Source organism: Syzygium oleosum, unplaced genomic scaffold (genome assembly GCF_021117445.2).
Source record: "Syzygium oleosum isolate NSW1041296 unplaced genomic scaffold, Sole_v2.1 Sole_v2.21, whole genome shotgun sequence".
NCBI lineage: Eukaryota > Viridiplantae > Streptophyta > Magnoliopsida > Myrtales > Myrtaceae > Syzygium > Syzygium oleosum.
The window spans coordinates 462,182-528,646 of record NW_026607505.1 but is presented as its reverse complement, the minus strand read 5'-3'; the positions used below and the strand labels follow the sequence as shown (position 1 = coordinate 528,646).

The window sequence follows — 66,465 nt, the reverse complement described above, 5'->3', positions numbered from 1 at the left end:
GATGTACAAGTTAAGACCCGTGGCTGTCCAATTTTGAATAGGAATGAAAAGAAAATGGATGCGGTTTCGTCACCTCACTGCTGATTATTGGTTGTTTCTTTTCCAATTGTCAGGTTCTTTATCTAGTTCAGTTCAAACAGATTTTGTGCAGCGCCATTTGGTGCTCTCAAATGCGACCCTCCTGGTTAACAGTGATGCATCTTTTTGTTTTCTCCATGAAGGGTGACTGACAGGGATTACCTTGTCAGTTTTGCTTCTATTGATGGTTTGAGCACCACAACAATGCAGAAGTATTATGAAATGGTTTCAGTTGGTGTTGTTCGAGAACGCTTGCATACAAAATTAATGATCTGCTAAAGACGGATTTGAGCATCATAAACTCAAGCAGAACTACCGCAGGAAACTGTAGCTTGAGCAGATTTTTCTTATGAAAATGATTCACGATACTTGAATCTCATCATAGAGTTCAACGTTGCCAGCTGAATGGAGAAGAAAGAAGGCTATCAGAGCTCAATCTTTAACATGGGAAGATCACCTCGTGTAGATATAAGAAGATAAAATACAGTAATACACTTTCTAGGAAATCATCTGATGCACATGTCCACTACCAATCCAAATCTTGATGGCTCAAGTATATGAACAGCATATAGGATGGGCGACAGCTCTTTTAGGTTCCCTCACCTAGGATCCTTGGGAAGAGGATCTGGTTGGCCCTTGAGCATTTTGATGCACTATTTTCCTTCAACTCATTGAGAGTAACGTAGCAAGGAAACGAAAGAAAATGCACGGACCGACTCTATCATCTTTCACTCCGTATGAATTACAAGATCATTCTAAGGATGCGTTTGGCAACCATTCTGATCCCGGAAATAATTTTTATTCAGAAATGATTCTTTTTTATTCAGTGTCCATGAACAATTTCTAAGCATTTGAAGGTATTTGGTAACTGTCCAAAATTTATATTCTTGGAATAGAAAAAGAATAAAAATGCGTTTGGTAACTGCACAAAATTTCTTTTTATTAATAATATTTTAAATTTTTTAATATTTATTTCTTCTTCTTCCCCTTTCTTGGCCATGGCCAGGTCGCCGGCACCAGCGACTAGCCACAGGCCAAGGCTGGCGAGGCCGGCTAGCGGCCTGGGTGAGGGCCGCCCTCGGTGGCCTGGGCAAGGGTTGCCCTCGCCAGATTTAGCGATGGCTGCTCTTGCCCAGGTTGCGAGCCGCCCTCGCCCAGGTCGCGAGGGTCCAGCCCTTGCCCTCATCAGCCTTGGCTTGTGGCCGGTCGCCAGGGGGCCGGCGACCGACCGCAGGCCAGGAAGAAGAAAAAGAAGAAAACCAAGAAGAAGAAAAAATTTTCTTTTCCATTTCTGATTCTTGTTCCCAGAATCAAGAAGTAATTTTTTTTTTGTTTCTTGATTCCGGGAATAAATTTTTGCAAATTTGTGTCCGGGTACAAAAAAATTACCAAATGGATTTTTGTTCCAAAACTGATTCTGGGAACAAAAAATAGAAATAATTACTATTTGGCCAGTTGCCAAACGCGCCCTTACTGTTTAACCGGTTGCCAAACACGCCCTAAATACACCTTCGTCATTCGAGGATTGTGGACTGATCATCCTACTCAATGAGTGGAACGCATTGGCGGTACATTTGTTAGGTTGAGCACTAAAAATCGGAAAAAAAAAAGAAGGCAATCAATCATTCTCAAAACTGGCATTTTTAAAATAAAAATTCGACAAAAAAAGAACAAAGATTTATTTGGTGTTAATCCACATAGAGCGAAAATAGAGACTACTGAATTTGCACGAAGTCCTGATAATACAAGGACGATCAAATACGTATAAGGACAAAGCATTACGATCATTGTACTAGCACTAGGCCCGATCGTAATCTTAATCGAAATGCCTTAAAAAATGCGCGAATATAAAATGCGGCAGATTTTGGAGAAAAAAACCAGAGGTCATTATCGAAGAACCAAGAAACGGCTACAGAGAGAGAGAGAGAGAGAGGTGCGCAAACGTGGGGTGGCGCTTGGAGAATGGCAGCGTAGCCGCCGGCGGAGGCCGACGGAGAAACATTGTCGGTCGGAAGTAGAAGCCCTTGCCAATCTCGGGTGAAGCTTTTGATTCTTCATCGAGCTTCGTCACGCCCAAAATCAATCCGAGCTATCGGAAAGTCTCGAGCTTTAACGAGTTCCTGCCCTGCGTATGCACGCGCAGATCAGATGCGCGTAATCCGTCGCTGTTGAGCACTTGGAAATCAAGATCTTCTCGGCTCGTCGGGTAATTCATGCATTGCTCATGTTGTCTATTTGACTTCTCCTTGCGAGCTCGCCTTAAAAGGTGCTGTCTTTGGAATTGAGTTTCTTATCTGTTGAATTGCTACGACATTGATCGTGGTAAGCTAGCTGGTTTCTCTTCCTCGTTTCGGTCTTATATGCTTTCTTTTTTACACGAGTGTCGTGACCGATCAAGTATGCTTGTTTGATCCTGACATCAAGTTAGCACCTTTCCTGTTGGTTCTTACCAATGGCCAAAATTCGAGGACTACTTTTTTGTCCTTTCGGTTTTAGAACTGCCTCTTGTCCTTCCCCTCTGTTTACGCGAAAATGCCTGCTGATCACGGTATCAAAATTGGTTTTTTTTATATGTCTCTGACTTCAACCGGACTTCCAACTTTTGTTGCTGGGTAAAGAAAATTAATGGTACTTAGTTTAATTCTTGTTGCATCAGTTTCTCATGGTTGAGGGATTTCTCTGGTTATGCTGTGAGATAATGTCGAATTGTTGGGTCGTTATCGTCAGTGTCTGTGCTTAGGATGGTGTCCAATGAGTGAATATCTTGGCACCAATCCACAGATTTATCGTGTCGCATGATCTATATATTCTTCTTAGTTGTTGCTCTAAACTTCCTGCTCGGTTAGGACAGTTAGATCACCCTGCTTTTGAGTTACTTCTTTGTTTCTCATGAACCTGTATTTCTTAACAATTTCATTAACATTTCTTGTTTAACTGGTACTGCAATTAACAGGGGAAGTCGTACTGATTATGATGATGGCACTTATTCTTGCTTGAATTTCTGTATAAATACTCAGGGGTCATCATGCATTCCGGAAAGAAACTTGCTCAAAAAGAAGATGGCGACTCTTGCTTTTTGAAGGCAGAATCTGGATCTGAGGTTCTTGCCTCACTGATATTCAGAAATAGGAGAAGGAAAAAGCACAAACAGAAACTACAATCTCCTGTAAAAGCGAGAGGCTCAACCCTTGCGAAGAAGATGCCCAATAACTCTATCAGAAAGAGACTGGTATGTAGGAACAGCTCCGATAAAGAAAAACTCATAAATTTAAAAGTTTTTCGTCATAGGAAAATTGAAATAGTTCCCAAGAAGCTTTCATCCCCTCCATCTCTGGAAAGAGAGCCTGTACCTATTGCTTCTGACGAAAATGTGCAAAGCGCGAATGAGGATGTCAAAATTAAAAGGCTGAGAAGGAAGAGGAAGAAGAAAATAAGAAAGCATTTTTCGGATTTAGATGAAGCTTCACGATTGCAGAGGAGAACAAGATACCTTCTTATTAAAATGAAGCTGGAACAGAACCTTATTGATGCTTACTCTGGGGAAGGCTGGAAAGGTCAGAGGTATGTAACGTTATCATTGATCTTCAAATTCAGATTTTTCCATGAGACATGTGGATGTATACAAACATTAAAGATATTGAGATTGCATGATTCCGTGGCTATACTTCTGTTTTAGCATTACTGGCGCACTTCATGAATAAGTACTGCTTGTCTGTACACAAAATGAATAGTGAAGGGAGTTTGTGATATACTTTTGGACTTGTTTATCTTGATCACACAAGTTGGTGACTCTAAAGTAGCACTCAACGTCCTCCAGGTGCCTGCCCGCCCACCTTTTCTCTTTCCAACATTTTGAGAGTGCCTTGAGAATATATGTAGACTAGGTGACTGGACAAGAACACTTAATGCAGCAAATTTCTATATTCGAAGGATGTTGACTGGTGAATATGCAATTTGATCAGAGTTTTGGTTAGTTGTAGTTAAATGGTTAATTGCCTGACTCTTTACTGATATATCAGACCCTCGGGTACTTGCCTGTCTCCTCCTTGTTGCTTATTTACTAATGAGGAAGGGATAGCATGTTGCATGATGCAGCCAACACACAATGTGATGTTTCTGGGAGCACCATCTTATGGGAAAAAAAAGTAGCATGTCTCATTTCTTAATTTCTGTTACAGTCGGGAAAAGATCAAGCCAATAAAGGAATTACAAAGGGCCAGGAAGCAGATACTGAATTGCAAACTTGGAATACGTGATGCTATTCGACAGCTAGACTCCATGAGTTCAGTGGGCAGCATTGAAGACTCTGTGATTGCTCCTGATGGTTCTGTTCACCATGAACATGTAAGCTTGCTGCTGGTTCTGTTCATCACTAGTTGAAGCATTAATGCAAGCTTTTGGCTGTTTAGAGGATCTGGCTGCTGGAATATTTGCATTGGATATTTCTCGGTTGAACACGCTCTGATTTCATCAGTATTAACTACATTATCAATTCCTATATGCTCATGTGTTGTCACAATATCATCCAGATATTCTGTGCGAAATGCAAGACAAATGAAACTTTTCCAGATAATGACATCATACTCTGCGATGGGACATGCAATTGCGCTTTTCATCAAAAATGTCTTGATCCTCCACTGGAAACTGAAAGCAGTATGTTCTATTAGCCTTTTTCTTGCTATGGAATGCAATTGCTATTGAATGTCATGGACACCTTGTGAAAGTAACTGGTGCGATTTTCGTTTTACAGTTCCCCCAGGAGATCAGGGCTGGTTTTGCAGATTTTGCGAGTGTAAGATGGAAATTATAGAGTCAACAAATGCACATTTGGGGACCCACTTCTCTCTTGACAGCAATTGGCAGGTCACATACTGTTGATAGTAAGAGGTCAATTTTAGTCTTTTGGCTGCATAGTGGCTGAGGCAATGAAGAGGGTATTTGACTTAACAGGATATATTCGAGGAAGAAGCTGCATTGCCTGATGGGGGGATTCAGGTACTTGATCTAGACGAAAAGTGGCCTTCAGATGACTCTGAAGATGCTGACTATGACCCAGAAAAGATGACAAACACCGGCGTCAGCTGTGCTGGCAGTGATGATTCTCAATCATACGACTCAAGTAGCTCTACCAGCTTGAGTTGGTCATTAGATGGTGAAATTTTGTCAGGACCAACAATATCAGGCAAGGGAGGGTTTAGCTATCCTGAGGGCATTGCGGGGTCTGATGTATTAATGGACACGGACACTGTATGTGGCCCCCGACAGCGAAATGCTGTTGATTATAAGCAGCTCTATAATGTGAGCATTTGTTTTTCCAAACTCTACGATGGCTTAAAATTCAATATTATCATTTTTGGCAGCCTTGTTAATGAAAGCTTTTGTGTGGGTCTGGAAGATAATTTTGCTGTGACTATATTGGCTCACTACTCAACTGATCTTTAGTTACCTGCAAGTGGAGAATGCAACAGAGACCAGACCTAGTAAGAGAACAGTTTGTGATATAAATGAGTGCAAAAAATGGGGGGATGAGGGAACTTTCTAATTGGAGGAAAGAAAAACAAAGTGAACGCAACTTGCTTTAGCAAAAGTTCCAGCACTATATTTATTATGCCAAGTGAATGTAATTGTTATTTCTCCACAGGAAATGTTCGGTAAGGATACTCCTGCCTGTGAACAAGCCAGTGAAGATGAAGACTGGGGTCCTAATAAAAGAAGGAGAAGAGAAAGGGAAACAGATGCAGCCAGCACCCTCATAACTCTCTATGAAAGTGAGAAAAGCAATCCATTTGTTGACCAAGCCTCAGAAGGTGATAAGAAACTCTCTGCAGAAGCAAGAATGAGAAGGCGGATTTTCAGAATTCCTCCGATTGCAGTTGAGGTAGTAATGGTTTCAATTTAAGACTAAACAAGTGTCTCAACAAAGATGCTCTTCACGTTTCTTCATTATTCTTCCCAACTGTCCCTATATACTATACATACTTACTGTCTGCTTTCTAACTACTGCATCAGAAGCTTCGCCAAGTATTTGCAGAGAATGAACTTCCCTCAAGATCTGTCAAGGAAAATCTTGCTAAAGAGTTTGGTCTTGAACCTGAGAAGGTAATAGATAGACTGTAGTCAATAGTAAGATTGATGAAGCTAAATGTAGATTTGAGTCACCCTTGCAAATGCATTTGCATAAGACTATAGCTATTCCATAAAGGCGAGTTTGAAAATCCTTTAAACAAATGAGCAATAGCAGCGGCTTCACAAAATTAGGGTTTTTATACTTTTCTTGAAAACCTTATTGCTTGAGATTTGTATTACTGATTAATTTGGATGGGTGATGTATTGGACCTGAAGTTAGCCCATTCAATTTGTTTTGAAGATTGGCACTGAGAATCTATGTTTTGACAGAGAATTAGTAATTTGATTCTTTACATCCTTTCCTTATGCAACCGACAGTGACAACCCTTTAGTAACCACACTATAACAACTGTAGTAGTCTATCATAGCATTTGACCTGTAGGCTGAATCAAATTAGAATGTTAGGCATGAATATTCTATTTTCTGCATCTAGTCTCCTATTATAGTCGGCCATCTTTGGTTAGCAAGAGCTTGAAGAAAGAAAAAATCAATTTTCAACTGTCAAAAGTCTAGATAAAGAAGATTGGTCCCATTTTGTATGGTACACCGAATTATTCATGGTGGAGTTCACTGTATTGGAAACAAGAGTTGAAGATGGAGGGAGGGCACATAGTTTCTGCATCTAAGATATGATCTGTGTGCATCTTCAAATTGTCACATTTTATGGCTTTTTTTTATCAGGTTAGCAAATGGTTCAAGAATGCACGGTATATGGCGCTCAAAACAAGGAAGGTGAGCTGATTTGCAGTCATACTGCGTTGTCGATTTTTCCACGTTCTCTTAAGTTCTTAGTTTGGTTGCTTGGATCTATTTTATCACTCCGTAATATAGGCAAGAGATCAGTTCAGAATCTCTGTCGCCTTGTTCTTCAGTTGTCCAGCTGTAGAGCTTGATTAGTTGTCATAGGTGCATCTTAATGGTTTTCAGGATCTCTAATTATAAGTTAATTACTTCGCTTTATGTTTGATTTGTTCATTCCTTGTAAAATAGGCTGGGGGTGCTGATCAATCTCCAAAATCCCCGCAAATGCATGGAGAATCTGAACTAGCAAAAATGAAGAAAGGGACTGTTCCTCTTCTATCTAATGATGCCTCAACAGACATTGAGTTCCATTCCTCTCGAAATTCTGAGAAAGTCGTCCAGCAAGAGAGTACAAAGTCGCTACACAAGAAGGGTTCGCCTATGGTACCTGAACATAGCTATAAGGTACTCTCTCTCTCTTTGCCAGTGTGAAAAATCATTTTGGGATGTCCATAATTTGTAGCAGCTGCAATCTATTTTTGACCTAATATAGCTCGCAATTTGGTTATATGAACTTAAAATTATCAACCAACTTTTGGTTTCCTCCTTTTCTTTTTAGTCTTGTTCAGTTTATGTGCCTCGCTCGTCAGTTTTTTTCTTGATAACTGAAGGTACCATCTTCCAATGAGTTAAGGGTACCATGATTCCCAGACTAAAACTATGAAGCTGAATGCCAGGAACTATAAGTGCATTTACTTGTTCAGTAATGCTTCGGACAATAATTTCTTCATATGTAGTCCCTTGACTGTTACAGAACTCAGGCATGACTTTGCTGTATCAGGAGAATTTTGAGTTCGACGACAATATGTCCTTGAAACAAATAAAGCTATTGAAAGGAAAACCAAAGGACAGGAAGAGGGTTGACTTCGCAGCCAATGAGGGATTACGAGAAAGAGAAGCTCAGTTGCTGGAGCTATGTCAAATTAGAAGTAGGCTCGATAGTTTGAGGAAGAGAATGCTTACATTTCGGTCGAGTGAATCTAAGGCTTCAGAGGAATTGAACTTTTGTAGACCATGTGTAGTCTATGTTCCAGTAGCAGAACTAAAGGATAGAGCTTGATTTTTTTTGCACCCTTTAGTTCCTTGCTCTTTGTAAAAGCATTTTCAGTATATGCATGAGAGGGTTACATTGATCCAACTGTTATCATGTATTACTTGTTTACTGCAACCAATCCAAGTGTTAGTGCATAATAACCATATTGGTTCTATCGGAAACTTCCCTCAAATTTCAATTCTTTCTGGATTGATGGAATTCCACCATTCTCATTCAAATGTAGATGCACCATTAAACATCTGTCATTGAAATGCCAACATGATTCCCTATGATTAACGACATTTACGCATAAAGAGCTATTTCCATCTGTTTCTATCCGGTTAGCAATCAGTAAATTTGGAAATTGGCACCCCTCACTTATACAGTACACAGCACGTTATATTTGTCAAAGAATCAACAATAGCCGGGTTTGAAGTGTAGGCAGAGGCACCACCCGCTCTCAATCACATAAGCATCATGATGTGAGGTGTGTTGTGATTGCTGAATTAGCGCACAGATTTGCAAATGTCCAGACTCTGAGATTGCTATTTCTGATGCATGATCCCTGGCTGGCCATTTCCAGGATAATCCATTCTTGATTGGTGAAGTTAGGACCTTGTATGCTTGGGACTTAGCTATTTTATTACCGCAAGATGATTGTTATAACTGCCATTGTAGGTAACGAACACAATTAGCTATATGTTGTGAATCAAACCATAATTATAGTGGTACGTTATGTTGTATGCCTTTAGAATTTGGCAATGCATTTTATAGCATGAAAAGCACACCTATCTAACTGCATGCAATAGCCACCCCTCTGCTAATGCGAAATATTTTATTGACAAGGGTGTTGTTAGAAGTGCTTCAAATGCAATTCTAGCTACCACATTGATCCATCTATTTCTGTTTTTTAAATAGGCAATTATACATAAACTAGCATCACTATCAAGAAAATATAAGGAAAATATTAGGCTCACGTGAAGTTTTGTGTACCCATTTTCCATATATGAATGGATAGTCCAATAAGTAGATGGTTATCTATGTGAATTACTATGGAAAATCCCACAAAAAGTCCTAAACATTTTCCCGTCGGACACCAATACCTAAAAAATTGTTTTGCTTTTTTGTCTCATTGGGTGATCCAAAAAGTACATTTTGTCACTGTTCCTTCCATAATGGCCATTAGAGATCCAATGTAAAAGTATAAGTGGACAACATCATAAATGGGTAACCATAAAATCTCCCTCCCGAATCTTTAGTGATCCAAGATGTGTAGAGATTGAGCCACCACTGATGCTTACACTATATGGGACAAACTAGGGGTGTGCATGGTCCGGATGGGCGGTTCTACCACCTCGAACCGTGGATCGCCCAATATGACCGGTGCTCTCAAAATTCGGAACCGAGAACCGCTCGTTTGCCCCATGGACCTGCCCGGAGAATCCGACCGCTCCTGGCCCGCGGTCCGGTCCGGTTCTTGGCGGGTTTATGGAACCGGTCTTAACAAGTTTTCCTAGACAAATAAAAAAAAAAAAAATCATGACCAACATCGGATCAACGAGTAACAAAAGAAAAAGAACATAATTTTTCATACAATTCCTACACTATGATCGATTATATTAATCACATCATCCATAAATCAAGTAGGTACCCATTAATTATTGGGAAAAATGACCAAGGTATCCCAACTACACAAGAGCTTCAGACATGATAACAAATTTTCTTTCTTTTTTAAATTTTTTTTGGTCGATTTTTTAATTAAAAATTAAATAAAAAATATATATTATTATTATATTACGGTCCGGTCGGGTGGGCGGTTCCACACCCTGAACCGGCCCAAAGCAGTACCGGTTCCAAAATTGGAACCGGGAATCGGACTGTTCCCTTTGGGAACCACCGGCTCCGTCCGGCTTCCGGCGTTCCTGGTCCGGTTCGGGCGGGTCCCGGCCCTTTTGCACACCCCTATGGGACAAACTTCATTATTGATTGAGCTCTCACATAATGCTACTCCTCATTGAATCAAATTAAAAACCAAATCTCCAAGTGGAAGCTAATTCGATTCTGCTTGCCCAATATTGCCCCATTTTGATTCTTCAAAAGGGCACAACAAAAAGGAAATGACATGCAAATTGGATGTCATTGTTTTATCCTCAAAGAATGAGAGACAAACATCATCTTTCCTTGGACCTCATTCTTTGCGATCTCGTTTTGAGCAGATTTGAGAGATGTGCATAGTCATGTCAAATTCGTCGACTCGACGTTATCCACACATGCCACCACATCGAATTTTTAACAACCATTATAACTGGTATTGTGGCGAAATCATTTTTGGGTTACTAAGTACAAATTTAGGGTATTGGTGAGGTGAAAAAATTTTGGGCTGTTGGTATTCCTATAGGAAAAAAATTAGGATTCTTTTTTTTAGATTTTCCATATTAATAACTTTTATTAATGAAAGAATCAATTAATGTAACGCTAAATTTAACTTAATTGATTTATATTGTCAATATTTTTAATGTCGTCCATACAAAAAAAAATTTAAAAGTCATGATTATGAATTCGATCCAGAAACATTAATTCTTTTATTTCGAAATGTTTTGGGATACAAGATGACGGAAAATTACCACTATAACTCAAACATTATATAGTTGTTAAGTTCTAGATACTAAGAATTAAATCAAAACGAAGTAAGCAACTAGATTTTAGTGTTATTGAACCTTACATAAAAAAAAAAAAAATTGACCCAAAATAAAATCTTACATAAAAATAAACTGTTTAAAAAGATTAATAAAAAATAAATAAAGTATTCTTCTTTTTTTTTTTTTTGGTCGGGAAAAAAATAAAGTATTCGAGTACCACCAACCCAAGTACTCTCTCGTCGCCAGTCGTCACTTCCTCTCCGACAGAATCAACTTTTTCAGCCGGGCGAGTGTCAATGGCGTTGGCGGTTGGAGCTTCCTACCTCTCTCCCGTTATCCTCAAACCCCGACCCGCTTCCGCCACCGCCGTCGCCTGCAGCGGCGGCAACCACGCGCTCGAGGCCGCGCTCGTGCGGCGCGCCGCCGAGCTCGCCGACAAGTCCGCCGGATTCACCTCTCCGCACCCGAATGTCGGTTGCTTGGTGGCGAGCGGCGGCGGCGGGGGCGAGGGCGGGGACGTGGTGGGCGAGGGGTACTTGTACGCTCAGGGGACGAAGCCCGCCGAGGTCCAGGCCGTCGAGGCCGCCGGCGAACGCTGCAGAGGCGGCACCGCGTTTCTTAACCTGGAGCCCGGTGATTGCCATGGTGATCATACCGCTGTTTCCGCTCTTGTCCAGGTTTGCCAATTGCCCGCCTTTTTATCTTTACCTTGTGATGTTGTTGATTTTGCTACATTGGTAGAGTGTTCACATTTCCACTGAGGCCTTGATCATAATCTGAGTATATATAGTGGATATTTTGAAATTTAAGTTGAGATATTATATGACTTACTTCATTCAAGAAATTCTCAAGGGGGGTGGAGTTATCTTGGCTCTTGATATTTGAGGAAGCAAAAGGACACTGTTTCTGTAGCATTAAGCGTTTGCTTTTATTTTCTTGTGAGTTATGAATGCGATGTAGGAGACAGGATTGATCGACACGGTTTTGAAAATTAGGCAGGTATTACAAGAGTAGTTATTGGGATGAGGCATCCCCTACAGCATCTACGGGGCAATGCTATACGCGAATTAAGAGGTCAGGGACTGCAGGTCGATGTTTTTGGGGAGGATCTACAGAGTAAAATCATCGAGGTTCTCTCCCCCCCTCTCTCTTGTACATAGTGTTCCAATTTCTGTGCCCTTCAAGGCTTCAATAGCATTGCTAAAAAAAATCTTCAGCTGCTCCAGCCTCTGTTCAGACCTGATATGATTTGATGTTGCTGTCCTTATAATTCACATTCAACTATCTTCTCTGATGATAATTATCCTTATATCAAATGTTTCCTTCTATAGTAAGGGAAAATCATGTTTTTAGACTGTTTTTGGGTCCCCTAACTGGTGACTTCACTGGCATAATGTTGCAAAGACAAGGTCGTTGAATGCGTAAAACCGTGCTTCTTGGTGCTTTTATGCTGCTAGTGAAACCATGTTCTCTCCACTACAGTTCTGTCTTTTCAAAGCTAATATTTAGCATATTGAGGAGAGAAGTATATCGATAGAATTAATCTGAAGATATGTTAGAACAATGGTGTTGAATACGTAAGTTGTGGTGGTGAAATGCTAGATTGAAGCTAGGTAGTTACCTTACCTGCAGCCAGTACGCTATCGGTAGTTGTCAAGAAAGGTAACTGGGTACGCTAGTAGTGGAAAATCTCATACATCAGTGTTATGCTTAGTCAGTTGGCTAGTTGGTGTCATTCCATCATTATGCAGGTAGAAGCATTTGTATGCATCATTCTGCTGTGACATGGACATTAAATTGTTTTCTAAGTTGCTTTTATTTCGAAGTTACAAATAAAAGACAAGTGTGATTAAAATATGATCTAAGTTAATGTTGGAATAACTTGTCCAAGCTATTTTCTACGATTGTAAGAGCTTTAAGTTAAACTATTTCAACTTTAGATTCGGCTGGGGAAATCTCTAAAATAATATTTATATTTTTGCTCTCCAAATTTAGCTATGAGCGAGTATTGCTCCCATTTTGAATTTGGGATGTATAGTGCAAATTGGGACAGCATAGCCTTATTGAGGATTATGACAGGGTCAGTGCTGCCAGTAACTATTGACCTGTCTGGTTGCAGAAAATTTTTGCACTTCACCCTTGTTTGAAAGTGGTTTCTCGCAAAATTCATATGCTGTCTTGCATATCTTACAATTCAGGATCATTTGGTGCAGGAAGCTCAAAAAGCATGCCGCATTGTCAATGCTCCTTTGGTTTACAGAGCTGCTTCTCGAGTTCCATTTTCTGTTCTTAAGTATGCCATGACCCTTGACGGTAAGGTTTTTAGTTTTGGCAGCAACCATTATCTTTATTCTTGTCTAGCAGTTGTTAAAACTACCTGAGGTTGTCAACTTGGAAATGCTGATTGTTTTCCTTAGATGTATGCAGGAAAGATAGCTGCCAGTAGCGGACATGCTGCATGGATAAGTAGCAAAAAGTCTAGGAGTAGAGTTTTTGAGCTGAGAGGTAGGAGTGATGCAATTGTTGTGGGAGGAAATACTGCACGTAGGGACAGTGAGTATCATCAGCTTTCGGACTGTGAATTTTTCAGTCTTTCGATAGTTATTTACTTCTTTTAACGCTCTTTCTCTTTGAAACAGATCCACGCCTAACTGCTAGGCATGGCGGTGGTCACCTGCCCATGCGCATTGTGATGACGCAGACTCTTGATCTTCCTGAAGAAGCAAACCTTTGGGACATCTCCGAAGTATCCACTATAGTTGTAACCCAAAGAGGTGCCAGGAAGAGTTTCCAAAGATATCTAGCATCCAAAGGGGTTGAAGTTGTTGAGTTTGATATTTTGAATCCAAGAGATGTGATGGAGTATTTCTATGATCGCGGTTACCTTTCAATTTTGTGGGAGTGTGGTGGGACGTTGGCTGCATCTGCCATTTCATCTGGCGTGATACACAAGGTATCTGACCTTTTCTTTGACAATGGGTACAAGCAACTTTGTGTTCTTGATTTAGTAAATAGTTATAAATTACACGGGACTATTAATTCACATTACTTCTTGTTGAAAGATTGAATTGTGACGGTGAACCAATAATTTATAAGATTTCCGAGGTTTGACTCATTAAAACTACCTTGACTAATGCAAAACAATTCCTGAATGTTAAAATAAACATCCCTTACCATCTATAAAAGTTTGGAATGAAAGTTTGATACTCTCGCTCACAATGATAGCACTAGTTTTAACATGGAGCAAGGTTACACAATTATTGTGAGGTAGACTCCACTAATATTTTTTGGTATGCTTGGTGCTATCTAAGCCTCTAGAGTCCCTCAGGATGTGTTTCAATTTATTTTCTTCTACTTCAGCGGGTTTTCTACTGTTTTAGAGGAAGCTCTATTTGGTAACAGATCAGTTGAATGTTGGCTGGTAGCTGATTTTGACAGATGCTGCAAAAACCGCTTAAAAAACATTTATAATGTGATACCATTGAGTTATGTTGGCTTTCTTAATAGATTATGTCCCATTCAGATTGCTCATGTGTTTTGTCCCATGCAGGTTTATGCATTTGTCGCTCCTAAAATTATTGGTGGAAAAAATGCACCATCACCTGTGGGTGAACTTGGGATGGTAGAAATGACTCAAGCCTTAGATCTGATTGATGTTTGCTATGAGCAGGTAAATTAGGAGTCATATGCCAACAATATCTTAGTTTTACTTTTCCATATACTATCGAAAAATAATTGTAGCATGACAAGGCGCTTGTTATAGTAATTGTACTCATGTCACTCATCTGTCTCCTGGAGTGTAACTTACATTATTTGTTAATCTTAGCCCTTCTGCATATTACCGGCCATCTGACTTTATGGTGGTTTTACTGCGGGCCCTTGGCTACCACAGATAAAGCCAGATATAATGAATCTTTCTGCGAAATTGCACATGCTAATAGAAGTATATGAAAAACTAATGATAAGGCTCTTTGCACGTTGACAGTACATTTGAAATGACCAGGTTAGAGAGGTGTCCAGATGCTTACTAGAACATGTTGATTTCTTATCGACCAAGGAAATTCATTCAGAATTTGTTTGATCCATCTTGGCTGGCTTCTCTCTCTCTCCGAACTAATGGCTCCTGGTAGTTACTTTAATAGGTTGGACCTGATATGCTGGTGAGTGGATTTCTTCAGCCCATACCTGACCTAACACCTGTTATACCATCAGTGGACGAGACTTCTGCCATTGATCCCACAGTTACACTCTACGATTCGAGCATCATATTCTTCTATAAGACATGGGATCCTTATGGAGCTTTCTCAAATTTTTCTCCTCATCCGATTCAAATGCTGGATGAAAATGGTAATTATGCAACTTGGTCAACTGTGGAGCACTACTACCAGGTAACTAGTTATCCTACTTTTTGCCTTAAAATTACCTTCTAAATCAAATGGCATGCATAATCTGCCAGGACTTTCCAATCGCAGGCACACAAGTTTGTTGGAGTTGACAATTCTCTTGCACGAGCATGTGTTGAAGACATAAAATCTGCGAAAAGTCCAGAGGAGGCAGCGAGAATGGGAAGGTCTTTGCAGAGGCAGCACCCCGATCTGGTAAATCCTCAATTTCTCTATTTCAGATGGCTTTCATTCTTCATGCTCAAGCCTATTAATCATCAGCCACCCATTTTTTTTAAATTGAAGAAAACATATGATTTCACTTTTTTTTACAAACTCAGAATATTTATGTCAAAATAGTTGCATGGTTTTATGGACCCTCTACTTTGGCTTTTGTTATGTACTTGTGATTAGCAGCTGATCTTCTAAGGAGTGAACTATTTACATTCTGCTTGAAGATGAGAAAACATAAAAGCCGGTTGATCCATTTGTCTTTCAATTTTCGTCCTCATTGGAAAATAACTGTTATGTATTGTAAAGGCCCATAAGCTACCAAAGCATGAAAATGGTTATTGAAGTGACTAAATTGTAAAAGCATCAATGCAGGTGAGATCTGACTGGGAGAGTGTGAAGATTGATGTAATGTATAGAGCCTTGAAGAGCAAGTTCTCAATTTACCCCCACTTGAATAACATGCTTCTCTCAACTGCTGGTTCCGTTCTTGTTGAAGCCTCACCGCATGACCACTTCTGGGGTGGAGGAAGGGAAGGGGAAGGATTAAATTATTTGGGCAGGCTATTAATGCAGTTGAGATCTGAGTTTCTTGGTGAGTCCTCTACTACCAGCGTAAGCTCCATTTTAGCTGCATAACATCTATGCTTGTTGAGAATTGACAAAATGGTGGAGCATTTCTTGTTCCCGCTTGAGTTGTCCAAATATGTTGGAAAATCAATTGGACACATAGCTGCAAAGTTCTGTGGTCAAGAGGGCTGTTAATCTTTATCATGCAAGTATGAAGATTCATATGATCTTGCATTTGATTTCAATTATGTTCCTCTCCTTGTTCATCATGATGTGATCGGAAATGCTCAATTCTTGTATCTGGAAGGGAAGCAAAGCACTTGATTTATCAATCTAAAATGTAGAAAAGAAATCTTTTCAACTCTTTAAGGTGCAACATTGGAAATTGGACCAAAAGGTCGGTAACTGACTCTTTTCGCATATTGCGCTTCTGTACATGTTTCAGTTGAAAGTCTAACTTCAAACCAAATACTGGTCAGATCATTATATTTGCGTTATTTGCATTAATGGATGTCAGATTGCTGAATGTGGAGCTGGTGACTGTGTCGTCTTATTAAATTAAATAATTCCATAACCTTAAGTGCAACTGAAACAGCAGCACGGATGGTTACTCTGCTAATTTCAGAGATCTGACATGATGGGAACCCTCGAAACGAATAGTGACAAATAGCACAGCGTTTAGCATTTACACCTAAAATTCAAAAGGAGCAAATGTCTGACTTCGGAATTGAAGTACACGATCAAGATTCTGGATATATTATATTTGGCGAGATCACCTTGTTCTGTTATATGCTCAATCAAGATCACCGTGCTCATTCGATGATGCGACTGGTTTATTATCCACTCCTATATCTTTTTCCTCTCTTTTTCTCTAATATTTTCAAATCTCACAGTGTTGGTCATATTAATGGTGATTAATTGACTATGACCAAGATACATGACACCGATCAATTGTTTTATCTTACTCAACATGCTTAATCTTTTGGGATAATGACACAAACAGTGTGCAATGTGGTCGCTGAACTTTTGATTTGTTCAATGTAGTCTCTGAACTTTAGCCTAATGTTCAATATAGTCCCTTAACTTTTTAACATGTTCAATGTAGTCCCCGGATTTTTTATACATGTTCAATGTGGTCCCTAAATTATATGAAAATGTTCAATATAGTCCATGAACTTGAATTTTCATTTAGTTCAGGGACTAAATAAGTTTAGGGACTAAATTGAACATGTACCAAAAGTTCAAGGATCACATTAAACAAATTAAAATTTCAGGGACCACAATGCACATTGGGTTAAAGTTTAGGGATCATATTGAACAAATTAAAGAGAGTAGAGAATCATGGGCAGGTAGTACTTTGTAAATTGAAACTGTTCTCTTGCATGAGTCGTTTATTTAAATATCTTCTTACATAGAAATTAGGATGCCTTCGTTTTACTTTTTTGCCTAATTGGATGCCTTTCTATAAGTAACAAACATTTACGTTATCTTTCTATAGTAAAGAATGTGAATAGTTAAATTAAGCAAATCCTATGAAAGAAATTTTTCTTAGAATGGTATAACCTGACTTCTGAGGACTTCAGAATTCAAAATACGATAATGAGTCGGAGGACTTGCTGAAACCTCTCAATGGATGAGTGACACTCAACATTACACTCAATCATTGGAGGGTCACCATGAACTTAGTAACAAACAAAAGTCGTGTAAGAACTTAACAGGATAAGTGAATTAGTGCGACGCTTGAAGCAGATAAACAGCTAGTTCTTAAAAGAAGACATTTGAAGCTTAATGTGCTTAATCGAACACCTTAAGCCAAGCCATAAGTATGATGCATAAAACGTTGATTGGATTAAATAACTGGAGGATGCTCTTGCTTAGATATGACGTTGGTCATTGAAATATGTAGAAGAAAAGTAATTACAGCACACATGCAACGATAGAGAACTTTTGTTCTCCAAGTTAACTATCGAAAGGTCAAAGATTGACCTGCACTGTCTGATTGCATGTTATACTTCTTAAGTTTAAGGAAGAAATAGATTGCTCAAGACTGAAGCCACGAAGCTAGTGCTAAGAGTATCCTCTAAACAATTTAAAATCTCCTTATCTACTTGCTTATTTTCAAGATCTTACTGGTCAGCTTGGTTACTCAGAACTTTCAATTATTTAGAACTCCAGACTTTAGAGTTTAATTTAATGAATGACATACTCTTTTAGTCAATCTCTTGTTAATGTTTTGTCCTATTACCGAGTTGTTGCTATCAGAGGAATAATTTTCGAGCTAAAGACCTTAGAAAGTGCTAGGGATGTCATTTGTGTACTGACTTGGGATTTCCAAGCTTTTGAAGCATGGAGCTGTGGCTGAAAAAGTATGTCTTCCAGCACTCTCCATACTGACGATATATAGTTGGTTCAGATGGTCTCCAAGACACTTCTTGTATTTATGCATTTTGTCCCATCAGATATTGTAGAGTGCCCTAAATTATGTTTATACTTGGGGAAAGGTTACATGAGGTGTGTTTTATTTGGTTTGGAGGATCTGTAGAGATCATTTCATGATCTTCCTGGAAGAATGACCTTTTGATTTTGGGAATCTTGCATGGCTAACATTATCTGTTACATCAATGCTAACATAGGTACCTAGACAATAGTATGCTATTGGTCATGATTTACGACACGCAGTTTTTGAAACAGGTTAATAATCATTAAGAAAGTGGTACATGGAGGGTAGGATTTTACTAATTTCATAGTGTCTCTTTATTAAGAATTCATGTAAATTATGTCAAATATCAAACGAACTTTGGCATCGGCCATGCAAGTGATTTCCTTTGATTCCAAATGGTGAAGTTATGTTAGCGTTGCATTGTTTTTAGTTTTAGAAGAATCGCGATTTACTAGTTAGATTATAGGACAATCATATCATTAGTTACAATTCACTTTCAAACATAATAGTTTGGTTGTGCCAATCTTGACATTATGAGGCATAAATATTTACAAGTCGAGACTACGTGCTTAGATTATGCTTTGTGAGCGATACTAAGCTGCCTGTAACTAGACTGTGAAGTCGTCTCTTGAAATGCAATGAGAACTCCCCCTGGGAGATGTAGTTGATTGGAATGTTAACTGGTGCATACATATTTCAACTCTGAGGGTAGATACTTTGACATTTGAACCAGCATTATCAATTGACCACGGTCACTAATCAAATGTCATTTTGTTTACCCTCATCATTGTACTTGGGTTTTCTGTACATCCTGTCTAGAGGATGATTAAACTTGCCATTTGTCCTTGAATAATTGGTTCTCGAGATTTTCAGCCGGCCTAACTGAGAGTTGTCAAGCCTTGGTTGATTTTTGCTTTATCATGTGATGCTGGAGATAAACATGATAACAATAACAACATCAACTTGTGCATAAAAGGATCAAATCACATGAAGTCCTTCTGGTGTGTACTTATCCAAAATCTAAGGCTGTGAGATTTCCATCTCATTGACTTGCAGATAAGGTGTTGTCCTCATGTTGTGAATTCACCATTGACTCTTTTGTGGCCAGAAACATATGGTTAAGAATTCGCTACGCCTCTCCTAAGTATTAAGCCGTATTTTTACACTCGAATATAAATTCACAAGTCGATGTGTTAGCCTCGAACAGTTTAGTTACTAATCAGAACAAATTGCGGTTGCACCATTACCAATCTCGCGCGAGAAGTGCAGTGGAATCAAGTATCGTCGAAATTTAGGACGAACCTTATTCAATGAGTTCATCTGCCAGTATTGAAATTCTTGGGGATATTCTGAGATCTGCATATGTTATTTCTCACCAGTTTTAAGTGCGAATGCTATGCCTACAGAGCGTGCAACTATGAGATGCGTGTGCGACTAGAAATGCCCCCGAGACAATTGTGGTCTGAATTGATTGGCGGAGAAAACATAAAAGAAAACGAAAGCAGAAGGCGGTTGTCAAGTGTTGGGTCGCATCTCTCGAATGCTTTTCAAGAGAACAACAGGATGGCATTTTCACTGGAGATATTTCTGGATATTTTGAAAGCAAATATCTTTGAAAAAAAAGAGTACCTAAAATTCTGGAAAGTGCATAAAGAGCCTGCCGCGTGGCATTCATAAACAAGACAACGGGAACGCGTTTATCAGGGTAAGCTTAACAGCTTTTGAAGAAAAATTTCGCCTGTTGTAGTTTATCGCAGATCCTGCCATTCGATTAGTTGTTCATCAGCTCAGAAATAATTTTCGCAAACATAAGTAGCATCATCTTCTTCTTAAATAAGTAACCATTATATATTTTTTTCTGTAAAAATTAGGAGGTAACCAAAGCCTTCTGAAGGCCCTTTTAGCTAAAATTGAAATTGAAAGGTAAAATGACATAAATGGTCTATGAATTTTGGTTCATTGTGTAATATCATCCTTAAATTTTTAATTTGTTCAACGTGGTTCTTGAACTTTGATATAATATTCAATACAATCTCTAACATTTTAAATAGTTTCATTTATTCTAGGAACTACATTGAATATTTAGCGGTGTTTAATGTGGTCTTTGCTAATTTCTCTTTTTTGCTTTTGTTAGAGGGTTTGGATGAGATTAGCACCAACCAAGACCAATTGCCAATGTGGCAAACCCATCACCACAACCCTATCATGTGCAAATGGAGAAACCCAAAATCGACAATAAAGATTTCATGTATTTAAGTTTTAAGGTGCTTACAAGTTGTAGTATAAACAACATAGAAAAAAGAAATAAGGAACAAAAATACCAAAACTTTCTTTTTAGGTTTCGAAACACGTTAAGCAAAAGAAATCATCTGCATATAAAGGGACCATGATACATAATCTCACCAGTCATTTTATTAGCTAGCAAGATGAGCCTCATATATACATATAAGATAGCAACAGGCAGTTTTGACTTTAGAAGCACATCAATTTACAAATATCATTTCGGGGATAAATACACACAAGACACTTCCTCCATAGAAACAAAAAAGGGGCAAAAAAGAAAAGCACGGAGAATGGAGAGGAGATAAGGACCGGGGGTGATCGAATGGTTTATAATATGAATTTCTAATCAGGAGCTACTGAACCCCAAAAGCCCAACGTATGATTGTCAGATGCCACACAAAACATGGCAAAAGACACCAAAAAGCTTTCAAATCATCACCCCTTCTCTCTCCTCCTATGACCATCCAAAAAACGCCTCATCCTCCTCCTAGAAACACGTGAAATCCTGCAAATTTTAAAAGAATCCGAAAACAAAGAAGGAAAGAGCAGTCCACGTCAGCCCTAGGAGAAATCAGAGCTGGCCAGTGAGGTTTCGCCATGTCATCAGATAAGAGGACTTTTGCCGGTAAGTTTTTTTTAGGAGAGAGAGAGAGAGAAAGAAAGAGCGGGGGTCCGGTCCCTGCAGGTGGTATGGGGGGCATTCCCTAGAAAAGATCCAATGATCCACGCCCATGATTAGGATGACGTTCCCTCCCAAGTACTCTGCTTTGCTGCCTTATCTCATGATATTGTAATCGAATCTAAGTCCCAAATCCTCATTTTTCTGTTCTTTTTCTTTTGTTCGTTGTAGAATATTTTTTGGGTTCGAGTGACTTCTTAGAGATGTTCTGATGATTTTGAAATAGTTGTCAACGCCCGTCGCTGTGGGCTTTACATTCCTCCTCACGGCATCAGAAGATCGTCGCAGTTCTGGACTCCTAAACCCCCAGATTGGCAAGATTTCAGAATTCTCTCTATCCCTCTTTTGGACAGACGTTTTTTGGCACAAACATGAAGTAAAAAAACTGAGTTATTAGCAGAATTCAGGGAAAAGAAAAGTGGGGTGTCGAGAACTAAAAAATCACGTCTCGAGATAAATTCAGATGCTTCAAGGGGGTAATAGAAGAGAAGCATAATCTTTGTCCTTACAATTTCAAATGATACTTGATCGCCCAGTGGCGAAAAGAAAGTTGGAAAAGAGGTCAATCTAGGAAACGAGGAAGATTGAGAAATAATTGAGGTGCTAAGCACTGTGAAATGGGGGATAGAGAGAGCTTTTACAGGGTGGTCCTCACAGAGCAGAGCTGATAATGAGTCTTGTCCCTTCCCCTGTTTCTCCCTCTCTCTTAACTCAAACAACCATACGCTTGCCTATGCTCCTCCCATTCCCTTCTCTAACACACTCTCTGGAGAGAGAGAGAGAGTAGGTCACGGGGAGGACCAAAAGGGACACGTTGAAAGATCTGGAGATATAACAGATGCACAATGGCATGCACACTCTGTCTCTTGTCTGTCTCTGCCCCTCTCTCTCTGCGCTAAATTTTAACCGTGGCACGCTCAGAGTCTTTGATTCCCTCATTGGATAACTTTCCTTTCTGAGATATTTCTAAATTCTAATTCCTCTTGGTGTTTTTGTCTAAACCCGTCTGCCTTGAGTCCACAAAGCTCAGATATATAACTGGGTTTTCCTAGGGTTTTGTGACTCTCCCTCTTTTGAGTGTGTCCCCAAAGTACAAGAAGAGCTAGCTCTCTCTGGTCATTACGTACTCATTCAGATGCCGAGTCTTCCAAACATTAGATTCTCCCGATGGCCTTTTGAGTTCATTTTAGAGCTGAATCACCCTCTGAGTGTGGGCTTTCACTACACAGTTCTCTAATAGAGTAGGAGTTCTTTCGGCAAGAGCTTCGGTAACAAGGTTTTTGGTTCTTGCACTCTATGAATTCTTTCGAATCTTTTCCTCTCGAATTCTGAGTAAAGGCGAACCCTTTCTTAGTAACCATTTCCGCAAATTGGTTCTGCGAATCTCCTTCCGAATTCGCTCATCTACACAAAATTTTTCTGAAAGCTTTTGCTGTCCCAGACAATCAAGTATTCCCGCAATTGGTTGATTTTCTGGTAAGAACTTGATTTATAGTCCGACTGAATTTAGTCTTCTTGACCCATTGCACTGATTCCTGCTCAAGTCGGTAGTCTTTTCCTTAGTTAAAATTCCTTCTAGAATAATGTCTTCGTGTCTAAGCGGAGGCAGCAGAACTTATGCACTCGATCTTGACATCATCACATCCCCAGCAACATCGACCCGAACTTCGCAAACATCGTCATCACCATGTTCAACAATCTCCGAATCGAGCAACTCACCGCTTGCCATCTGCACCCGGAAGCCCCGGACACAGAGAAAGCGTCCCAACCAAACGTACAATGAAGCTGCTGCTTTACTTTCCACAGTCTATCCAAACATATTCTCCACCAAACATCCGACAAACCAAGCGCGTGAATCCGCGAAATCCCATCAAATCCTCGCCGATGAATCCTCGGAACTGTTGCTTCCTTTCAGAGTCGTGGACGATGATTCTGGTTGTGGGTACTTGCTCCCGCATCACCAGCCAAAGCAAGACAAGTGCTTTTCCCAAATCGAGCTAAAATTTGTGCCTTCCTGCGAAAAGCCCTGCCAAAGCCCAGGGGAGAACGAAATCCAATCCAAGGGCTCGGATTTGGATGTCCGCTGGGAAGGGTTCCAAGAAGATTTCGATGCTGAATCCATCTTGGACGAAGAGATCGAGGAAGGGATCATCGACAGCATCATGGGAAATCTCAGCGTCGACACCAATGTGTCCCATCGAACGTTGTACAGCGACCCGATTTGTCGGAATCAAGCGCCTTCAGGATTCGGAATCAGAGGAGGAGTGAGCGCGTGGAGAGCCGTTAGCGAAGCGAACTGGTGGAACTTCCCCACCGTCGACGTCCTCGAGATATCTCCGAAGCTCAACCGGAGCTCCAATGCGGCGGGGGAGAAGAAGAAGAAGAGGAGCAAGGTCGAGAAGAACGCGGTCGAATCCAAGGATACGGGGGAGTCGCCGAAAGAGGACCCGGCTCCGAAGCCGACGACGGCCGGGTTGCTGTTGAAGCTGAACTACGACGAGGTGGTCGACGCCTGGTCCGGCAAGGGTTCGCCGTTCCCCGACGAGTCCGACGGCGCCGGCAATGACGTATCTGTACGTTCTCTCTAAACCCTCTCGCCTGCAAAATGCTTTCTGTTTTCTGCTTAAGACGAGGCTCATTAGTTGACGAATCCAATAATGTTCGCGCTAGAGCTAACTCGCAGGTTGCAGTTTAGTTCGTTAACCGGTGGCGCGTAGCGATAACCGTGCTTTGGGCTTCATGAAAATTATATATATATATATATTTTAAAACCCTGATTCTAATACATAATTGTTAATTGCTAACAAAAGAAAGTGTCGTACATGATTCCAAGTACAACTAGAAAGTTTCAGGTTTTTGCTTAAGGGTGGGACCAGCTATGCAAGAATATTGTCTGTGGGATCCGGCTTCACTGTTATTAGACTCTCGTTTTTGTTTTATATGGGCCCGCTAAAGAGATTGGGGTGAAACCGGAAAGTACCACGTCCGAAGTTCGATCCCGTGAGCACCATACACATATATACATAGAAGAGAGGAGAGGAGTGAGACTTTCGTTTTTGTTTAGTAGCTCCGAGCTAATCAAAGCTTCATTGTCAAATTACCAAAAAAAAAATCATTTTTGAGAAAAGTTTACTCTGTTACATGGCTGATTTGGGTTAATCAAATGTACGATGAATATGCTATTTGATTCTGAGCTATGAATTTCTTTCCTTGGTATCCTTTTCTACAGTATCCACCATTAGATTTCTCCTGTTACAAGTTTTTTGTATTGACCCTTCTGTCTGTTTTGGCTCGATATCTTCCATGTAACTAACAGGCGAGGTTGGCCCAGATTGATTTATTCTCGGAGAGTGGAGGAGTGAGAGAAGCGAGCGTTCAGCGCTACAAGGAGAAGCGGCGTACTCGCCTCTTCTCCAAGAAGATTAGGTACCAAGTTAGAAAAGTTAATGCGGATCAAAGGCCCAGAATGAAGGTATATCTTCTTCTCAGCTCCAAGACATATATGACCTAATTATCTCTTGATTGTCTGCATTTGATTCGAGAGTAATTAGGTAAATTTGGTCCGGGTCCTCCTCATCAAGCACATTCTTCCTTTCGAGAGAGAATATTTGCTTAGATTATCAAATCCATAACCTAACACAATAACGAAACTTATGGCTGAACAAGAAAACTCTTCTTCTACCCTAAGATTTCGATCCAGGTGTAGAACTAGAAGCTGCATCGAATCGGTCGGAAAGTGCAAAAGCTTTTTACCCTTTTCATTTTTGGCTAAGTTTCTCACTGTTCAAAGACAGACGCAGAAACAGAGGTAGATCTGCTTCTGCAAAAGACTTGAGTCCTTAAGTAAACAGATAAGACATTGTCGTTTGCCAGCAGAGGTACTGTCCTAAAAGAGGATGCTTCTCTGACCACGTTATGTTCATCATTTTTTGCAGGGTCGATTTGTGAGAAGACCAAGTTCGAGCACATCCGCGTCGAAGATGAAAGGATGACGACCCTATAGGCTATACCAGTGCTTACAGATAAATAGAAGATTACAAAGATGGTTCTCATCGGTTTCGTTTTTCTATATCATTTTGTTTTTGTAGTCTCGAGATGACCTTTTTTATCGGGCTTTGTCATGATTTTTACGGGAAAAATAAAACCTTTCCATAGGAAACAAGCTTTTACAGAGATCGTTGAACAGCAGCTAATGCTATAGAGAAGAGCATAGGGATCCCTCTCTGCTTACCGAGGCTCGTCTTCCATCATCTGTTCTTTCACTTCATTTTTCTTGTTTTATATTTTTGCTTTGTCCATAGCCGATCATGGGTTGTGTGAGTCATGACCACGTTCGATGTCATTTGAAATTCGAAATAAATTAGTGGATTTGAAGACCGTATGCTTTTCAAACAACAATTGCTGATCTAAGGAGTCACGCCCCGAAAAAGACGAACTAAATTGTTAAAACACACAATTACCGAATTCAAAAAGAATAAATACCCGAACTGATCAAGATAATTCACGACAATTGAGAGTAATAAGATAAATGCAATGTTTCGGTTAAAAAGAAAGGGGTGAGAAAAGAAACAATATTCTCATTTGTTAAATCTAATAAATCACAGAGCATTCCAAAGATAAAATGATAATTGGGAAATCTAAATTTACAAACTAATAATTCGATTATCATGATCAAAGCTAAGTTGACATATCATAGTAATTCAAACCGAAGGCCATTATTGAAGTTTCTAGTAGATTTAGAGTAATTGAACAACGTAAAAATCGAGTACAAACCTTTGCATTTAGTAGTTTCATGGTCATAAGACCCGATGAGAATGGTCATGTAAACTGAAAAATGAAAAAGAAGAAGATAATATCATTTTACTTTGGGCCAAAAGCCACTAAAAACCGTAAATTATTCCCACTGTGGATCTTCGTCTCAAACTTTTTTTTAGTGATTTCAAAATTTCCAAACTTATATCTCCGTGACACATTTACCCTTCGTCAAAGCCTTGTTAATGTGAACTATTAAAAATCCGCCTACATGGAAATCATTTAACGAAATCTTGACAGAGAATAAATGTATCACGTAGTCACGAGTTCAGGATTTTTTATGTCACAAGAAAAAGTTTAGGCAAATATGTCAAGGTAAATTTATTGCAGTGGGCATAGTTTGAGATTTTTTTGCGGTTTTGCGTGAATTAAACAATGCCAAAGTAAACATATACTCAAACATGAAAAGCGCAGACGATATTTCCCTGCCCGTCGTTGATGGGAGAGTCAAAAGAGGCCGAAAACTCCAGGCGGCTTGCGACACGGCAGACAAACGTCCACGAGGTCTTATCTTCTCAGGAACCGTCCGTTCAGTCGGGTATACGCCCGAAACTAGAAGCACGCTCTTCACTGTTTTGAAAGCAAGAAGGAGACAGAGAGATGCCAACCTTGAACCTGTACACCAACGTGCCGGTCGACACGGTCGTCGCCTCTGACATTCTCAAGGACGCAACCAAAGCTGTCGCTAAGATCATCGGCAAGCCTGAGTCTGTTAAGTGTTGTTTTATTTATTTTTTACATTCTCATTAACACCTCAATGCTTGTGGATGATGTCCTATTTGCACTGCTCTCACGCTGTTCGACGATATTTCTATGTGGGCAACCGGCGCGAAAGACTTCATTTTGATACTCGCAATGGGGCTTTGTACTGATTTGGAGACATGGGTCGGGTTCTGTTTGTTGTGCAGTACGTCATGATACTGTTGAATGGGTCCGTGCCCATTGCATTTGCTGGTACTGAGGCACCGGCTGCTTATGGTGAACTGATATCCATTGGAGGCCTTGGACCCAGCGTCAACGGCAAGTTGAGTTCCACCATTGCAGAGATACTCGAGACTAAGCTTTCCATTGACTGCTCCCGGTTTTACATCAAGTTTTATGATGTTCAGGTTAGTTCATATCGTTCTGCTCACTGAAAATGATGTCTACATTGTTCTATTTGGTTTTGCTTCTCTGTTTGCACCTCAAGTTTCCATCTGAACCATTACTGAATATCATGCAATGTTGTCTTGGCGACAAGTAGAACATTCATGCATGCAATCAATACTCCACATGCATACATACATCAGAGATATCAAAATTTTCCATTACAGTTTGCTTGGAGTCAATCTTGTCATACAACAGTGAGTTGGCTTGCTAGTTAGTATAGGGTGAACTGAAGGGACTGTCCCTTAATATACTCATGACCGTGGGACTGGAATTTTGGCGGGCAGAACTCATGAATCTCAGCCCCTGGCGATGGAGGTTATTTTTGAAACCCGTTTCAGGAAGAAAGATTGAACGAATGTGCTCTTATCTTGCTGTTGCTACAATATCGTTCTGTTGGTCTGATAAAACAAATTATTTCCTGCCAGAAGTCCAAGCTTATTGGTGACTAGAGATTCTGCACCTCTATTCCTTCTTGAATCACTCCCACAGCGTCGTTAATCTCTTGCCAAACTAACAGGTCTAGGCACAACCATTGAATTTGCTGTGTCCGCGGATGGAACTTGGACATATTTATCTCTTGCCAAATCCTGCTTGGATTATTCTTTTACCAATTGCTCTGGCAAAGAAGTTCTGGTAAAGAGAGTTATGATTTCTAGAGCTAGCGATGTGGCGTACACATTTGCTTGCATGTGCCAAAAGAAGGTATTGACTAGAGATTATGTAACTTGAGGAAGAGGGTGCAAAAAAGGGGAGAGGAAAGTCAGTAAGTTAGGTGGTTTCGGAAGTGAGGTGGTTTTATGAAAGCAAATTTTGAAGGTTCGAACATCACTAGCAAATTTCTGGGGAGTAAATTTATACAAACAACTTTTGCTTCAGGTTAATGAGTCATAAAAAGAAAGATTCCTAATTTCATGGTTTTGAGTTAAAACGCGCACGTACACAGACAATGATTTTTGTTATGCTTTGCGGAGACAGATTCCTCTCCATCTTCTTTACCCGTAGCTAACATATTATATTTGCTTATGTCCAGAGATCATTTTTTGGATTCAACGGTTCAACTTTTTGACCAGCAACATCTGTAAGAGACCCCTGGAATGGTCGATGCTTTGTGCATAAGCTCACTATTAGAAATACTTCTGTTGTATCACCCCATTTGGAGATACCATCACAAACTGCTCACTTGTACCTGCATTGAAGCAACTATAAAGTACATTCATGTCGTAAATTTTGAATATCCTTCTTCCTATTTTCTTCTTGTTTCAGGGGTCTTTCCCTTTGAATTGTTATAAGGCATTATTGTTCAGGCTCCCATGCAAATATGAATTTTAAGTTTAAAGAGCAGCCGATAGCCAATTGTGCTCTAAGTTGAGTTCCCGGGTTACTTGGGACCCTGGTTATGAACGTGGTCATGCGATCTCTTAACCTATATTGTAGCTGAGAGGTATACTAAAACGTATTGCGCTTGTATATTTTCCCCCTCCGGTTAACAGCCATTTAAGGATCTCTTTGATCAGAGGAGCATGCCTTAGATATGACACATCCGGTGGATTAATCTATGATTAGACGTCCCGTAATCCTAAAGCGGTGCAAGGCAAATCCATTTCTTGCAGCACGTATAACTACTTGCTTAATACAAGCCATAACAATGATAAAGTGACTTGTGTGAAAATAGAATGGCAAAGCTATAAAAGTCCAAGAAAGGTTACACTTTCTTTCTTGAGGCCTGGACGAGAACGTTTTGAGAAAAATTGGGCGGATAACGTTTCTAGTAGCACTATCTACTCGTTCATGGAGTCAAGTCAATTTTCCAAACTTGATGGTTGTGTGATCCAATTGAAATGAAATTGCACTCGCAAGCAAGCCACAAGGATGATAGATGATAAAAAACATAAAATATCATACAAACTAAAGAATTCATAAACCAATCGCACTCAGCAATGTTATTATCCGAAAACAGAAGTTTCCTCTCAAATCTTCATCATTAAGCATGTGAAGAAGCCGTCTTCTTGTTTTTATTGCTCAGTTGAAGAAGCTGTTTGGCCTCCATCTCCATCTCCACCGGCTTCTAAGATGAACATGATACCATTTACTAATCACCAAAAAACTGGGCTAGCGTTGGAATGAGATCGAATATGAGCCAGTGTTTGGATCTTTAACAGCTTTGAAGTTGTCAGTGCTCATCCCAAATCTGCCCAACACGGAGTTCCCCATGTCTTTCAGCTTCGCTGCAGAGAACATAGGATCCAGCACATTTAGTTTTTCAGCAACAGAAGAGAACACTAACTCATGGCAATATCAGTTAACAGACCTGATACTTCACCAGACATATTACCTAGAGCATGGAAAAATTCTCTGTATAGACATCACGAGTTTAAAAGAAAGATGTTTCTGGTTCTTTTAAGTGGATATCACCATATAAAACAAGATGATTACTCAGTAATTGATTGAAGGCAAATAAAGTTGATGTCTGCGAGGTTATTCATCCAACTCACCAATCATTTCTTCCTTCATCTTTTCTCTTTTTTCTGCAGCAAGTGGCTCCAAGCGGACAATGGCCTTCTTAGCCTGGTTGTTTGAAGGGTCCATTTCCAAAATCTTTTTGTTATCTGCAAACCATTATGAAAACAAGTGCAGAAAGATGTAAAGACAAAGTTGGACAACACACAAGCACTATCTACAGTTCAACCAAGGGTAGACGCTGGTTATCAGAAGTTGAAGACGCCACCGCTTCACACGAGGAGCTAGGGACTAGAACAGGTGGTGGTCACAAATGTTCATTCCTTGACAGAATAGATAAATTACCACAGCAAATAATGCATAGAAAACTCTAGCATCTTATATTCTTGCAGGTTCCTTGCATAACAAACCCTCAAACAATCAATATGCTTGACCAAATCCACTCCGTTACCAACATTCTATGCCAACAAGAGAATCAGAGGAAGCATGAACAACAAATGTTTATTACTGCATGATGAAGATAGCCAATTAACATTTGAATTGAAGATAGCTGTGGAACATTGACACTCTATTATGCAGAAGAGTGACGCAGAATTGATCATCTCGAATTTATGCCTACCAGCTAGAGCTTCTTCGTAATTTTCTAGCTTCTCGTGAGCTTCACTTCTTCTGACCAATGCTTTCATATATGTAGGGTTCAATTCTAATGCTTTGTTGCATTCCTTGATTGTATCTTCATACTTACCCTGAAACACATAGAAGAAAATTAAAGGCTATAAAAGCGAAAAAATGGAACACATTAGGCTTAGATTGCTCCATCAAAAATATTCAGAAGAATCTCGATCAAGGACAGTAACAATCTCATTAAAAGTTGTAGCATCTTATTGCTAATTAAGTTCGGATTCTGTTGCTTTAGGAGTGCATCCACATGCTTGCAAATTCTCTTTTCACCAGTTTGACAGCAGGCAGGCTGCTTCTCAAATGAAATTCTTTTCCTTCTCATTCAAAGATTGAAACGAATGACAAAGTGTCATATTAATCACTAAAGGTGCATACCATTTTCAATAAACATATCGCACGGTTTCCATGACATATAGATCTTATTTCCACGGATGCAGGAATGTCTGGAGCAACCTTTAAGGCGAGCTCATACTTTAACAATGCCTCCTCATATTGACTATTGGCAAACAGTTTGTTACCTTCCAACTTTGCTTCATTTGCTTGTGCTAAGGCAATCTGCTTTGAAAAGGAAAAACGTCATTTATTAAGAGAAGAAAAAGTTTGTGTCACAGAGAGAGAGAGAGAGAGAGAGAGAGTTCATAATTTGCAAGAAGATAATGTTAATACATTCATTTCATTCTTTATTTCTCCTTTGCTTTGGGAGGGAGGTGGAATTATGGTACTGAACCACATTATCTGATAGAAGATCATTATGGTCCCCTAAATCCATTACTGACATATATAAACAATGCTATTTATTTATCTCTACAGGAAACATTATAACATTATGAAGACCAAATGCAGCGTAGAAGTCTTGAGATAATTAGAGAAACTCAGATGCTTGCAAGTTGCTATACTACTAGTAAAATTTCTCTGCACGTGAAGAGAGTACCCTTCATATCTGCCTTCAGATAACCTAAAACTGTGATTACAGAAACCAACCTAAACAGCATGATTTTTGAAAATGCACTAGGCTATTACCTCAGTCTACTCTCGTAAGATGTTCTGAACAAATTTTGACAAAGTTGGAAAATGTACACCAACAGCCCAATAAGATGATAAAGAATCTGTGCAAGCAAAGTTCAGGGAAGGTAAAATGATGAGGAGAATGTGCCGACGTAAAAAGGAACCGAAGCCCTTCACATTACAATTGCTTTTTCTGAGTTCATCCGCTCTCTATCAATCTTTGAAGAAGTACAGCCTAGTTAATAGAACTAGCGGACTTCTTGCAAGTATAATGCTCATGTCTGACACTAGTATAAGCACCCATCACTGGCTTGCCTTATCACAAGAGGTGGGAAAATATTCCATCATCCAAAAGGACCCAAATCCAATGAGGAAGCTGCAAAATTCTCAAAATCATGGCTTAGTTACCAAACTCAAACTCAACGCAGCGCCGACACAGTTCACGTCTAGTCGTTCAATCAAAAGACAAACTCGCCCAGGTTGATGAAGGATCAACCAGACGACATCCTATAGAGGGAAAACTCCCAACTCGAATAAATGAATCGATTACACAAACGACGAAACCGAGAAGAATACAAGCATGAGCAAACTAATGGCAGATTCGCAAGCTGCACGTACACGCGGAACGACGGACTGACCTGATTCGACTCATCGTCCGCGGCAACAATTTGAGAATCGTCCTTTGGAGACGTCGACTGTTCCACCGCAGCATCGTTCCCTTCTCGTGGTTCCTGGTGTTGATTCAGGTCAACGCCGCCGCCGCCGCTGCCGTCACCAGCGGCATCGTCGGCGTCGGCGTCGGCGTCGACGTCGCCTTCGCTGGCGGTCTCGAAGCCGTCGGAGTCCCCATTAACCGTCGAATGGCTAGCGGATGCTTTTGCAGCATCCGAAGTTTTCTCGGCGACCTCCTTCTCGGGTTCGGGTTCGATCACCACCATTTTCTTCTCCGGCTCGATTTGATCGCAGTTTGGGAGGAGCTTTGATCAGTTGCTTTCTTCTCCTGCGACGTTTCCAGAATCCCTGGTTTAACGTGGTTTTTGGCCCTTTCCAGTGTCGGGCCAACTCGAAGAACTCGTGATTTTACTTTAAGCAGAGTCCTCAACGAAAAATTAATCTTATTTGTTATAAAGTACAAAAACAAAAAATAACTTTTGTAAATTTTGATGTATTTAAAGGTATTCCTAAATAAGAATTGCATATGAATTAAAAATCAAAAAGGAAAGGTTTCCAATTTGCAACAGGAAAATAAAGTTATAATAAAAGAAATAGGTGACTAGTTCTTCTACACGTGTTTTGAAAAATTGTAAGCAATATTCGAAAGATATTGAGGGATAATAAAAGTCGATTTCAAAGTATTTTTGGAGGAAATGAGGAGGGAGGGGAAATGCTCACCTAGCCCATCAAATAAAAAAGTAGATAAATAAGCAGCAAAAAGTACATTTAATATGTTAACTCGGCTCACCAATTATTTACTCATGCTATGGCAACTAAGGTAAAGAAAAATATCAAAATTACGTAACTTTTTCATGTGTCATTTATGTGATTAAATCTCCACGCTAATTGTACGTAACATCTGCTAAGGAACTGTCTAAAAAGACTCACACAATAAGTAGCAGTGTTGCATTTCAATGAAATTTCACAAAAGAGCAAATTTCAAGATGCAATTCTCCTTTCATTCGATAAAAGATGTCGAAGTTAGTTTATTATTACCAATAACGCGTCCATTTCTGATGACATAAATAATTTCGCATCCTCTGTCTATAAATAAATCACTTTAGAATTAGCCAATTATAATTTCCAAGACAGATGGATCAATCCATTTCCTCTCATGTTGCCCCGACCCGGACCGTCGCCGATCCGGCTGGCATCGGCCCGGTCCATTCTCAGCTCGCGTGCTCCGGAAGTTTTTTCCCCTTTGGCGGTTAATAAAACTCGAATCAATCCCAAATCCCACACACAACACAGTAACACACCACACCGCTCGATCGATACGCCGACGAAACCTTGCGTAAGCAGCGCTCTCCGGCGAGGCTCTCCTCGTCGCCGTCGAGGATGTCCGGCGACACCAAATTCAGCGTCCTCGCCAGCCTCTTCAGCTGGATGCAGAGGAGCAAGTCCTCCGCTCAGAAGCGCTCCAAGTTCCGGAAGCTCCTCGACACCTACTGCAGGCCCAGCGACTACTTCACCGCCATCCGGTTGATCCTGCCCTCGCTCGATCGCGAGCGCGGCACCTACGGCCTCAAGGAGTCCGTCCTCGCCACCTGCCTCGTCGACGCCCTCGGCATGTCCCGGGACTCCGAGGACGCTCTCCGCCTCTTCAACTGGCGCCGCGGGGGCCCCAAGTCCGGCGCCAATGCTGGCAATTTCGCTCTCGTCGCCGCCGAGGTATGGCGTCTTGGACTTATCAGAGACCGTAATGATCGCTCGTTGTTATATAGGTTAGGTCGTCATACGAGAGTTAACACGTGATTTTGGTCTTTGATTTTGAGAGGGAATAATTGCTGCCATTCGAGCTCTCATTGTGGGCATGTGTTGAGATTTGAAATGATTTTGGTATATTGGCCATTTCTTAGGGAGTTGGAGAGTATTCTGTTGGTGTTTTTACTTGCTTCATGAGAAACGTTGAAGTATAAACTACCATTGCTGTAGGAAGTTGGAGAGTATTCTGTTGGTGTTTTTACTTGCTTCATTAGTCCTTTGATTGACGTGACGAGTCCGATGAAGGTGAACATGCTTTTGAATATAGGTTTTATCACTTAAGCGGCAGAATTATTGCTTATGCCGATTGTTGTTCTGGATTTAATTTCCTTGGGGATTCTGGCAATGTCATTGGCATCAAAATGGATCTCTGAGGTCGACATTAATTATTTTATTTTATTTTTTTCAATTTTTTCTTTGGACTAGGTGCTGCAGCGTCGGCAAGGAATGGCATCTGGGGGCCTAACCATTAAGGAATTAAATGATTTGCTTGACCATTTGGCATCAAGTGAAAACAGGCAGGCTACTTTCTCATTGCTGTTCCCTGTGAAAATTGTACTCTCAAGTTTTTTTTATTGTATTCTACTCTTTAGATGCTTTTGCAGCTTCTATTTTCGATTAAAATGTCTGTCTCAAGGCATAAAGTTCCTCATCCTCATTTAGTTGATATACAGTAATATGTTCATTTGATTTTACGCCTTTGGTGCGCTATACTGGTATTTACACTTGTGTGCCTCGTCCTTCTAAAATATTCTAAACAGGGCAGAAAAGACTTCAGTTCTTTCTACTTTAATAAAGAAGACAAATGCCCAGGAGATGAAGTGGATTATCATGATAATTCTTAAAGGTGTTGCCTCGTTACTCAGTTTTTTATTAGAGTCTTTGCATTCCACTCATTAGTCATTTCTGTTTATTTATCTCTCTGCAGATCTGAAGTTGGGCATCAGTGAAAAGAGCATATTCCACGAATTTCATCCAGATGCTGAGGATATGTTCAATGTCACGTGTGATTTGAAATTGGTCTGTGAGAAGCTTAGAGATCGTGGCCAACGGCATAAGCGCCAGGTTTGCTGCTTGGAAAACTTCCCCCAGCTTATATTGGAGAACTCATAGTGCTCGACAATTGATCTTTTTATTTTTGTAAAGGACATCTTTGGAATCTGTTGTGGAATTTGGAAATTTCTCTGCTGGTAACATGTGCCCATAAATACTGGACATGTTTCTGTTCCTGTTCTGCGTATGTGCAGCTCTGTTCGACAATTAAAAGCGAGTAGATTCTATGTGCTTTAGTTTTGCTATAGCCTTTTTCTAGATTCCGATATAATATGTTGGTATGCATGACACGTGCTATATGACGAGAGATTTAAAATATCCTCTTCAACTAGAATTGGGAACCATAACTAGCCGAGTAAACCCACGAGAGGACTAGTCTTGTTCTTGTGAGTGCTTTTTGATCTAATAGATGTCTTGAAAGAATTTATCTTAACATGTGATGTGATAGTTGTGTTCTTAGGTCTGCTCATTGGTTTTGTGAGCCTTGACATATGGTACTTCATGTATGCATTTTATGGCGTAGAGTGGGGATAAGATTGCTCTAAATTTATGGAGTTTTGAAGTTGTAAGTAGCATGCATGTTGTTTTCTACCTGTAGATGAAGGCTAAAGGGTGGTTCCCAAGGAAAAAAAGAATGTTTTGCTGTATATCTTGCAAGGATTTCGAGCAATTCTTATTTTGTTGAAGGAAAGGGGGTAACCCCGGTGAAATGGCTTGTCGTATGTGATATCCAATTTATGAGTGTATAGGATGGGGACATTGGCATGGATTTGGTATTGCAGCATTTAGGCTGCTTATATTTGATATGGCAATGTTGGGGGCCTTAAAAATCTTCCGTTTAAATTGTTTCAGTTGGGCTATGTACTGAAAGGAGTAGTAGAAATGGCTTGATTGAACCCAAATGAATATTTATCTTTTGATTATGTGTTAAATTGTTTAGTTAGGGTCCTCTCTGGGTTGCCCAAAATGTATTTTTTGGTACTTTATGTTTTTCATTTGCTTAGAATTGGAAGCTTTTACGTTTACCAATGCCTCCCCTATCATGTTTGGCTTATAATCTCAGTTATCTACAACTCTCACTGGGACTCAATTTTCAGGACATAGAAGTTGGCAAAGCTGTTCGTCCTCAACTTGCAATGAGAATTGGCAGTGCAGCTGCTGCATGGAAAAAGGCCTGACATCTTACTCTTGCTGCTGAAATTTATGATGGATTGAGCCTTTTGTGTGTGTTTCATTTTCTAAACTTCTGCTGTCAGCTTTCTTTGGTTGATAGTGTTTCATTTGGAGCTTTTCTGGCCTAGTCAATGATATTATTCTCTGTCAGTTAATTGATAAGGGCTTGACCTAGTGGTGGTCAACCCTTGCCAAGACTTGATGAGGTCTTGGGTTCGCTTCCTATCTTCCAGTTTTGCATTTGCTTATTAAAAGTCAAAACAAAGAAAGGAAATCAGATGTTAATTTCTGTTGCGGTTATTTGTTTTTTTAATTTAAAGCTGCTCTACTGAATTAACAGATTTATTTCTTGCTTATTAGAATTTGCTTTTTTCGATTTAAAATTTTCTTTGTTCTTTTATCAGTTGGCTTCAAGATTGGATGTTTTGTAGATATGGATGTCTGTTACATGCCTTTCTTATTGACTTAGAATTTCCATTATACACAGCTTCATGGAAAGGAGGTGGTTGTTGAATGCAAATTTGACGGTGACCGCATCCAAGTTCACAAGAATGGATCTGAGATACATTTTTTCTCCAGGTAAGCTTACACATAACACTTGTTATCACAGAGACACGAGGACAATAACATACATGCATTCAGTTAGCCTAGAGTACTAGACCCAAAGAGAAATAGAATAAGGAATTTGACTTTGTCTATAATGGCACGTCTTTAAGGCAGCGTGTCTTTACCTTGATGTTCATTTTGGTAATGCATTCTCTACTTCCTCACGATGCATGCAAATGGTGCATTATGTGCAGGAATTTTCTGGATCACACGGAATATGGACCAGGAATGTCGGACATCATAATCAATAATATTGTGGTCAACAGGTAAGCAGTGTTTAGGATTTACTAAAGTGTGTACTTTCCACATTGAGGTAGCTCTTTTTCCTTTCACCTGTTTTCTTTTTTGGCTACAAAATGGAAAGAACTAGGTTCTTGTATATTGATCTGATTGATGCGCTAGTAGTGATGCTAGTCTTTTGTGGGTTGTCATTTTCTCTCCTCAATTAGCATGCAGATTTTATTCTGACTGGACAGAGTTAAACCTAATTGATGCAGAAGTAGTGCTGGTAGAATATGTGCAGTGATCACTTCTAGCTGGATGGTAATTTTAAGTCTGTTGCATGATAAGTGCCAAAAGCTTCTGCTGCTCCCAGGTCTTACTAATGATACCATTGTCCCCTTATTAATGTTAGGATGCGTGCCCCACATTTAATTATCGACATTCGTCTTTACATATTTCTGGAAGGATGTATAGACATCTAGTTTGATGGATTTAATGAGCCTGAGCTGGAATGGTCTTTACATATTTATCCTGTGCTCAGATGCATCCTTGATGGTGAGATGCTGGTTTGGGACAAGTCTACGAATCGTTTTGCCGAGTTTGGTTCAAATCAGGAAATAGGTTTCCCTCTATGATCTTAATATCATCTCAAAATGTTTGTCGAATTGTGGTGTTTACATCGTGGGGAGAGCATCTTTGTTTCTTTATTAAGTGAAGTTCATTCTTGTCTTTCTACAGCAAAGGCAGCAAGGGATGGGCTTGCCAGTGATAGACAGGTTTAACTTGTCGAATGTGCTCACTTCTTGTGTTGCTTAACTGTCCTTATTTTTAATAAATTTTCCCTTGTGAATGCAGTTGTGCTGTATCCTTTGGGTGACTTGGCCGATATCTCGGATCTTTTTATTTGGTTTTCATGGGTAGAATGTGCCAAGTATACTGACAGTATTAAACACGTCTAATGAATCATGTGTAAGTACACTGTCGTAGTCAGATTTTACTATTATACCATTATAACTATAACAATGAAGCTCTTTTAACTCACTTAAGCTGCCTCTTTTTTCCCTTTCTCACTGTGATTTCCATTTTATTTTAAGCATCTTTTTGTTGATTTGGTGAAATTTATGTTTGTTTTTGTGTGTAATGTAGTGGTAAGACTTAATACTGAGAATTTGCAAGAACAAACCATGGTGTAGTGATTTCCCGTAACATTTGACATTTGTAGTCACTACTTACTTGCCCCATGGGCACCTGTCATCATGGCTAAAATCACTGGACAGCATTATAATACACGGAAGTGCTAAAGAAAATGCCTCTTCCGTCGTTTTCACCCATCTGGAAGTTATGTCCTTAAGATGACATTGCTTACCAACGTCATGTGACCTAGAGCAGTCAGGGAGAGGGAGGGAGGGAGGCAGGGTCATCCTCTTACAGACTTCAGTATGTTGTGGTGATAATCACAAGTCGTCCTGTTAATCTTGAACAAGCACTATGTAACTTACAAACCACTCGACTGAACTTAAAAGCAATGATAACACTTGTTGTCCATATCTTTCTCTATCATGATACTACTATTAGCGAGGGTAAGCGGACCAATGAATTGGAATATTAGTTTTCTATATGACAGCTTCTAATAAAGAGATAGAAGGATTTTTTGTCAAGGGGTGATAAATATTTCCTTATGCTAATCTGCATTTCTTGGACAATTGTAGTCATGTAAAGGACATTTTCATATGCCATGACGTCATCAAACTATTATTATCCGCTTACCGACGGATTGTTCTCACCTTTTAATCACCCTCTAATTACGATTGTTCTATTTCTAGTAAGATTGACTTTTTACACACTATTATTGTTGAAAGTTCAAGACCAAGAGTGTTGGTCCCTCATACCGAATTATCAGTCCAAATCCAAAAGAAGACCATATGTTTTGTTCTTCTTAACATCACCATGACCAGATGTTGCGTTTGACATCCTGTATGCTGGGGATACCAGTGTTATCCACCAAACCTTGAAGGAAAGACATGAGCTTCTCCGGAAAGTTGTGAAGCCTTTTAAGGGTCATTTGGAGATCTTGGTACCTGATGATGGCCTCAACAGTCACCGTCCTCCTGGTAAGAAATAGATCTGACATTCTTGTTCACATTCCGACGAGTGTAAATTCTTGTCAACTGCAGTTCTCATGTTTGGCTTTCAGGGGAGCCTTGTTGGTCTCTTATTGCTCATACTATGGATGATGTCGAGAGGTTTTTCAAAGAAACAATCGAGAACAGGTGAACGTTTAGTTGTCTTCTCCATTAACTTTGGGCCACAAACAAGGCTTTCCTTTAAATACGCTTTGATATTTGAAAAGTATGTTTTTTTTGTCTCTCATAAGCTCATGGCGTGTAAATTGTCTAACTCTAACCACTATTGAATAATTACAAATTTACATTCGCGGAAATTGCATGTGATTTGTTGTCCTGGGTTTCTTCTTCATGAAGCCTAAAAGGTGGCATTGGTTGTAATATGTTTGCGGGGATCAAGTTCTTTCATTTTAATAGAGCCTGAAAAGGGGGCACTTGTTGTAAGGCTTTAGTAATGGGGATCAAGAAAACTTAAGTAACGCATTAGCAGTGTGGGATAGGAAACTTTGGTGATTAGCAGACTGTAGAGGTTTAGAAGACGAGAGACCTGGCTCTTGCAAAATCCCTTCCTTTTAACAACTTTATTAATTGTGAAGGGATGTAACTGGTTTTTTCTATAGGTTTTGAAGATGAGTATGTCAATCTAGTCGACCTTCAATATCACATAAGGAATAATGTGGAATTTTCTGATTAGTAACTGAATTTATTATTATAGAGAATCTGTTCTAGCACATCAGAAATATTCAAGAATAGAGAATAAAGTGAAGACAAACTGCACTAAACAATGGTACAGAGACTAGAGCGCGTATCCTGTATATGCTTATAAATAGCAAAAAACAGGAGAATAGAATTTGATGCTCAAACAATCTTCTCTTCCTTTCTTTCCAAAAGCACCGCATAAGGCCTAAGGATATCTTATGATGGGTGTCTCACTATTGTTTGATTTGGCATAAGAATTCCAATAAAAACATCACATGACGAGTGTGGCACCATCTTTTGACTTACTTTAAAAGACTGTAATATATGGTCTAGATTTGTTTATCTAATTAAAGTACTTCTGGATTTTAGAGATGAAGGAATTATCTTGAAAGATCTTAGTTCCAAATGGGAGCCAGGTGATCGGAGTGGAAAGTGGTTAAAGCTGAAGCCAGATTATATTCGTGCTAGTACAGACTTGGATGTTCTTATCATAGGTAAAATTTGTTCGGCTAAAACTTTTCTGTTTGGTTCATCACATCCTATTGTTTTTATTGTATATTCACGTCTCATGCCCTGATAGGAGGATACTATGGATCTGGGCGTCGTGGAGGGGAGGTCAGTTGTTAATTTAGTGCAAAGTTCATTAATTTTTGTCACTTTCTATGATGTATCTCAGTTAAGAATAACATATGGATTCTACTGATATGCAGGTGGCTCAATTTTTGGTTGGTCTTGCTGAGTGTGCACCTGCAAACACATATCCTAGACGGTACTTTTTAGTCGCTAACTTGCATTAGCCGTATCCTTCCCTATGTAATAAATTTCATGTAGCCTCGGCAACCAATTAAATTTTCACCGGTGTTGCTGGATGTAGTTTTCATTTCTGAATGAAAAGCCCGATTAAGTTTGCTTGAAGGATAATGGACAATTTGATTCTTGTAATGGGGTGGCATGTTCTTCTTGGCACCTAAAAATTGAGATTTTACTGCATTCAGAGGAAAAAGGTGCAGAGATGATGAATGAGTGTAGCCATGATGAATGAGCCACATACATATCTTGTCCGATAAACATGCCTGTAATTGAGTTATTTGAAGGCATTTAGTATATGAGCTACCTGTGTGAATAGCATACTTTGTGATGTGTCAATTTTTGTTCTGTCATCTTTTCTATCATGCCATTCTCTTCCTAAATAGTTATAAAATTGGAGCATTGATAGAAGAATTCGGCAATATTCGTTTGTGCTATTTGATAGTGTAACGGTATAGATGTTATACATTATAAAACAGATTGAGTGTATGAATAATTTCATACGTTGAACTTGTTGCAGATTCATTTCCTTTTGTAGAGTGGGTACCGGACTGTCTGATGAGGAACTCGAAGCTGTTGTCACCAAATTAGAGCCATACTTTAGGTACAGACTCCATTTTATCTGATCAGGTAGATGTTACAGGAGGACATTGCTCTGGCATTTTTCTTTACTAACCTGCATGATGAAATAATAGTGACAAAGCAACATAGATGTCCATTTTCAGATCTCTTTCTTTAATTACTAGCTTTTTTTGGTCGCATTAGCTTTTATGATAATATTGTCCAGGTTAATTTTTTTTAATCATCAATTTTATTTGTCTTAATGCATTAAAGAGATACTAATGACAGAACTGTTGGTGCCAAGGAGCAAATTGTCTTACAAAATGAAGCTGATAAGCCAATTTTGTACTGTGCATACCAACAGATTTTTCTCTCTTTTGTTTTCTATAGAGAATAAAAGTGGATTGATCTCAATTTTCTCTTCAGGAAATATGAATTTCCTAAGAAGTCACCACCAAGTTTTTTTGAAGTGACAAACCATTCAAAGGAAAGGCCAGATGTCTGGGTTGAGAGTCCTGAGAAGTTAGTCATTCTACTACTCTAAATAGCGTGCATGTTATGTGTTCTCATGTATCAGCACACGTGTGCATGGGCATGGCATAACTATTACTTTTGAGTTTGTTCGATAGTAAAAGTGTTCTTATCTTTTTTAGTTGATATTTGTGTATATTTTTCTTTGTTACAGATCCATTATACTTTCTATAACCAGTGACATCCGGACTATAAATTCCGAGGTTTGTACTTATACGTTTATTACATTTCTGTAATTAGGCCAAATATCTCTGGACTGAAAGTTACCTTCTGTGCTTTTTGCCATATCAGCTGCTTGCTTGCTCTTATTTGATTTGATCTTTGTTCAGTTTCATGGATGTAGGTGTTTGCTGCTCCATACAGTCTAAGATTTCCACGAATTGACAGAGTTAGATGGGATAAGGCTTGGCATGAGTGTCTTGATGTCCAATGTAAGAAATCTCATATATGCCAACGTGTGTTTTTTCCTATCCATTTTCATATCCGATCTAAATCTTCTACTCAAGAGAAAAGAATTAGCTGAATTTGGTGTTCTTCTCTCCCCTTGTGGCTGCAGCTTTTGTGGAACTGGTACATTCAAGCAATGGTACCACACATGGGGGAATGGATTACAAAGGCCAGCTGGCAAGTGGGCCAAAGCGTAAGAGGTCTTCTGATAAAGTAAAGGGAGAGAAAAGGAACTTGACCGTTGTCCCTTCTCATTTCGTGCGAACTGACATTTCTGGCCTTAAAGGGGAAACTCAGATATTTTCAAGTTTGATGTTCTGTATCCTTTCTAAGCTGGTTTTCTGTTTCTTCTCTCAGTTGGTGGTATGATGTAAGTGCTCCCTTATCCTGGTGGAAGAGGGTAGTGGTTTTGGAGTTCTAAGCACACTCCCTTATGCACTTCTACCTCAACAGTAGTTGTTTTGGTATTAAAAAAAAGAAAAATTTGATTCATGAATTGATATGTTAATTTTGTCAACGACAAAGGGAAAGGAATCCATTAGTCGGATCCAGTTGCATACATTGAGTCAAGTAAGCTTAACTTTTTTGTCAGTATCATTATTTACTTATGCATAGCTAATGTAAAATGTTCTAAGTAACACTGAGTTTGGTTTAGAATATCTTCGATCATGGCAAACATGCTTATGTCTTGAATAGTAAACGAGTTTCTTTGTTGAGATACTGCTTATTTGTTCCTTTTTAGCATATAATGCACCTGTGGATAGGATATTGTCAAATGACCCAATTTGATTCTCGAGTTTGACGCAGGATAGGGGTATTCCTCAATTATTTTGTAGACTGTTGGACAATGATATAAATGGTAATGTAATACATGAATATTGTATGTGGTAGATAATTTTCTAACAGTATTTTTGGAGAAAAAGATAAAGACGTGGGATGGAATATCACTTTTGGAAAAGATTTCATGTGTTCATATTACCATACTTTCTGATTTTCTCAGTAGTCTGAAGATACTCTCATAATACAATCGCTGTGAGTTAATTTAATTGTTTGGTTCATTTTGTTTTGTTGAATCTTGATATAACCAGGAGGCATGGACTGATTCAGTTTGTTCGCCTTTATTGCACTAGATTCTGACAACTATGCCTGCAACTTGGAAGTCCAACTGTATAGGGGAGATAATCGAGTTGTTAACATGTTGCGTATACCAGCTCCAATCCACTGTTTTTGTTGTCCCTCATGTGAAATGCACCTTGTTTCTCTTTGCTTAACAATGTCAGCAACAAAAGATTTTAGGGGTCTTTTTTTTTGGCTGTTGGTCTCTTCTTTTTTACCCATCTTTAAGATGATTTGTGATCTCCTTGAATTTATTCAGACTTTGTAAATGTTCCTCCGAACCTTTCTCTTGATGCGTTGCATAAAATGGTTGTTGAGAATGGTGGCAACTTCTCCATGAATCTGAATGATTCGGTTACCCATTGTATTGCAGCTGAAAGCAAGGGTCTCTCTCTCTCGCTCACTAGCCTTCTTAAATTGTTACTCTCTTTTTAGCATCATGAGTTATATATTTTATCTGCAATTGATTCTTGGAGATCTCCTATCTGATTTCCATTGTATTTACTGAAGAAATGTTTGTTGCAGGGATCAAATTTCAGGCAGCAAAACAGAGAAAAGATATTATTCATTACTCATGGGTCCTGGATTCTTGTTCACAAAAGAAGCTTCTTCCTCTGCAGCCAAAGTTAGCTGCACGTTTATTTTGTGTCATGCATTTGAAATGGGTGTTTCAAAATGCCTTTAGGTATTTTCTCTATTCAAATTAAGGCTGATATTAAACATTGACTCTTATCTTGAAGGTACTTTCTCTTCCTATCTGATATATCAAAGAGGAAGTTGCAAGAAGAAATTGATGAGTTTTCTGACTCTTACTATTGGGATCTTGAACTTGCAGATATCAAACAAGTAAGCAAACAAATGACACGTGATTCTTTTGCGTGTGTGCACGTGTGTGCACATACAAGTTATTTACAAGTTTAATGTGATGTATGAAACCTCACACAATGATTGAGATTTGCCAATGGGCATTCTCATGAAATTACGAAGTCTTGTTACGGCCATTGCCGAGCTTCCAGTGTTGATAAATTCAGGGTACTTTTCGGAAAGTAAACTTGATATTTGCTATTTTTATCTCTCAGCTTTTAAATAATGTGGAAAGATCAGAAGACCCTCGTCGCGTCAATTATTACAAGAAAAAATTCTGCCCGTCAGAGAAGTGGTCGTGCTTTCACGGATGCTGCATTCACTTCTGTTCTTCAACGAAGGCATTGTAATACATTTAAATTTTAGACTACTGAATAGATTGTTGCACTGACTTGTTCTACTTTTTTCTAAATGTGTTGTCCTAAAATTGCTTCCATTTTTTTTTGTTTGTCAATTATGTTGAAGAAAACCGGAATGGGATCTCTTGTTGAGGCTAATGCAAAGGAGATTGGAACTGGAAGTATTGTGGGGTGGTGGAGAAGTCAGCAATCATCTCGGACATGCTACTCACGTGGTTGTAGTGTCAGAACCTGGAACTTCAGTCGATATTGATGTGATCTTGAGAAGGTAATTCATTACGTGTTGTATGGAAAGCTTTTGAGGTGCTTGGTCAAGTGTCGCTCTAAAGTTTCTGTCATAAAGTTTATGATATTTCAGTGGCTCATCTGTTATAAGAAGCGAGTCTGCATCTGTTTACAAATTAGGTATTCTGAGAGAAATTGCCTTTGAATGTTGGCCTACCATGTGAGCTCATTTTATGTGGTAAATTGACAATCCAACCTCTTCTTTTCTATTTTCGATGGGTGACATCATTATAAAAAGAGTAGAGAGAAGGAATTACTTGCCCATTCCAAGCAAGTGGCATTATTTTGGCTACTTGCTTGGGTAACCGAGGATTCTCATTTTTTTTTCCTTTTTTTCTATGTTATATTTCGTTCGTCATTCCCTTTCTTATCTCCTTTTCTCTGTCTCTTTAGTGTTCGATCGTGTAACCTTGAAATCTATTACTTTTGAGTGGTGCACTAACACTCTGGAAATAAATTATGTACTTTAAAGTCATTTGCATATATGGGATCACCACAATTTTACATATTATGAGATGGTTATTATAATGAGTAAAAAACATATTTGTCCAATCCTTCTTTCTATGCTGAAATATATTAAGAGGTTTTGAAGTAATCTAGAATATGATTTCTTAATTGGAAAAATCTAGTTACGGAAAATTGAATTATGACTGTATAGCTTGTTTAACCGACTCCTGCATAGCATGGGGTTTGAGCTAGTTTATCAAATATGTTGAAGGTCTACTCTATTCAGTAAATTTATTTGTAGTCATTAATAAGCATTACTATTTGTGTGATAGCTTAGGGGGAGCTAGTTGGTTCAAGTTAAGAAGTAGTCTGCCTGTGCGTGTTGAAATGGTTTTAATTCTCCTTGGGGAAGTTGATTAATTATCTCTTTCGCGAGGTTGAATCTCTCTATGTTCCACAGCTTATGTGCACCAGAAAAACATCTTCTAAGCAAGAAGAGATTGCATGTAGTTGATTTCAAATGGTTGGAAGACTGCATGGAAAGAGGTGAGAAATTGCCTGAGGGTCCGTATGACTTGAGAACTACTTGGATAGAAGAATCAGACACTGCTTGGATAGAAGAGTCGGATACGGGAGTTTGGTGAGTTGTATTCATCTCCAGGAAGAGAAATTAAGAGATTTAGATTTTATGAAAAGCTTGCATAATCATCCATGTAGGAGTTCATTTTTTGTTTGAGTAAATAGTTTATGAAGGACTTATAAAAAAAATTGGTGAAGTGATGATGGAGTTAAATTGCTGAATTATTTCTGGTAGCATTGGAAATCTTATGATCATGATTACACGAAATTATTGATGATGTTGGTGACTTGAAAAGATTATGCTAAATTTTTATGGGTCAGATAGTTGTAAAATTCTGATGATAATGACTAGAAGAATCTATGTTTCTTACAGGCAGACTTTTTGCTTTTCAAATTATGTATTTCATTGCCTAAGGGATGCCAGCCCATTTACAATATTAATTTCAGGATGAAGAGCCTGGTAGGTCTAGAATCGAATTTCCAGTAAGATTCCAGCCTTGTGTATTAGAAAATTTTCAATTTTAAAAGCCACCTAACATTTATAAAATGGTTCTCAGACATATTGTAAGTTCTCGTTTCTTTGCTTCAGAATTAGCAGAAAGGTTGTTAGATGGACCATCAGAATCATCCTTGACTTCTCTTTGCTAATGCATATGCCCAAAAAATTGAAGGTGGTTGCTATTTGAAATTAAATTGGTGTTGTAAAAATCTTCTGATTGTAGAGTGGATCATAGAAATGGGTTTATGCCCGTCTTTCACTATCCCCTTGCTCCTTCTGCTCAATGAAGTGGTACGTACTGGTATTAGAACACTGGCAAAGAGTCCATCCTCTAAATAATAGAAGGTAGGACAGGCATCCATCAGCGGTTGGTAAAATGTTTATAGTGTGATCTTTGTCTAGTCTGGCATTCTATTTGAGACCACCACGATTGAAACAAAGATTGCACAGGACCACCTGATTGGTGTTCAGGGGTTGCAAAATGTTTGATTGCTTTAAAATTAAGGCTTCCTTTGTTTCGCGGAAGATAAATGATTTGAAAAATATTTTCCTATAAATGATTGGTTGTATTGCCCAAAATAATTATCAATGAAATTTTTTTAATTATTGACAATAATTTATGTCTAAAAAATTTCGTGGATGATAAGAATATTTTTGTACTTTTATTTTTGTAAGTGACACACGCAATCATTTTTAAGAAAATCTTTTCAAATCATTTTCTGCTAAATAAACACACCTTAAAAGGAGGAAATGAAATTAGAAACTTAAAGTGGTCAATTGGAAGTCTCAATCTTGGTAATTGGTGGGTTTCACTCAGCAGCCTAATCACCACATTGTTCTGCTATAACTTTCATGCTGTGTCACTGGCTGTTGAATGGATGGACCATTACTCTGTTCCTTGAGATGTGGAGGATAGGATCATTGAAAAATGTCACTGTATACATAACAGACAAATTTAACGTTTCGGATACCTTGCTTAGCCTTCCTTTCATGGAGGTAAATGCTTATTTGTGTAACAAAATCAACGAGACGAAGGTTGAAAGGAAATGGTAGGAGAATATAACATTTCAGTGATTCATTACACTTTTTTTTAGGTGTTCAGGAGCAGTACTCTCTCCTAGATCAAATGTTTGAAATGCTTTAGGACCAATGCTCTCCGATTGTGATAACTATTCCAGCTATTGTTAGTTTTGATATTCTGTACTTGTACCTGTCTTTCTTTTCTGGTGGACTAGCTCTTACCAAAGTACTTAGCAGTAAATTTTTTGCTCATTGCAGCTTCACTACTTGTCGTACTGCTTGCATTGACAGTAATCCCACCTCTTGACTGGGGTAGTTATCTGCTACTCTGTGCTTGCTGAATGACCTCTAGTGGCTAACGCAGGGCTGATGATACCTATTCCATTTTTATGTCCAAATGGCCTAGCATATTTGCTTCAGGCTCCCATTTGATATGAAGGATACTTGAGCTAGTGAAATTAGAGCTAGGAGCTTGTCTATTTCTCATTGTACTAGGATTACTTTTCTGACGTCGCAATGATGCATGCGGCTATAGCCATTTGTCTGCCAATCTAATCTGCAAGGAACTGTCAGTGGAATCAAATTTATGCTTCCCTGTTTATTTCTTCAGCAAACATGAGGCTAGTCAAGAGAAGTCGGTTTCCAGCTTGCGCAAAGAGGAGGAACAGTTGTCGTCTTTTGTGGAGGAGGTGGTAGAAGCCAAAGGTAAAGCAGCTTCAGAAGACCAGACTGGTGGCAAAAGAAGAAGAGGAAGACCTGCTACCATCAACAGAAATAGGGGTAAAATTTGTAGCAATCAAGCTGGGAGGAAGCGAGCACGTCTTGGAAAGAAACCTGTAAAAATATCGGGAAATGAATCTGATGAAAGCAGTTCTGCTACTGAAACAGCGCATGCAGATACGAAGAACAAAAAAGACAGTAGAATTCATAAAACTTCGAAGGATGAGATGGCTGAAAGTCCGGACAATGTGAAAGAAGAGATTTCGGAGTCTTTACTAGGAGGCAGGACAGAAAAGTCGGGGAATGTGGATCCACGGGAAGGAACGTCCAGCGATGGTCAGAAAACAGAATTTGGGGAGAAGCATGATGACCAATTCATCGGGAAGATCGAGATTAGGAGTGACCCAGTTGAAGCTATGCTATTGGACATGATCCCAAGCCTTGGAATGAGAAAGGTGGAGATAACCGATCACTCTGTTGAAAGGGAGAAGCTCCCAGTTGAACCCGTCGAGCAGCCTCAGAAGAAAAAGAAAGTAAGCTATAAGGATGTTGCCAGTGAGCTTCTTAAGGATTGGTAGACATCTGTCATTTTTGCAACTGTGTTGTGCTAACTATTGGGAGTTTATGTAACTTAAATGATAGATGAGCTGTCTATACTTTCCAAGGTGGTTATTGTTTAGTGTATATAGTTTGCTTGGGTTTGAAATTTGTGGAAGATTGATAGGTGTTGATTGATTATGTCACTACTTAGCCAGGCATTTGTATCGTGCAATTCGCTGACAGTGAGGTAAAGAGTAATACAATCTCATGGGTCCGCTGTTGAGCCCCAAATAACTCTTCTTGGGGATTTGATGGTCGGCATTTCTGGGCGTAGGAGGATCCTGCTTTGGGCCCAGTTTTGGTGAACATGACTGCGGATTCAGGGATTTTTGTTTTTGTTTTTTGGTCGAAGCGGATTCAGGGGTTTAACAATCCCTTTTATTCTCAGGGGGCCTGTTTTGGGCCTGGGCCTCGGGTTGTATTAGTGAGGTAAGAATTTGGGCCCAATGCTTAGATTTCTTGCTTACTGGGCCCAATGAATGCTTAGCATAGATGGGCCCGTCGGCCCAACACGTATTGTGCCGAGCATGGAATAGGCTTAGTTGAAGTCTATATTCTGGGCCTAGAGCACCAGATTTAGGCACGTATATAGTTGGGCTCCTATTGCCTGGGCCTGAAAAGCATGGACTTCAGCAAATTGAGTCCAATTGACACTGGGCCCAGACTGCCATGCTTGGGCCGAAAATAGCATTGAGCTGGGCCTAGGAGACCATATTTGGGCTTATATTGAGCCTGGGCCTGAAATTCTTGTTATTGGGCCTATGGGCCTATTTGGATTCTTGGCTTAGACGGCTACGTTTGTTGGGCCCAAATTTCCCGGGCCTGAACTTCTTATAATTGGGCCTAGCTGTTTGGGCCCAATTATGGTTGGGCCTAGACATGTCGTAATGAGCCCATATTGCCCGGGCTAAGATTCTTTACTGGGCCTAATTCTGTTTGGGCCCACCTCATTCTGAGCCCATATTTCCTGGGCCTGACTACTTGGGCCCAATATGCGTTCGTGCTGGGTCTGCAATGTTGATATCTGGGCCTCATTTTTGCTTATTGAGCCTACATATTTTGTTTAGGTACAACTCGTATTGGGCTCAATGGCTGGGCTTAAATTCTTTGTTTATTGGCCTTTGATGGACGATTTTTGGTCTAACAAATACTGGGCCCAATGCGGGCTCCATCTAACATTCCCACCTATTGAGCCTAGATGGGCAATATTTGGGCTCTCCTTGAATTGGGACCTGTATGGGCTGGGCCAACACGTTACCTGGGTTTATTAGGCCTAAATCAGTTGGCTTATCCGTAACTTCTTAATTGAGGGCCACGCTAATTGCTGGGCCAGCATTTCGTTTGGGCCAATTGGGCCCTTTCGGTTCTTATGCGATCCTTTCAGGGTTATCTAACCTTATAAAGGACTAGTTTAGGCCTCGGCTTTAAACACAGTTCAGGCCCAACTAGCCCAGTCTTGGCCTGGCCAGAGACTGTCTAGCTCTAATAAAACAAAATCGAGGGAAGCTGTCACCCAAAGCGTCCTACATATTTTCTCATACTTCTAGTCCCCCCCAAAAAAATTCTCAAACTTTTAATGAGATCAATCATACCCCTGAACCTTTTTTTTACTTCCAGTTGATATTTATTCAATCCAAATCATATGCCAAACAGTCAACTTTTTAGCCATTTGGACACACTTGAAATATGGCCACGGGCGCAGAACACAATAATATCCCACGGCAAAGCTACAAGGCCATGGACAAGCACGGCAAGTATGATGAGATTTTACCACTAACGGTAAATTCCAAGAAAGAGGTAAGGCCCCCCCATCAGTCGAAGTCTTCTGCCAAGTTGCCGACCATTTTCACCATCCTCCTGTCTCAGCAACAGCATCCACACAGCAACTCTGATGAACTAAAACACTGCCCAACCACTAATTTTCTTCACATGGAAGCTCATCCTCCACCTGGAGAACAAGAGTAATTACCTGACATATTAAAAAGCACATACAAGATAATAACAGTTGTTCTACACAAATGGCAGTCCACGGAGAGGTGTTCCAGAGCTTTCACTGTTCTCAAGGCATCCTCTCAGAATCACACATACCTTCCTTATTACCATCCGTACTTTGCTTGCGTTTGAGCCTTTGTAAGGAAGCCTTTTGCACGCCGTTCTGCAAGCTCCATCTCCTTCTGCCTCATATCAAAGTACAGAGAACCAATCTGATGCTTCCTCTTATGCAGTTTGGAAGGCTTTCCCTTTGTTGAAGCAGGCTAACAATTTTCCATGCAAAAAGAGGTCAGCATGAAGCAGACATACATATGCTATAAATGAGCTTCAAGATATTCAGCAAAGCATATGAAATTTATATAGACAACTTTTTGAAAACGCAAGTGATGCAATATCTGAAGGGATGTATCGAGAACCAAAAAAAAAAAAAAAAAAAAAAAAAAAAAATAAATATATATATGTGCCCCAAACGGGCCCAAAACCTAAACCTATACGAAATCTCTTAATCTTGCACCATACGGGCCAGCTTAAATAAAACCCTATACGGAACCCCCACAGGGCGCTGCCCCGAACCCGCCGCCGACGGCGGACACCGTGTCGGGCGCGCCCGAACCCCGCATTCCACACGCGGGGTCACATGTCGTCGGATAACACTTCAGTTTCCCTAAGCTCACGTGGGCGTACCCGGTGTGAGAAACAAGGGTCCCCGAAGTATTCGCCAACTCCAACAATATCAATGTAATAAACCATACACCCATTGCCGAAAGTACTCCATATGTATAGGCAGCAACATGGACAATGCAAGTGCTATGTTTGACACAACTTCTAACTCTCTTTTTCTGGTCAGACACAACTTCTAACCCTCTGCAAAGGAGATTGACAATTTTTCGTTTTTCTTCTTCAGAAGATTTTATTGATTATTGCCAGAAAATGAAGAAATCCTTATGTCAGATGCATTGCACCGGGGACTAAATCACTATAAAGCATGGTTTGCATCGGTAGTTGAATTAGTAGTTATGTTCTAGTTTAACAACTCTATATCAGAGTGGACAAAGCACGCAGTTGGACTTTAGACATTGCCAAGCCGCTGAAAATTGAATGATAGACAATGTTTTTTTAGACCGCAAGCATAACAATTGCACGAGCAAAAATGATGCGCTTTGGACAGCAAAGAGAGCCATAGCAGCATACAATTGCGTCTTCTATAAAATTCAGTACATACTACATGAAAATAAATATGCAGTCACAGTCTAAGTGAATATGCCTGATGACAAAAAGCAATACTCAAACAAAGAATTGAAAGCACCCTTAATCATGTAAAGTAAAATTGCCTCGCATTGCACAGCTTATAAATGATGGATGAATAAAAGGACAGAGATAAGGTTGGCCCATGGTTTTTCATACATCTCTAAAAGGCTGAGGACATGGTTCCTGAAAAAATCTTGAAGGGTTTTGGAGGAGAAAGGTATTGTTGCTTACCCAGAAACGACGAAGCATATGAATGATAGAATGGTGACTTCAATTAGGACGCTAGGAGGAACAAAGCATTCCCAATAGCAATACCCTTACATCTATGATTAGTTTCAAATCCTTATATCTTTGCTTGGAAATAAGCGAGCTTACCAAGAATATCCAAAATGATAATCCTCAGCATATTTTTTTAAGATCATACTATGCTAGTGGATAAAATACCTGACAAATAAATGCAAAATATAATCACAAAGAGAAACTTGAGAAGTCAAGCTGTTCAATGACTATAGAGGCCAGTGCAGATTTAGTAAAAGAAAAAGTTCCAATTGGAGACCAACAGTCTCCATAGAGCTGAGGGTTTTCTACTATCCTGCAACCATTACAGAGATCGAACAAGTTTTCTTAGTGCTTGGCGACCAATCACACAATCTCATTTTTTTCCACCCAAACTAAAATCTTCTTCATGTCTCAAAAAACTCCACAGAAACGCTGACACCTAGCCGCTATTTCATCCTAGGTTCACACGACATTAGCCACCTAGCAGCTGCACTTGCCAAATTTTGCTATTTCATAATCTGTCATTTTGTCTTGAATGTAGAGTTTAATTTTATTTTGCAATTTGCTTCCTAGCTGAAAACTAAAAACACCCAGATTGTTTGTTATACTCCATGCTTAAGAATGTTGCTTCTTGAGGCTTCTTCATTTGGCGATGTGATTTGTTCACCTCCTACAAGCACTTACATGTAGGCTCGTATCTCCAGTCCTTCAATGTAATGCAAACTACAGCAATTTCCATGCATCTAAACAGTAGCCTCCTCCCTTCTCCGCACTATAGAAAACAGCATGTTTATATGACGTCATTTTAAATGCATTGTTAAAAGCAAGGATTCTGTGCACACTGTTGTAACTGATAACTTTGGATGTATATGGCATACTTCTCCAGGTGCTCTTTCAAAAGTAGATCTGATATTCTAACTCCAGTGGCAACAGTGGGGTTTCTTGAAAGAACCGCCTTGAAAGTTCCATCTTCCTGTTTACCTCCCTTTTCTTATTCACTTTCCATGCGAACAGTGGCTATATGACTCTAGTGATCAGTAGTTTAGCACTCACAGTCAAAGCTAGTTCGACCAAAACAAGAAACTGGCGTGGTAAACGAGGGGAGGGTTTTAATTTTCTGTCTGAAAAATAACTAAATACTTTTGAAGTAATACCCCAAATTGCTCGAGCGTGTTGATTCTCATGATACAAAATCCTTACCATACCTATCCCAATCAATAGCGACGAAATCCTGTTGAAATTGGAGCTATACTTGAACTAGGTTGGAGAAATCAGATTTTGAGAGCTATCGAACAAGACTATTGAACTGCATGGGATTAAAAGCTTCTCAAGGTAAAAATGCTAATTTGATATATCAAGAAAAAGAAGCATACTATTTTTTTTTGTCATAATCTTTACCAAATAATTATTCTGTATCACTCGACAGAAACCAAATAAAATTTACTACCTGAAATTTAAGTCCCATTAATTCTATAAGATAGATGTATAACTTAATTGACATCTAACTAGGATCCCATCATAAATTTAGATATTGCCTCTTCTGCATGAGATTGACTTTTGATAATCTTTATAGTGGTTTTCAGCGTATACTTACTAAACTCTAATTAAAGGGGAAGATAACTACAAATACATGAGTACCAGAACATTTCGAGTAGATATAAATCCCGTGCATGGCACAAGGCATTCGATTAGTTTTGTAAAAAGAGGAGAGAAGGCAATGTTACCATGGATAAAGAAGAATAGATGAAGTAGAGTAGCGCATATGGTATCCTGTACCACAATAAAATATCACTGAAAATAAAATACTCGATATCTTCCAGCAACAACACTAGCATTGTTAATGTTGCGGAGTTCAATACCGATATGTGAACAACGGTAGAAAATGAGTTCGGCAAATATGAATGCTCTAGTGGATGGCTGGATACTCAAGGAAAGAAATATTTAGAATTTACTGCGTCCCTAAAATAGTCGTCATGGCCACAATTGATGACAAGATGAGAGAATATAATTGCAATGAAACTCCTTTGGGATGGTTTGTCTAGAGGCATCGGTGAGAAGATGTGATGCTACGATGAAGATACAAGATAAAAGGCTCAGGAAGGAGAAAGCTAGAAAGATGTGGCGAATATTTAAAGAAATGTCTTGAGTATTCTATATAGAGAGGATATTAATTCAGGTCAAACAAGATGGAGTACCGAGTTCCATGTAGCAGACCCTGCTCAGGGACATTTATAAGAGTATACTATATGCTACCGAAAACTATAGCAGCAGTGAGTACAAGCAAAATGCCAGGAAGAAAGATAAAATACTCATAGAATTCTTCTAGTCTATAGTACACTAAACATTGGTAATCAAACTCCAACTAGACGGGTAGCAGGCAGCCTCAATGTTCTACTGATACTGAAGTTGATATGTTTCTCTTTTCCAACAAAATAACCCAGTCTCATAATCAAGGGTTATTATTAAACACTTGCACTGACATCCACTAGGCACATAGGCTTCACCATAGTTTCTCACAGCAAATTCGAACCAAGGAAGAGAAACTCAGCCTTCCTCCTTTCTAGAATGCCTAGAACAAGCTGCGCTGCCCATGTAACTACACGAGGTTATTGGATAAGCAAGATGCCTAGTTTGAACTTGAAGCACTGCTATAAATCATACGGCCCCATGGGAACTCCAACAAAAAGTTCAATTAACAGGAGCAATCATAAATGCAATATCGAATGAACTTTCACAGAAAACTGTGATAGTGAGGATGGAAATCATGATTTGGTCTTCATACCTGATAAGCCGGTCCAAAAGCAATCCCAGTCATTTTCACTTGGTCCTCCCTAGGTCGATTCTTCATCAACTCGTCCTGCTTCACCTCCACTATTTCTGCTGGAACCTCATTCCTGCCTCTCTTTCCCGAAACTCTCACTGCACTGTCGCTCATCTCCTGCACCACTCCAGCGGATGCCACAGTCGCATAATCTGAATGATTCGCATAATTACCATACTCCACATGATTACTATAGTTCTCGTATCCTCCGTAGTATGAAATATCACTCCCGCTGGCATTCTGATCATAGCCGCCTTGATGACTTCCATAAACCTCGTGATACTCAGAAGCCTCCCCATTTCGATCAATCCCTGAATCGTAAGTCTCATAAGTGCTATAATTACCGACGTTTTGATTATTACCGCCATTGCTCGATTCCAAGCCAGTAGAACCCACAGCAGGGGCATCGGTCTCAACGACCGATCTCCGGCCAGAACCAGCGGAAGGAAGGGCGCCCAAAGTGGAGGAGTTCCGCGGCGCGGGAATGCTCGAGAGGAAGGACATGACGGAGGAAGCCTGAGCCGCGGATTCAGATTCCCGCTGCCGCTTGCGCTCCTTCTCCTTCTCACCCTCGTCGTCTTCTTCGTCGTCGTCGACTGCGCCAGGGTTCGCGAGCGAAGGGTGGACGGGAGGCCTGAACTGGACGATCCGCTTCGCGCCGGAGTTCGCGCTCGCCGGAGGGAGGCTCGACAGCGATTGCTGTCTTGGCTGAGGGGACGAGAAGAGCCTGGAGGAGGATCCGGAGGCGACCGGGGCGGTAGACTTGGAGCTTCCTTCATCGGAGCAAACGGCTTTGGCGTCGGAGCGAGAAGAAGAAGAAGAGGAAGGAGTTAGGGTTTGCTTGGGCTGGGGGAGAGAGGAGAAGAGAGAAGCGGAGGGAGAACAAGATGACGATTTCGGAGGAGGCAGAGAAGAGAAGGAGGCGGTGGTTGTAGGAGGAGAGGAGCGAGAGGTCGGGTGAGATTGGGGTTCGTCGCGGCGATCTTCTTCGTCTTCGTCGGAAGAAGCGTAGTTAACCATCAACGACTCCATGAGAGGATGAGGACGAGGAGGAGGAAGGAGGAGAGAGAGAGAGAGAGGAGATTTGGAATGGGGAAGAAACTGGGAATTCCACAATGCTTAAGTTATGCAGTAAAGAGCTTCGTTGGGCCTTCGTCGGGCCTACGTTGGGCTTCGTTGGGCCTGCGTTGGGCTTCATTGGGCTTTTGTTGTCAAGCTGACCCGTTGGGACTAGGCCTTTTTATGTGTATTTCACAATTACGTTTTGGTTTTGTACATCATTTCTGACTTCAGAGTCGTAATTCGCATTGTATTTTGGGATAAATACACTAGAAGCCCTAAAACTTATCACGAAAGTGCCTAAAACTTTTAAAATGTACAATCAAGTCATAAAACTTATCACGAAAGTGCAATCGAGTCCTAAAACTTTAAAAAAGTGCAATCAGGTCCTAAAACTTGTCAAATTGATGCAGTTAAGTTCTTCAGTTAATACCATCAATTTATTTAATAAAAAATGTTGTGCTGGCATTTTTAATTTCTTTCTCTCTCCTACTCGGCAATTTTTTTTCTACAAATCTGATTTTCATTGGATTAAAAAATTTAATAAGAAAGTTAAAATTTTATATAAAAAACAAAACTAAAAAAAAAATGGTAGGGTAGGGTAGGACCTCGTTGGTGGGCGTTGCCGCCGCCCATTGCCGGAGGTGCCGGCGGAGATCACTAGCCCGGGGCAAGGCATTGTCGGCGACCCTCATTAGGCCTGGGCAAGGGCGCCCAGATCTAGGCGACGCTGGCCCCCCCTAAGGCCGGCGACCATCGCTTGCCTTGGGCGAGGGCCAGTGACCCTTGCTAGGCCCGACGAGGCTCGCCCAGAACTGGGTCAAGGGCGCCTAGATCTGAGTGACACCAACCTTGTCTAGGGCCAGCGAGCCTCACCTGCCCTGGGTGAGGGCGGCGACACCTCGCCTAGGGCGAGCGATGGTCGTCGGCCCTAGGGGAGGGCCGACGTTGCCTAGATTTGGGGGCCCTTGCCCGAGCCTTGCGAGGGTCGTCGGCTGTCGCCCGACGCTAGCAACGCCTCACCCAGGGTTAGCGAGGACTGGCCAACTCGCCCAGGGCCGGCGACCACCACCGGTGATTGGCGGCGGCGGCAGCGCCCATTGGCGAGGCTCTGCCCTGCCCTGCCTTGCCATTTTCTTCTTTCTTTTCACTTTTGTTTTTTAAATAAAATTTTAGCTTTTTATTAATTTTTTAGTCTATTGAAAATCAGATTTGAAAAAAAAAATAATAATGCCACGTAAGAGAGAAAAAGTAATTAAAAAATGCCACGTCGGCATTTTTTTTTATTAAATAAATTGATTGTGTTAACTGAAGGACTTAATTGCATCGCTTGACAAGTTTTAAGGCTTGATTGTACTTTTTAAGAGTTTTAAGATTTTATTACACTTTCGTGATAAGTTTTAGGACTCAATTGTATTTTCGCGATAAGTTTTAAGACTTTTACTGCACTTATCCCTTGTATTTTATATATAAAACTTACGGCCTTTGAAAATCTTTTATCCTACCTGATTCGTACTAATCATATATGTGCCAATCTCATACTAGCGTTTCGCTCTGTTGTATCGTTTTATCCCATTCTGTAACGAACTACCGATCTTGAATCCAATCCTCGGCAGCTCTCGCTATTGGACGAAATAGTCAACTTTCTCGCTTTCGCTTGCTGCTCTCGAGGTTTCAAGTTCTAGGGACAGAGAACGAATTACTTTCCGACGGACATTACATGCTCCGACGACAATTTCACTCTCAACACTTCTCGACCGGCAACGATTACGTGCTTCGGCAATAATGACCGAGGAGAGCGATGCAAGAAGAGCCACAATAATTGGGTCCCACACCATTCTTAATGCGTTTCTTCTTTTTTTTCTTTTGAGGTTAGCATAAGGATACGAACAAACAAATCTGGTCCTACCATGATCATTGGTCCGATGGTTGGTCATTGGATGACATCACTTTGCCTATACCTGTGGACAGACAAGATAGCACATTGCTTTGTTTTGCTTTGTCACTGTTCTCAAAGCTGATCCAACCAACCGGTCCTCAATTATAGGACAATGCAGATGTGAAAGAAACAATATTCTATTATCAGAGATTTAACACGTAAAAGAGCACAATCATTTGCCTAAAGGGCACAAGAAGAGGACTTTAATTCTCTTTAGATTTGGATGTGCACAGTGTCTTACTGTCCCCGACGGCATACAATGTCGATGTGACGTGTTATTGGAGTAGAGAAGATACATATTTTGAACACAACCTGATGCTCGATTCTGTACTGCGCTGCCACCGAGAACGACATCCCGTTACCAACTTCTGAGGAGCCGGTGACGCTGATGAAATCGAACCCTTCCGAGCGTTTCAGCTCAAAACCGCTAAGTGCCCGCGTCAGGAGGGCTCGGTGCGGAGGTTATTGAGAGCTGCAATGGCGGCTTCAATTTTGGATTGAATGTGTTCCTTGCCCTGCTTCTCTTCCTTCTGCCAAAAATTATACAAGAAAAGATAAGTGGGACGATTGCAATGGCGTGAGCTACGACAAAGGCTCGATCAAACATGAAATGTGAAAGCAATCATAGATTGAGACCGAGCAAAGGGCGGGCATCATATCTACTTTTACAAGTCATCACGTTGCTCTAAACTACTTCATTTCTCATTAAAATGGGAACCCAGCATCATTATCAAGCACATATGACCTGATCATGCATGTCCAATGTGGAGCCACGCTACCTAAGCTGTTACTATCAGCTGATCAATCAGGGTGGGAATATAAAAACAGCAGCAAAATCTCCACAGGATTTTGGCCGTAGCCCCAAGTTTAGCAGGACAAGAACTAGAAGGGTCCCTGTCTTCGTCTAAAACTGAAAGATGATTAAAATATCAGCACAATAATCACATGACGAATAAGATCTTGGACATTAGGTAATTGGCTCTTGCGCACGGCCGTCTGCAGAACGGTGATTCGGGTAGGACTAGTGCTTCGGACAATTGACTGATGGATGGAGAGAATTTGAATGCATCCCCTTGTTTTGTTTCAGAGACTTTTAAAATCACATCATATCTTATAGGACTAAGGGTTGACAGTATACAGATGTAAGTCGAGAGCAAACCATTTTCATGCATTCCTATCAACAAATCTATGTAACTTGCCATTCGCACTAAACGCAGAATGCCCAGATGATACAAGTTCTAAGTTACATGAAAGAAACCAATATCCATTCTAAGGTAGTGTCTCATAGACCACACTGTCATTAATTGATGCCGTGTAGGAGCCCGGATATGGAAAACTGACATAAGTGGAAAGGTTGCATGGCATGATGTTACTGGTAAGTACTTTACTTGTCAAATAATAAATGAAATGGTGGGTGATCCTGCAAAAACTAGCAAACATGCCTAATCCCACTTGTTTAAAGTTGATTGATGGACTGTGCTTGATCAACGTTCAAATGACATAAACGTGTTGTTTAGTGGCAGAACGGCTTTATCTAAGTAATTTAGCAATTTCCAGCTCCATGTACCCCCGACATTCATACCTATTCATGCTACTACCGTTGCACTTATCACGTTCAGTCAAGCAAATTTAATTGACAGAAGATCTTCCACAAGAAATAGATGATTGGAAATGATGGTAAAAACACATCAGATGTTTACAGTTTTATCGTGCCTTACACATTGATGCATCCTCATATACCTTACACTCTACTTGTCGAAATCAATCCTTTAATGCATGCCCATGATCCATCAAAGATGCACCTCCTTTGGATTGAATTGAACACATACCTCTATGAACACCATCTTCGAAAGCTTGTCTGAGAGGGCGGTGATGTTGGCTGCGACTATTTTGAGCTTCAGAGACTCGAACGCTTGACAGAGTTTAACCATCGTGTCTCCCCTGTTGCTACAAGTCAAGCTAACCACCACGCTCTTCTCTCCAACTTCCATCACTCGTAGCTGCAATATTTCCTCATCCATGAGATTGATTTCTTTTCAATATGCGGCTTTTGAATAGTTTTTGGGATCAGTATACACATGGTAATTAATGCTCACAGAGAAAGAGAGAGAGCAAGTTACCTCAAGAACTTCAATCGGAGTGATGTCTGGACTCTTGGAACTATCATGGCGCAGCTTTGTTCTCTTCCTCTTAGATTTCGGATGGACCGGTGATCGTTCTTGCTCAATTTTGAAGCCGGGGTTTTTCTTCAGAATCACAGATTCGAGCTCCACGATCTCGGCTCGGATTTTTCCTTCTTGATCACGCAACTCTTGGATGTAATCAATAGCATCTTTCACTATTGAAGCCTTGTCCATCTAAAATACCATCATCAAGGTACAAACAGCACGGTTCGATTCAAACTTTCAACGTTCAGACAACAGATCCAAAACTACAGTTATCGAAGCTGATCGCGACGCAAACGTATAAATAACTGAGCTACTACGCCGTCATGCCATAATCAGATTGGTACAGGGAGTGAACCTTGCTTATATTGGGCACGAGGGCTCTAAGTGCAAAGAGCCTGTCATTGAGCTTCTTCCTCCTATTCCTTTCCAGGGCAATGCTCTTAGATGCTGCCGGCAACGCCGCCGCGCCCAGCGAACTCGGATCATTGAATCTGGAAATCGCCTCGTGGACGCAGCTGCAGAGTTTGCCGCGAAAGGGAGCAAAAGAAAGCAAAGGAAACAAAAGCAACATCGTGAGAAGAGACACAGGGGAGAGACCGAGCAAAAACAGGGCGTCTAGCGTGAGTGCAATTCTGTACGAGATTGGAGGGACGGAGGGAACAGAGTGGATTACTTGTGAAGCTCTTCCGACTGGAAGAACATGAGAGTTTCCCAGTAATTGTGGAATTCCTCAACAATGGACTCCATGCGCGATCGTGCTCGTTGTTTGTTTTTGGGAAGGAGGGGATGTGATGCTTTCCTTGGAAAAGGGGTGGTTGGAACCTTTCTTCTCCTGTTTCCGGGACCTGTGTGGCTCTTTGATGTAACCCAACAAGAGAAGAATAAGCGTTTTATCTCGGCTTTTTCATTCTTTGTCGTTTTATTGGATTCTTGGAGACTTTTTAAGTCCTCCACTAAACCATCCGTGCTCAAGCTTTGTAGGGCATCCAATCATATGGTTTCTCTTTTTCTTGAATGGAAGACATTATGTACCCAATAGTTGCTCGGCTTTGGAGGGAAAAACTGTAATGCCTATCAACGTGTCGAATCACTGTTCTTTCTTAACGACTATTTTGCGTTTGATTACGACAAATCATTGTAACACGTAGGATTGTTTTGTGTTTTTCATTTTCACGTACGCTTTTGTTATGAATAAGAAGTCGCAAAAAGATCGACTATTTCAAAGCTTGGCAAATTTCCAAACATTGCTTCTTAAACTCGAAAGCTGTGATCTGCGCCCGTTTTGGAGTTATTTGTGACTGTGCATGCGAAATTACAGATGAGACCTCCGCCTATTTACCGGGAGAGGAAGGAAAAAAGAAAAAAAAAATAAAACTCGAAAGCTCAAAAAATTCTCCGGAGGAAATGGATCGCACTCGGCCTCCTCCGGACTGAAGCCACGGCAGCGTCCGTCGCGTAACGCCGTCTTCGACAGTTCGACCTCGTCGGCGAGAGTCGAACACGGCGGCAATGGCGGCCACCGGCGACAGCGAGACGGAAGCGCTGCTTTCGGCCTTCGATCAAATCTATGAAGTAAAGGCTTCTTCTTCTTCTTCTCTGTTTGAGCTTCGGCGTATGGTGAATTCGCCGTAAATTTCAGCTTCGCCTGGCGTTTAGCTTCTCTTTTATCGATGATGATTCAGATTTAGAGTTCGAATCCGTAATGATGAAAGCTCAGTTTAGTTCAGTTTCGTTCGATTTTTCCTGCGCTTGTCTAGTAAGTCCCGACGGGAGGCAATGTCGATCGTTTCTCCCGTAACGTCGTGACTCTTGTTCAGGATTTCGAGAGAGGAGCAGCGGAGATCCAATCGCTGAGGTTGAGCTGTGATGCCGAGGTTCGAAGGCGAGAAGCTCTTGAAATTGCTTGTAACGGCCTAAGACAAGGTTCGTGTCGTCCCGAATCTTGCAGTCTTCAAATGGTTGTAGTGTTCGTTCCTTGATGTGTTCCTATATTAGAAGAACGAAAATAGCCATGGCGATTGTCAAATTTGACAATGCAGATAGCTATGATGATTGGTACTACAGTGACGTTTGCCCGCGAGTTTTCTTTCTTTTGTCCTGTTGTTCCTGAGATGTAGAAGGATTTTGATGCTCAATTACAACGAAGGTAGTGTTGTTGTAGGTAGACTTCAGAATTCTGCCTCAGCACTGAGTATTGGAGCTGACAAGCCCGTGGATTTTCCCGTTTTTCATTCCTTGAATTCTTTGAAAAATTGAGTTCAAGACGGCTTGTAATAATAGGATCCTAGTGGGAACAGATCCAAGGTCTAAACTTTGTTTACCGAATTGACCGATTGCTGCGTCATCTGTGGTGTTGAGGTCGATATTGTCAGTCACAAACATTACTTTTAGTTAAGAAAGTTTCTGCATTCAGTCTGACCTCCAGCTTACACTGAAATCCTTTTGGGATGTTTGGATATGAGACAATGCAGACAATGAGAGGCTGACGAAGCTGTACTCAAGTTGCATGAGCAATTTGGCTGATCAGGTGTCCAATTTCTCAATTTATAAAATCACTAGCAATTCCAGTAACATTATGAGATCTTCATCAGGATGATAGCCACAATGAGGCTTCAAAACTTGTAGTTAGTAAGTAGGCCGGCTTCCTCTGATCGCTTTATTTGAAAAGCAACTTGCAGCTCGAAAGTCGCACTAAATGCCAGAGATTGGAAGAGGAAATGAAGAGGCTGGTTGATGAACACCACCGTAAAGCAAACGTACGTAAGGTTGCTTGTGATTTAACTTTTCTCCGTATTGCAATGGGGACCAACCTATTTTCCATATAAGGCCTGCACTATTCTGTGAGTTCCAAGGAAAAACTATGATCCGTCACGATCTTAACGAACTGGAGTCCATGAGCAGGAGCAAATTGGATGTATAGAATTGCTGCAACAAGATTATACAACTAAGGTTCAAGAGTTAGAGGCCCAAATTAGGTGAGTTTTCTCATGTATTCATCGGCTGCTTCATAAAACTTCATTCTCTACGACCTGAAATGCTATTCCATGCTAGGGGTTTTCAAACTGAGAAAGCATCGCATGAAACAACTAGTAATCACCTCCGCCACGAGTTAACAGCACATAAAATGCATATCCAAGCCCTAGCAAGCAGGTTAGAGCAGCTCCATTTTGACTTGGATTCGAAATGTAAGTTCCTAGGTTTGTGTTAAATTCTGGGAAAACACTAGGACTTTTCACTCGTTCATCATAAGTATTTCATGGTGCAGATCAACTCGAGATTCGGGATTTGAAGGACTGTCTTCTACTTGAGCAGGAGGAGAAGAAAGACTTGATTAAGAAACTTCATAATCTGGAAAAGGAATGTGCGTCAGCGGTTGCTTCACTTCTATTTTTCTTTTCAAGTACAGTAGATCTTTCCCTTTTGCCTGATCTGGACCATCATACATGCCCAATAAGGTTCGTATGAATTAATGCCAGCATGCAAATAACTTACAGTAAGGTGGAGGTTGTTTTGGCTGCTCTAGTTGTATGTGTAGGGTCCCTTTTGTGTATGTGGAAAAAGGGACGCTAGGGAATAACCATCTACTTGTTACATTTTAGGATAATAGATTTGTTGTTTGCTGCAGTGCTTATAACCAGAACAAAGTTTGCTCAAGAGCAACGAGATTCAGCTACAAGTCGGCAGGTGGAAATACTTAAGCAGAAGGTTATGAACTTGAGGAGGGAAAACGAAATTCTGAAAAGGAAGCTCCCTGCTTCAGGAGAGGGGTAGAGTCCGTCTCTGATTGATTGCTGTGGTTCTGCATTTTGGACATAATCATTCGGCCCCCTGTTACCCCTGATTTCGTTGTTAAGTGGATTAGCTGCAACTATAATTGAGGGGATCCTGTCTTACTGTTTTCAAGCGAGCATCTTGACCATATTCTCTTGAGAGGAAATATGTTCCGAAGTTCTGTTTCATTAGATACTCAAGATGACCTAATATACCAAGGGACAGGAGAGTCTTACTCCTGCTTCTGTGTTTGCTTTTGGCAATGACTATGGAACTTGTATATACATTATCCAGATTTCAGGACTAGCTTCGAGCTTGGCATCTGATAAGCGACTCTTAAGTATGGATCGGCCCATCAACTCGTTCCATGATCCGAAACCCTGGTTTCCATTCAATATAATGACTATATTAGGTGGCCTCCACTTGAATTCTCTCCTGCCAAATTTAGGAAAAATTTCAAATAAAGGCATGAAGTGTGATCATTTTGTCAAAGAGGGTCCAAAGTGAACTTTGTCTTGAAATGACCAACACATTGTCAAATAAGGGCCCCGGTTAACACATGCATCTCAAATCCCAATTTTCACCTTATGGTCGGGGGCATGTTTGTCCAAAGTTATTTTTTCTTTCTTTATTTTATATTTCTTTCTTCTTTCTCTATGATTCCTTTCTACTTCCTCCAACAGACTCTCATGTTCAACTTCTTCTTTCTTTTCTCTCCTTTTCTTCTTCCTTAGCACACTGAACGAAACCCCTTCACTTTGAACAGAAACACGAAGCAGAAGCAACAATCAGCTTCAACAACTGCCCTAAGAATTCAGCCCCAATTAGGGACTTAAAAAACAAAAAGCAGGAGAGACCCTACTTGCTATCTTTCTCTTGAAAAGCCACGGAACACGAAGCATCCTTCGGAATAACTGAAGCTTTGAAACTTCTCGATCACAACAACGTCCCTATATTCTTAATTTGTTTAAGAGAAATAATTGGGTAACAGTCTTTGATCTACTGTGAAAAAAAATAGTATATTCTTAACCACAAAAAACAAAATATAAATAATTATAAATTGTTGTAGGATTCACTCTTTTAAGAATTTATGGCCATGTTACTCTCACAGTGGCATTGTTACGCTAGCAAAACCTTTTGTTTAATAATCTCCTTTATTACAACAACAAATTAAGAGTTCATGGACGACATCGTGCATTGAACCAAAACTCAAAAATCATTTGTGTAATTTTCCTTAGCTTATCCCCTTTATTATAGCAACTTGGTATTTCTGGAACGACAATATGTGTTCCCCTGCATTTGACATCCTATTTAACAAGAAAATTAGCAGAACCAATTTATGCATGCCGAGTCATTGACTTAATTACCAAAGAAAGTCTTAAAATTATTGTACATATGTTAATGTAATCCTAAACTTTTAAATTTGGCCAATTTAATCCTAATCCTTTTGGCAATTTACCAATATAGTCATTCTAGCCAATTTTAGTTAGGAAATCACCGACGTTGACGCTAGTCGTCCTACATGGCGACGCTAGCATTGATGTGGACAAATTTTGCAATTTTATATATATTTTTCCTTTTATTTTTCTTTTTTTTTTTATTATTATTGTCCTTCGTTGGTCTACAACCTCGATGCCCTCACCGACTCACAGAGAAAAAAAAAAAGACTGAAATGAAAAGGAAAAAGGAAAAAGAAAAGAAAAGAATAAAAAAATTTGTAAATTTTATTAAAAAATTACAAAAAATCACAAAATTATCCACATTAGTGTCGGCCATGCCACGTAGGATGGACGGCTTCCATGTTAGTTATTTTTGGTCAAAATTGGTCGAAATGATTACATTGAAAAATCATCGAAAAGGTTATGACTAAATTGACCAAATTAAAAAGTTTCAAATTGAATTGGCCGCCGTATCATAGGTTTGTGAGTTTATCGGTAAATCTTCTCCAAATCATCTTGATAAACATCTTAAACCTCCGCAATGGGTGGAGGAATTAAATGGCTGCATAACAAGAAGGCCGGCCCTAAGGATAAAATTCCAACCGTATGTATGCCGGCACTAGGGAAAATTCCAACCATGAAATTCTGAACTTAGTTGCCGTGTCAACAATATAACACAAGGAAACAAAAAAACCCCGTGTTTGGCGGGGAAACCAAGTGTGAGGGACAGCGCACTGGCATCACTGAACGACTTCTGGCCTGATTCTCAAAGCCCAGCCATGGGACAGAATCAGCACAAGCTGTGAAAAACAATTTACAGAGAGAGTAATAGATGCGCACACCCTCACGTTACCTTCTAATTATTGAAGTAACAAACCAAATAGCAAAGTATAAGACTCAGGTCAACGTTGGCGGGAACCTGAGGTCCCTGACATCTAAGAACAACAAAACTGGCGATATATCCAATCATATTCCTGCTTAAGAGTTTCTCTCTCAACTTATCTCTAGCTCAACGACACAGTACAAATTGAGAAGGCAGGAGAGATTTCAGCCAGCTCGAAAAATGGCAAACCTTCAACTGGGAAAATTATTAGCAGTTGCCTTGATCGCTTTGCTTTCTGTTTCTGACGTTGCGTGCAACCATCGCACTTTCTCAAGGAAGCAACTCGAAGCAGACGGGAAAGACGTCGGGGA

At 40.1% G+C, this 66,465-nt stretch overlaps 11 protein-coding genes across 18 annotated transcripts in view; 8 read left to right on the top strand and 3 right to left on the bottom strand.

Moving 5' to 3' along the window:
* LOC115677496 (transcription initiation factor TFIID subunit 13) overlaps window positions 1-216 on the top strand; it is a 2,994-nt gene extending 2,778 nt beyond the window's left edge. Inside the window, exon 5 of the mRNA XM_030600671.2 lies at window positions 1-216. This exon is cut by the window's left edge and continues 163 nt beyond it. The gene's annotated coding sequence lies outside the window, so the exon portion shown is untranslated.
* Window positions 217-1,966: 1,750 nt separating this feature from the next.
* On the top strand, window positions 1,967-8,143 carry LOC115677407 (pathogenesis-related homeodomain protein). Of its 5 annotated transcripts, none has more exons than XM_030600571.2 (11): window positions 1,967-2,284; window positions 3,096-3,639; window positions 4,257-4,422; window positions 4,608-4,731; window positions 4,829-4,941; window positions 5,029-5,376; window positions 5,720-5,956; window positions 6,088-6,177; window positions 6,886-6,936; window positions 7,195-7,410; window positions 7,787-8,143. In XM_030600571.2, exons 2-11 carry the CDS (start codon window positions 3,104-3,106, stop codon window positions 8,063-8,065), a joined length of 2,160 nt encoding a protein of 719 aa, XP_030456431.2. In that variant the 5' UTR covers window positions 1,967-2,284; window positions 3,096-3,103; the 3' UTR covers window positions 8,066-8,143. The 5 variants fall into 5 exon arrangements, with proteins under 5 accessions (XP_030456431.2, XP_030456430.2, XP_056176998.1 ...); XM_030600570.2 differs by having other exon boundaries at window positions 7,760-8,143; XM_056321023.1 differs by having other exon boundaries at window positions 1,967-2,400; window positions 7,760-8,143.
* Window positions 8,144-10,906: 2,763 nt separating this feature from the next.
* On the top strand, window positions 10,907-16,105 carry LOC115677482 (riboflavin biosynthesis protein PYRR, chloroplastic). 2 transcript variants are annotated; one of them, XM_030600659.2, is made up of 9 exons: window positions 10,907-11,354; window positions 11,673-11,807; window positions 12,876-12,990; window positions 13,105-13,230; window positions 13,317-13,630; window positions 14,228-14,347; window positions 14,820-15,065; window positions 15,150-15,275; window positions 15,666-16,105. In XM_030600659.2, the coding sequence occupies exons 1-9, from the start codon at window positions 10,974-10,976 to the stop codon at window positions 15,927-15,929; spliced, it is 1,827 nt and encodes a 608-aa protein (XP_030456519.2). In that variant the 5' UTR covers window positions 10,907-10,973; the 3' UTR covers window positions 15,930-16,105. The 2 variants fall into 2 exon arrangements, with proteins under 2 accessions (XP_030456519.2, XP_030456520.2); XM_030600660.2 differs by having other exon boundaries at window positions 10,908-11,354; window positions 12,891-12,990.
* A 5,902-nt stretch (window positions 16,106-22,007) lies between these two features.
* Window positions 22,008-25,435, top strand: LOC115677463 (protein CHLOROPLAST IMPORT APPARATUS 2-like). The gene is made up of 3 exons (XM_030600640.2): window positions 22,008-23,835; window positions 24,579-24,734; window positions 25,198-25,435. The coding sequence occupies exons 1-3, from the start codon at window positions 22,846-22,848 to the stop codon at window positions 25,252-25,254; spliced, it is 1,203 nt and encodes a 400-aa protein (XP_030456500.2). The 5' UTR covers window positions 22,008-22,845; the 3' UTR covers window positions 25,255-25,435.
* A 1,061-nt stretch (window positions 25,436-26,496) lies between these two features.
* On the top strand, window positions 26,497-28,559 carry LOC115677419 (uncharacterized). Of its 2 annotated transcripts, XR_008818742.1 has the most exons (4): window positions 26,497-26,785; window positions 26,983-27,183; window positions 27,741-27,925; window positions 28,254-28,559. XR_008818742.1 is itself a non-coding variant. In XM_030600586.2 (3 exons), the coding sequence occupies exons 1-3, from the start codon at window positions 26,675-26,677 to the stop codon at window positions 28,287-28,289; spliced, it is 348 nt and encodes a 115-aa protein (XP_030456446.1). In that variant the 5' UTR covers window positions 26,503-26,674; the 3' UTR covers window positions 28,290-28,559. The 2 variants fall into 2 exon arrangements, 1 of the variants encoding a protein (XP_030456446.1); XM_030600586.2 differs by lacking the exon at window positions 27,741-27,925 and having other exon boundaries at window positions 26,503-26,785.
* Window positions 28,560-29,263: 704 nt separating this feature from the next.
* LOC115677418 (uncharacterized) lies at window positions 29,264-32,424 on the bottom strand. Its single transcript, XM_030600584.2, has 5 exons — window positions 32,005-32,424; window positions 30,737-30,916; window positions 30,300-30,426; window positions 29,716-29,829; window positions 29,264-29,448 (listed from the first exon to the last, which is right to left on the bottom strand). The coding sequence occupies exons 1-5, from the start codon at window positions 32,302-32,304 to the stop codon at window positions 29,333-29,335; spliced, it is 837 nt and encodes a 278-aa protein (XP_030456444.2). The 5' UTR covers window positions 32,305-32,424; the 3' UTR covers window positions 29,264-29,332.
* An 887-nt stretch (window positions 32,425-33,311) lies between these two features.
* LOC115677301 (DNA ligase 4) lies at window positions 33,312-48,670 on the top strand. Its single transcript, XM_030600428.2, has 27 exons — window positions 33,312-33,751; window positions 34,271-34,362; window positions 34,606-34,691; window positions 34,773-34,909; window positions 35,995-36,069; window positions 36,558-36,649; window positions 36,871-36,942; window positions 37,440-37,519; window positions 37,637-37,674; window positions 37,754-37,760; window positions 38,854-39,009; window positions 39,093-39,168; window positions 40,090-40,214; window positions 40,301-40,335; window positions 40,431-40,489; window positions 41,048-41,131; window positions 41,515-41,610; window positions 41,774-41,822; window positions 41,963-42,050; window positions 42,176-42,385; window positions 43,442-43,567; window positions 43,708-43,807; window positions 43,923-44,028; window positions 44,262-44,392; window positions 44,512-44,673; window positions 45,598-45,777; window positions 47,846-48,670. Exons 1-27 carry the CDS (start codon window positions 33,419-33,421, stop codon window positions 48,531-48,533), a joined length of 3,483 nt encoding a protein of 1,160 aa, XP_030456288.2. The 5' UTR covers window positions 33,312-33,418; the 3' UTR covers window positions 48,534-48,670.
* A 1,474-nt stretch (window positions 48,671-50,144) lies between these two features.
* LOC115677302 (uncharacterized) lies at window positions 50,145-55,999 on the bottom strand. Its single transcript, XM_030600432.2, has 3 exons — window positions 54,857-55,999; window positions 50,644-50,810; window positions 50,145-50,503 (listed from the first exon to the last, which is right to left on the bottom strand). The coding sequence occupies exons 1-2, from the start codon at window positions 55,925-55,927 to the stop codon at window positions 50,652-50,654; spliced, it is 1,230 nt and encodes a 409-aa protein (XP_030456292.2). The 5' UTR covers window positions 55,928-55,999; the 3' UTR covers window positions 50,145-50,503; window positions 50,644-50,651.
* A 2,015-nt stretch (window positions 56,000-58,014) lies between these two features.
* Window positions 58,015-60,949, bottom strand: LOC115677265 (transcription factor bHLH35-like). Of its 2 annotated transcripts, none has more exons than XM_056320755.1 (5): window positions 60,735-60,949; window positions 60,417-60,576; window positions 60,010-60,250; window positions 59,723-59,889; window positions 58,015-58,423 (listed from the first exon to the last, which is right to left on the bottom strand). In XM_056320755.1, the coding sequence occupies exons 1-5, from the start codon at window positions 60,806-60,808 to the stop codon at window positions 58,334-58,336; spliced, it is 732 nt and encodes a 243-aa protein (XP_056176730.1). In that variant the 5' UTR covers window positions 60,809-60,949; the 3' UTR covers window positions 58,015-58,333. The 2 variants fall into 2 exon arrangements, with proteins under 2 accessions (XP_056176730.1, XP_030456254.2); XM_030600394.2 differs by having other exon boundaries at window positions 59,723-59,893; window positions 60,014-60,250; window positions 60,735-60,939.
* Window positions 60,950-61,335: 386 nt separating this feature from the next.
* LOC115677451 (protein At-4/1) lies at window positions 61,336-64,138 on the top strand. Its single transcript, XM_030600619.2, has 8 exons — window positions 61,336-61,633; window positions 61,879-61,984; window positions 62,533-62,588; window positions 62,740-62,817; window positions 62,963-63,036; window positions 63,113-63,246; window positions 63,327-63,422; window positions 63,687-64,138. The coding sequence occupies exons 1-8, from the start codon at window positions 61,571-61,573 to the stop codon at window positions 63,830-63,832; spliced, it is 753 nt and encodes a 250-aa protein (XP_030456479.1). The 5' UTR covers window positions 61,336-61,570; the 3' UTR covers window positions 63,833-64,138.
* Window positions 64,139-66,189: 2,051 nt separating this feature from the next.
* The window catches only part of LOC115677450 (mannosyl-oligosaccharide 1,2-alpha-mannosidase MNS1-like), a 6,029-nt gene continuing 5,753 nt past the window's right edge, over window positions 66,190-66,465 (top strand). Inside the window, exon 1 of the mRNA XM_030600618.2 lies at window positions 66,190-66,465. This exon is cut by the window's right edge and continues 100 nt beyond it. Coding sequence (XP_030456478.2) covers window positions 66,335-66,465 — 131 coding nt within the window. The 5' untranslated portion in view covers window positions 66,190-66,334.

Excerpts from the sequence above, each read along its gene's own strand:
- LOC115677451 (XM_030600619.2), top strand. The coding sequence starts at position 61,571 with ATGGCGGCCACCGGCGACAGCGAGACGGAAGCGCTGCTTTCGGCCTTC. Across the intron at positions 61,985-62,532 it reads TTGTAACGGCCTAAGACAAG|ACAATGAGAGGCTGACGAAG; the intron begins GTTCGTGTCGTC and ends GAGACAATGCAG. Across the intron at positions 63,247-63,326 it reads TTTTGACTTGGATTCGAAAT|ATCAACTCGAGATTCGGGAT; the intron begins GTAAGTTCCTAG and ends TTCATGGTGCAG.
- LOC115677419 (XM_030600586.2), top strand. The coding sequence starts at position 26,675 with ATGCCAACCTTGAACCTGTACACCAACGTGCCGGTCGACACGGTCGTC. Across the intron at positions 26,786-26,982 it reads TCATCGGCAAGCCTGAGTCT|TACGTCATGATACTGTTGAA; the intron begins GTTAAGTGTTGT and ends TTTGTTGTGCAG. Across the intron at positions 27,184-28,253 it reads TCAAGTTTTATGATGTTCAG|AGATCATTTTTTGGATTCAA; the intron begins GTTAGTTCATAT and ends GCTTATGTCCAG.
- LOC115677265 (XM_056320755.1), bottom strand. The coding sequence starts at position 60,808 with ATGGAGTCCATTGTTGAGGAATTCCACAATTACTGGGAAACTCTCATG. Across the intron at positions 60,577-60,734 it reads CAGTCGGAAGAGCTTCACAA|CTGCGTCCACGAGGCGATTT; the intron begins GTAATCCACTCT and ends CAAACTCTGCAG. Across the intron at positions 60,251-60,416 it reads TCGTGCCCAATATAAGCAAG|ATGGACAAGGCTTCAATAGT; the intron begins GTTCACTCCCTG and ends ATGGTATTTTAG.
- LOC115677418 (XM_030600584.2), bottom strand. The coding sequence starts at position 32,304 with ATGGTGGTGATCGAACCCGAACCCGAGAAGGAGGTCGCCGAGAAAACT. Across the intron at positions 30,427-30,736 it reads CGATATGTTTATTGAAAATG|GGTAAGTATGAAGATACAAT; the intron begins GTATGCACCTTT and ends TATGTGTTTCAG. Across the intron at positions 29,449-29,715 it reads GATGAAGGAAGAAATGATTG|CGAAGCTGAAAGACATGGGG; the intron begins GTGAGTTGGATG and ends TGTTCTCTGCAG.
- LOC115677302 (XM_030600432.2), bottom strand. The coding sequence starts at position 55,927 with ATGGAGTCGTTGATGGTTAACTACGCTTCTTCCGACGAAGACGAAGAA. Across the intron at positions 50,811-54,856 it reads CTTTTGGACCGGCTTATCAG|CCTGCTTCAACAAAGGGAAA; the intron begins GTATGAAGACCA and ends GAAAATTGTTAG.
- LOC115677482 (XM_030600659.2), top strand. The coding sequence starts at position 10,974 with ATGGCGTTGGCGGTTGGAGCTTCCTACCTCTCTCCCGTTATCCTCAAA. Across the intron at positions 11,355-11,672 it reads CTGTTTCCGCTCTTGTCCAG|GCAGGTATTACAAGAGTAGT; the intron begins GTTTGCCAATTG and ends TTTGAAAATTAG. Across the intron at positions 11,808-12,875 it reads TACAGAGTAAAATCATCGAG|GATCATTTGGTGCAGGAAGC; the intron begins GTTCTCTCCCCC and ends CTTACAATTCAG.
- LOC115677463 (XM_030600640.2), top strand. The coding sequence starts at position 22,846 with ATGTCTTCGTGTCTAAGCGGAGGCAGCAGAACTTATGCACTCGATCTT. Across the intron at positions 23,836-24,578 it reads GCGCCGGCAATGACGTATCT|GCGAGGTTGGCCCAGATTGA; the intron begins GTACGTTCTCTC and ends TGTAACTAACAG. Across the intron at positions 24,735-25,197 it reads ATCAAAGGCCCAGAATGAAG|GGTCGATTTGTGAGAAGACC; the intron begins GTATATCTTCTT and ends CATTTTTTGCAG.
- LOC115677301 (XM_030600428.2), top strand. The coding sequence starts at position 33,419 with ATGTCCGGCGACACCAAATTCAGCGTCCTCGCCAGCCTCTTCAGCTGG. Across the intron at positions 40,336-40,430 it reads CTGGGCGTCGTGGAGGGGAG|GTGGCTCAATTTTTGGTTGG; the intron begins GTCAGTTGTTAA and ends ACTGATATGCAG. Across the intron at positions 44,674-45,597 it reads ATTGATGTGATCTTGAGAAG|CTTATGTGCACCAGAAAAAC; the intron begins GTAATTCATTAC and ends TATGTTCCACAG.
- LOC115677407 (XM_030600570.2), top strand. The coding sequence starts at position 3,104 with ATGCATTCCGGAAAGAAACTTGCTCAAAAAGAAGATGGCGACTCTTGC. Across the intron at positions 3,640-4,256 it reads GAAGGCTGGAAAGGTCAGAG|TCGGGAAAAGATCAAGCCAA; the intron begins GTATGTAACGTT and ends TTTCTGTTACAG. Across the intron at positions 4,423-4,607 it reads GTTCTGTTCACCATGAACAT|ATATTCTGTGCGAAATGCAA; the intron begins GTAAGCTTGCTG and ends AATATCATCCAG.